This window comes from Sinohyriopsis cumingii, chromosome 8 (assembly GCF_028554795.1).
Source record: "Sinohyriopsis cumingii isolate HCF-2022 chromosome 8, ASM2855479v2, whole genome shotgun sequence".
Classification (NCBI taxonomy): domain Eukaryota; kingdom Metazoa; phylum Mollusca; class Bivalvia; order Unionida; family Unionidae; genus Sinohyriopsis; species Sinohyriopsis cumingii.
In genome coordinates this window covers 95,614,248-95,686,336 of record NC_142968.1, presented here as the reverse complement: position 1 = coordinate 95,686,336, position 72,089 = coordinate 95,614,248, and the positions used below count along the sequence as shown (strand labels likewise).

The window sequence follows — 72,089 nt, the reverse complement described above, 5'->3', positions numbered from 1 at the left end:
AAAATCGTGTAAATCAGTGAGCTTGTTAATTTTGACGAGGTAAATGGTACTCAAAATCTTGTAAATCAATCAGATTGTTTGTTTTGATGGGGTAAATGATACTTAAAATCGTGTAAATCAATTGTTGATTTTGATGGGGTAAATGTTACTCAAAATCGTGTAAATCAATCAGATTTGCAATAATTATTATAATCTGAAATACTTTATCCTGAAATAATTATTATAATCTGAAGTATTTTATTCTGAAATAATTATTATAATCTGAAATAATTTATTCTGAAATATTTTATTTATTCAGAAATTGATGGGGTAAATGGTACTCAAAATCGTGTAAATCAGTCAGATTGTTGATTTTCATCGGGTAAATGGCACTGAAAATCATGTAAATCAATCAGATTGTTGATTTTCATGGAGTAAATGATACTGAAATTCGTGTAAATCAATCAGATTGTTAATTTTGATGGGGTGGGCGGTACTCAAAATTGTGCAAATCAATCAGTGCTGCAATAATTATTATAATCTGAATTATTTTATTCTGAAATAACTATTGAAATCTGAAATATGTTATTCAGAAATATTTTATTTATTCAGAAATTGACGGGGTAATTGGTACTCAAAATTAACAAAATCAATCAGTTTGTTAATTTTGACGGGGTAAATGGTACTCAAAATTAACAAAATCAATCAGTTTGGTAATTTTGATGGGGTGGTTGGTACTTACAATTGTGCAAATTAATCAGTTTTGCAATAATTATTATAATCTGAAATATTTTATTCTGAAATAATTATTATAATCTGAAATATTTTATTCGAAATATTTTATTATTATTTCGGTAAATGGTACTCAAAATTAACAAAACCAGTTTCTTAATTTTGACGGGGTAAATAGTACTCAAAATTAACAAAATCAATCAGCTTGTTAATTTTGATGGGGTGGTTGGTACTTAAAATTGTACAAATCAATCAGTGCTGCAGTAATTACTATAATCTGAAATATTTTATTCTGAAATAGTTATTTTATTCTGAAATAATTTATTCAGAAATATTTTATTATTCAGAAATTGACGGGGTAAATGTACTCAAAATTATGTAAATCAATCAGTTGTTGATTTTTATGGGGTGGTTGGTACTTAAAATTGTGCAAATCAATCAGTTTGTTAATTGTGATGGGGTGGTTGGTACTCAAATCGATCAGATTTTATGATAAATAAAAAATATTTCAGAATTAAAAAAATATTTCAGAATAAAAAATATTTCTTTTAGAATAAGTAAATTTTAACAAAAATAAACAGTAACATGATGAGCGGTTATCAATTTCATGGGTTCCTGCACTGGCCTGTGTGTCTCCATGGGATCCTTTGTTTGAGACTTTTGTCTTCATTTGAGACTTTTGTCTTCATTTGAGACCTTTCTTACGGTCTTTTCTCGGCATCCCATGATCGTTTCTTTTAGCCAAACATTCTTTCTGAATGTTTTTCTTGTGGGCATCCATGTGACTTAGAGCTTATACATCCATGCTGCTGCTTATTTTGGGGGCGTCATAGACATATCTCCGGAGAATTTTTCTAACCGAAACGAAATGTTAGAATATTCAGAAGATTGTCTATGCGCCAGTTTCATGTACACCCCCAGGAGAAAACCCGGGGGTTGTAAAAACGCACCCACACTACGTGGTTTTCGTAGTGTGAGATGTACACAGGCTGCTGCCGCCCCCACTTTATACAGGAAAATCCTACATGGGTACCGTCGACAAAATGCCTGTTACGAGATTCGAACCGCTGACCGCCGGAATGAGAGTCAGCTGCACTACGACTTGCGCCATGGTTCTAATCTGCTTGTATACGCTTCAGAATTTATTATATAGTCACCTTACAGATCGATTTCTGAACTTACTGTAAATGTTTCTGCATTAAAACGATTTCTGCCTTGAAAAAATCGAGTATTTTATCATGATAGCGAAAGTATCCTAAAAATCGAGCTATTTTTCACCAGAACTCTGACCACTGCGTTATAGTTACCTACAGATCGGTTTCTGAACTCTGCACTCAAACAGCGTGTTCTGCCTTGATAATATATATACATCTCCTATAACGGTGCCATTTATAATTATCCACAAATATTTCTGCATTAAAACAGCTGTTTCTCGATAGATCGTAAAATATCTGCACTAAAAATTTATCATGTTCTGCCTCAATTTCTCGTAACAGATCTAACAATAACTCGCTATATTGTACGATGTAAAATACGTTTATTCTTCTATTTTGTAAGTTAGAAACCATAAATATCCTTCTACTTGTTACATTACTGGTATTAATTACGACGTAGATGGTTAATTGACTAATTACAACTGTAAAAATCACAATCTACGGAGAAATGTTTGTTCACAGAATTATCTCCCTTCGCTCAAGTCGGAAAAATAAGTAGTATGTCAGTACAATAAAGACCCAAAAAATAAAATTAAATAGTTAATAAATATAATTTGAGGCAATTGCTTGCTGAAGATGATAGTTTATCTCCATTATTGATATTAGAAGATGATTCTTTGCTTATATTTTTTGAGAAATTAGATTTGCTTATATTTTTTGCTACAGAATATATTGAAAACCTTTCAATATCAAAATATTTGCCAGCTGCATACATCGATTGAAATATTCTCTCTTCACCCGTCTCTAAATTTATAGATAAGACTGCTTTGGCATTCTTAACATTACAACCGGTGTTTCGAAGTCTACAATTCTGACTTTGCGTGACAATTCTCAGATTAGATAAATTATTATTAATTTTGATTCCATCAATATGATCGATCACAAAAACATCTTTGATCAACCCCTTGTGACACTCGTATGTGAATCGGTGAGAGTAATAAGTTTTCTTCCCATCAACAGTAAACTTGAGATGACCATAACTATTAACAGTACCAACTGGTCTCTTCAACCTACAATTTCTGATCACGCCATCACGATTTGATTCGTAGTTTGTTATTGTAGGATGCTTTAAAAAATAGTGGTTCATAGTTTGCTCCATTTATATAATAATAGTGTTTGTTTAAATCATAATTTGCCTGAAAAATTATTTAGATAGTCCTGTCCGGATTTTATAGATCTGTCACTGTCATTATTATTTTTATCATATCTTTTAAGCTTGCGATATCTTTTCCACAACAATTTGCGCATAATTATGTTTTTTACTCGTACTCCAACACCACATCGCAGGCACGGTATTGGTCCCAAGCTTCCACGGTGAACGCACTGCAAGTGTTGTCCGCAGAATTCGTTTTTACAGGATTTATTACAAGGAGTCAATGAACCGATCATCAACCATTTGCATCGAGACATTATACATAATATTTTGATTTAAATACTTGTTTGAAATATAATATGAACGAGTTCGATAGATTATCCAAAATCAAGCCCTGGAGCTCAGATAAATTTTATCTCGACAGAATATCTCCCGACCTACCGATGCGAGATCTGGTTGATCCGAAAAAAAAAAGCTTGATTAATAAAATTCACGGCGCCAAGAAAGAACTTCACACAGATGGTGCATCTCATGTATGGTCAATGTTCAAGATTATACGCAACGGCGTCATCGACGCTACGATGAATGACGAACGAGCAGCAACTATCATTAACTACATTGATAATCGCAAATATCTTTCCAGAATAAAATTTGTCGTGCTAACAGAAACAGGTAATTGGATTATCCCTGACAAATATGATCCTGTACACAAGGGTGAAAAAACTATCGTACTAAGTAAAGATTCCAAACCAGGTCTATTGGCTGGTATTGACAAACCATATTATGAGCGAGCGTATCCTGTAGCAGCAGTTATTTATGGAATCTATGTGATAAATGAAAAACCCAGTGTTGATAAACTGGCGCCGATGAAATTTTCAAAAATAAACTGTGTGGCTGAACCAGTAACAGAACATTTTACCGTTTCGACTCGTGAAAACGGCTTAACGGATAAAAGACGTAAAATAATAAACACGTGAAGAGAAGTGGTTAAAGATACTGGGGCGTCAATCAAAGATGTGGCTGAGTTAGGAAAAAAACTAAAGTTCCCAATAACCGTAGCGACGATAACTGGAAAAATATTATATGAATTAAAATATAAATCAAAAGGAGCTTCCATTAAAATTATTGATCATAACGCACATGCATGGACCAGCGCAGTAACAGTGTTTCCACGAAATCGAACTGTTAAAATTTACCGCGGAGACATGTTTGATTTTATTAACGAAATAAGTAAAAACGATCCTGTGTCAGTATGGTTATTTCAGAGTTCTAACGACGAATCATGCATGGAAGACAAAAATAAATTTGATCAGTTTGTACGACCTAATGGCGTTATTTATCGAAAAGATTTTCTCCACGAGAAAATGAAAAATCTTGCACTGCAATATACTGATGATACTGACGAACTATTGAGCAACTGTTTTACTGTTGCGTCAGTTGCGGCTCATTTTGCTAGAAAGAACAATTCGTGGAAACCAACTAGATTTGATTTTCTCAATGACATAATATCCACTTGTGTAGAATATGGACACGGTGGATTATGGAATACTAAATACGATCACAGAGATGTTATTTCGGTTGATATGGTCGCGTGTTATCCCGGAAGTTTTCTCGGGATGGCAGATTGTTCTGTATACTTTAAAAGATTCGGTCATCCGACGCACGAAATGACACGAGTGTCGATAAATGGACCATTACCGGATTTTGACCTGACTGGATTCGCTTGTATCGAGTCATTCGAGTTTGCTATGGGTCTTCATCCAATTTGTTATGTTTGGTTTGGAAAACATTTTTCAGAAAAAATGTGGGTACCAATAGTACTATTACGGTATATGATTGATTGTGCGATGTTAATATCGTTGATTGTAAACGAAGCACTTATATCATATCGGAAAAAACCGAAGTCTGGTTACCACAACAAAAAACAGTATTCTGATGATAAAACCCGGATAAAACAGATTACGAGAATAAAATTACGAAAGATCTTGGCAGAAAAATAATTGGCACGTTCACTCAAGGAGGATCATACGATCATAAACGACATTGTGCAAGATTGATCATGGATGATGCTGAGTTAAATTTTATAATCACTGATACAACGAGTAGAAACACGTTTATAAATCGAGAAACAGCTTTCTTGCCAAATGGAAATAAACTAGGTACAATTTTGAGCTATATGGACGGTGAGTCACCGCAGTTTACTCATTTAAGATCTTCAATGCTCGCATATGTTTCGATAAATCTATTATCGATGATAAATAAGGTTTCTAAATTTGCTGTCAGAGTTGCTACTGATTCGTTTTATATCAATAAAAAATACTCAGGATTGCTAGAACAACTACATATCGATACTTGTGCACAGTGGGGTTCGTGGAGAATAAAAAAAGAAAATATACTCGATTATTCCGAATCCGCTGATGTTACGATTAAAGATATTTATTGTAAACAATATCAAACATTAAAGCTATCTTCTGCACCATCGGTGTACGATCCAATAACCAGAAATAAAACGGTTTATCTGAACGGACCGGGAGGTTCTGGTAAGACGACTCGAGCAATCGAATTATTTCAGAATTCAGATATGATTGTTTTAACGCCTACACATAGACTCGCGCGAGAGATGAAACAACGAGGAGTGCAGTCGTGTACCTATCACAGCTTCTTCCGATGGAACGGTGATGCATGGACTTCTTCGAGGATGGGAGAGAAATATATTCCAAGGATTATCGTTTGGGATGAAATATGTACAGTACGGTTAGAAACATTAAAAACGTTTCTTGATTGGCTATTAACAAAAAATATTGCTGTGATAATGTGTGGCGATCACGGTCAACCACCACCTTTTGTTGGACCATCTCCACATGATTGGCTGAAAGATTTTGTTGACCACTTCGAAGAAGTGGCTGATGATCATAGAGCACTTGATCCAGAATTAAGTGAGTTTAAAAAATTAATCAGACTACAGCCGAATAAAATTCAATGTGAAGTAATGCGTGGGATAATTTCAGAAACACCCATGAAAGACTTTCTGCAAACGTGGAGACCAAACGATCTGATAGTTGCAAGTAGAAAGATGGTCAGAGACACACTTCAGCAGCGGTTGTTTCAGTTACAACGAGAGAAGTTTCCAACTTTGCCAGTTCCGTTATGTTATCGACCAGCTGATACACGGCGGAAAAATATTCATGCTGATATACCAGGACAGATCGAGAAACAGAATTTAGTATTAAATGATATTGTCACAGTTGATGTCAGTGTTGTTGAAGATGCGCTAAAAACAAATAAATCCCCGTGGACGCTTGGATACGCGATGACGATTCATTCATCTCAAGGATTAACTATTACTGATACAGTTGTTTGGATCTTCGATGATCGTATCGGGTGGTCAAATTTGGTTTATCTCGCAGTATCTAGAGTTAGAAGAATAACTCAACTACGAAGGATTATCATGAACGAGTCAGTGATCAATGATGATGATAATGACAGCGATATAATAAGAAAAGAATTAGCTGGTTATAAACAGTGTGATAAAAAAAATGCGACTTTGATCTTGACGTTGAATTTATTAATACGCTGAAACAACAGCAGAATAATCACTGTGCAAGTTGTAATTGTATAATGTTATGGCGGTATCTGAAAAATGATCCAAGACACTTTACCGTAGATAGGAAAGATAACGATCTTGGCTCTACACGAGAAAACACGATGTTGACCTGTCTTGAGTGTAATCGACGTAGGGGTGCTAGGTAAGTGATTGCGGTGGTAATTGTGTATCTTCAGGAATCACCTGCAATTGTTCACGTGTAAGACCACGTTGAGGAGCAGTTGAATCCAGTTTGTAGATTGCGGGTCTACCAGTGGATCTTACTATGTTAGATATCTTGTGTCGTAATACTCCAAATAGGATCAGTCGCTCTTTTTTTACCACCTTCAAGTTCACCGGGTTCATATAAATATCTTACAGTGGTATTACCCAGTACTGGCTGCGCTGAAAAATCACGTGTTGTACGGGTATATTTTTTTTTGGTAATTGCGTTAATGGGTTTCATGTTGGTTGTTCGAGTAATTTCGTTATTTAGCGCGGCTATCACACTTGGTAATCTTGCAACCCATTCGCGAGATCTTTTATCTTGAATGAATTCCTTCGCGTATTGATATCCAAATAACCGCTCAGCAAGTGTTCGATTGAATCGTTCAACAATTGCCTGATCACGATGAATTGCAGTGTGTCCTCGTCTGATTTTGACATTATGTTGCTTCATTAACGATGATACTGGACCAAGAAATTCTTTGCCAGGATCAACATGTAATAGTTGTGACCATCGTAATGGTCCTCGTTAATAAATTCGCTCAAACGCATCGGCTACTTCAGATGATGCTTTTGTTGATAATGGTTCTGCCTCTTTATATCTACTTGCAATGTCAATGACAGTTAACACGTATTTGTACGTTATTTGACGTCTACGTACTTTAATCGTATCATGAGGTAAAAACAGAATATCTACTTGATGAACTTCATTAGGAACACTAACATCGAAATGTGCGTACTGAATTCGTTTCGGTGATGGTAGGTAAATTTGCCATATTGCTTGTTTGGATAACCACGCTTTAGCAGTAGAATGTTTTACTTTTTCTGCATCAGCGAGTTTATTAATTGCTGCTCTACCCCTCCAGTATCCCCTTGGACTATAATAAATTGATTCCATTTATAATTAATTACCAGCTCCTAATACGAGTTTACCTTTCATGGCAGATTTTACTAACCATTTAGCTAATGATTCACTGATATTTTTATTTTTATGGAATCTAGCGAATGAATCATCTTCACATCTGCAATATGCCTATGTTGTAGATCTTTATTTTTATAAGCCACATCATGAACGTAACATGCTTTATCAATATCATTTGTGGGATACTCACCTGGTCTTGGTTGATCCTGATTGTCAAGCCTGATATCAAGTCGAGTACCAGGACCACAATAATTATATCCTGGTAGATGTTTTTCTCCTAGGTATTTAGCCCATGGGGTTCCTGGGAAATTTGACATTAATGTAGCAATATCACCACCGTCATTTTTGGTTAAAAACGAAAACTTTTTTCTGTTACATACTGCACATCTTCCACCATATGGTATTCTTTTATTTTTTGTTGTAACAGTAGATAGATCATTAGTTTTAGTTTTAGCTCTACAACGTAAACAATATAGATTCATATTATTTATAACATGGATATAATTGATTTCTCAGCGACACGAAAACAAGAGCCAGTTAAACACCATCCTGCGTTGCCAAATTCGATCAGAATGATAATAATAGGTCCATCTGGATCGGGTAAGACGCAATTATTACTTAATCTGATAATGAGATGGTTAAAGTGGGATAAGTTGTATTTGGTAGTACCATCAGTTGATGATCAAAGATGTTATGATGCACTTAAAGATTTTAATGAAAACGCAAGATTACTGGACGAAGATAACGATATTGATGAAGCTCCGAGTGTTGATGTTTTAGACGGATTTATTAATAATTTAGTTGTATATGATGATGTGATGCTGGACAAACAATCAAATCCTGCTAGAATTTTTTTCACGTGGCAGACATAAAAACACTGATGTGATTTATGTTACTCAGCGAGACACACAAATACCAAAAGTGATCAGAGATAACTGTCATATTTTAGTTATGTTTAATGGAGTCATTTTAACAGGCATATTTTCGACGGTACCCATGTAGGATTTTCCTGTATAAAGTGGGGGCGGCAGCAGCCTGTGTACATCTCACACTACGAAAACCACGTAGTGTGGGTGCGTTTTTACAACCCCCGGGTTTTCTCCTGGGGGTGTACATGAAACTGGCGCATAGACAATCTTCTGAATATTCTAACATTTCGTTTCGGTTAGAAAAATTCTCCGGAGATATGTCTATGACGCCCCCAAAATAAGCAGCAGCATGGATGTATAAGCTCTAAGTCACATGGATGCCCACAAGAAAAACATTCAGAAAGAATGTTTGGCTAAAAGAAACGATCATGGGATGCCGAGAAAAGACCGTAAGAAAGGTCTTAAATGAAGACAAAAGTCTCAAAATGAAGACAAAAGTCTCAAGCAAAGGATCCCATGGAGACACACAGGCCAGTGCAGGAACCCATGAAATTGATAACCGCTCATCATGTTACTGTTTATTTTTGTTAAAATTTACTTATTCTAAAAGAAATATTTTTTTATTCTGAAATATTTTTTTAATTCTGAAATATTTTTTATTTATCATAAAATCTGATCGATTTGAGTACCAACCACCCCATCACAATTAACAAACTGATTGATTTGCACAATTTTAAGTACCAACCACCCCATAAAAATCAACAACTGATTGATTTACATAATTTTGAGTACATTTACCCCGTCAATTTCTGAATAATAAAATATTTCTGAATAAATTATTTCAGAATAAAATAACTATTTCAGAATAAAATATTTCAGATTATAGTAATTATTGCAGCACTGATTGATTTGTACAATTTTAAGTACCAACCACCCCATCAAAATTAACAAACTGATTGATTTTGTTAATTTTGAGTACTATTTACCCCGTCAAAATTAAGAAACTGGTTTTGTTAATTTTGAGTACCATTTACCGAAATAATAATAAAATATTTCGAATAAAATATTTCAGATTATAATAATTATTTCAGAATAAAATATTTCAGATTATAATAATTATTGCAAAACTGATTAATTTGCACAATTGTAAGTACCAACCACCCCATCAAAATTACCAAACTGATTGATTTTGTTAATTTTGAGTACCAATTACCCCGTCAATTTCTGAATAAATAAAATATTTCTGAATAACATATTTCAGATTTCAATAGTTATTTCAGAATAAAATGATTCAGATTATAATAATTATTGCAGCACTGATTGATTTGCACAATTTTAAGTACCGCCCACCCCATCAAAATTAACAATCCGATTGATTTACACGAATTTCAGTATCATTTACTCCATGAAAATCAACAATCTGATTGATTTACATGATTTTCAGTGCCATTTACCCGATGAAAATCAACAATCTGACTGATTTACACGATTTTGAGTACCATTTACCCCATCAATTTCTGAATAAATAAAATATTTCAGAATAAATTATTTCAGATTATAATAATTATTTCAGAATAAAATACTTCAGATTATAATAATTATTTCAGGATAAAGTATTTCAGATTATAATAATTATTGCAAATCTGATTGATTTACACGATTTTGAGTAACATTTACCCCATCAAAATCAACAATTGATTTACACGATTTTAAGTATCATTTACCCCATCAAAACAAACAATCTGATTGATTTACAAGATTTTGAGTACCATTTACCTCGTCAAAATTAACAAGCTCACTGATTTACACGATTTTGAGTAACCATTTACCCCAATAATAATAAAATATTTCAGAATAAAATATTTCTGAAAAATCTACGATTTCACATACAGATTCACAATTAATTCCTCTCCCCGTAGGTCAATTAAGTGTCCAAGGTGGTCAGTTAGTTTAAAATTGATTCGTGTTAACATATTACTATGACACTGCAGATAAACAGGATTGGTTGGTACTTGCACGATTAAATTTCCAGGGGGTACTTGTGGTGTGAACGTGTATAAAATGTATCCTTGTTGAGCCTGATTTGATTTTCCAAGATCTATTTGATAGCTACTATCGATCACATCTCAAACGAGATCAACCACGATTGTCGATGTTATATTAACGATTCCTGGTGAAATATGTCTGCTGCCGCCGTATGGATCGTTATCATGTTTGAGATTAAGCGGAGGTGGGCTATTTTTCTCCATGATTCGATGATTTTAGGAAAGTTCTCATTGATAATATCGTTGAGTGATTTTACTAGTTTGTCGGCATTAATCCCTGGTATTACAAATGTAGGTAATTGTTGCTCAGTTATTTTGTAATGATTGAGAAACAACCGTTTAGGGGTCGTTATCATACGTGGTTTTGTATCAGCATCACCGTGGTAAAACATATTCCAAATGAGTTTTATTGACGTATCTAAGATCTGATATAACCTGATTTAGATGTTTTATCGTCTCAACGATTTGTTGTTTCACATCATCAATGTAGTATTTTGTGATGTCAGAAAAGAAATTTCGTAGTTTGTTGATTGTCTAAATTCAGAATTAACAGGATCGGAAAATGACTGAATAAATCCTTCATTGATGATTGGATTCATTTTATCATCATGGGTATACAAATGTTCTATTATTTTAGGAAGCTGTTCACCATCATGAGCAACAGTAATTATGATAAATCCAACCTGTCTCCATGGGTATTTGCCTCGATATTTAGGAGTTGTTATAAATTTCTTTTGATCTGTAATAAAATCATTCCGACGTGTTCTGGTGGTCCATGATATTCTGGCGGGATTTCAGGCCAACCTAGTACGGATCTTATCGATGATTGATAAATATCAACGGCGTAATCAGGAGAATGTATCTCAACCGCAGAAGATAGTGTCGGCTCATGAACGTTAATTGATATTTTTGCTTCTTTTCCGGTTATTGATTTTATTCTAAGCGCAAATTCTTCATTGATCTCTTCAATATCATAACTGCCAGTGGGTATCCCAATAACGTTCCAGTCAGGTGTTCCATCATCTTTATTTTTATTAGCAAATACAAGCGAATTATTTGCTGGTGTACCATTAAATGATTTCGATATTTGGCCAACTGTAATATACTCGCAATTCTGCCAGTGCGATTTCTTTTGCTGGAATCGCAGTTGGAAAACTAACGTTAAATTCAGGATTAGTCGAACTTACTGAGATCATCGTTGTTTCTGGTGGAGCTGTGTTTGTCACGATCTGCTGGAGTAGCTCTAGTGATGTCATTATTTAATATATTTGTAACATTAATACCATCGCATTCGTGATATATTTTAATCATTTCTGTAAACTCAAAATCGGAGATGATTCCATCATTAAGACTCACTGACAACAACGAAGATAACTTTGAGTATGCTACCGTCGCTGTGTGCAACTTTATCATGTAATCGGATAATTTTTTATTCGTCCATGTACTTATCTTTTTTGCAATGATATTGAGCACACCTGCAATTGATGTTGGAGCTGAAATACAGATTGTTACGGCTACTGGCGCCATCATTGTTATCGTTGATAATAATACGTCGGTGGACACAACAACAGCGGATACTGAATAAACGATTACGTCAACGATAACTAGTCGTCGTCGATATTTCTTTATTTTTACCGTGTATTGTTCAACTCGATTTTTTAAGTTCGTTTGCCATTCACGTGCTTGATTGTATCTGTAATGTTGCGATGCTGAGGTGCTCATTATATTTTATACAGTAACCAATTGAGGTGTTTCAGCTACAAATTTTAGACACCACCAGAAAGATGTTGCGGTTAATTTCTTATCAGCTGCTTCCAGAATAAATATTTCTTCGCTTTCTTTATTTAATATGATAGACACAACTCCAGAAAACTTGTCGGTGGAATGACGCCATGGGTACGTTGTGAAAATCTCGAATTTTGCAGCACTAAACACAGACACCCTGTACACGCCAGTGACTGTTGTGGTATATTTAATAGTTTTATTTTGCTGCGACCATGTTGCGAATCCGGATGATACTGTGCATACGATATTGGTAATATGCCCGGGATTATTCCGGCTGAAATTTTAATCAGACTAATTTTGTTAACGATATCAGGAATTCTACTTACGATATCTTCTAGTGTATTTTTAGTTGTGTCTAGGTTAGTTTTGATATCAGAACGTTTTATGTCAACGGCATGCGGAGTGCCGAAGAATTTATCTATTGCTTCATCGGTTTTTTGAAAATTTCTTCGAAATCTTCCAAAAGCGCCTACGTGCACATCATACTCGGCCCGCAACGTGGATATTTTACCAACTACGCTATTGTAGTTAACGTCCACATATTTTGTTCGTCGCGGCATCTTCGTCAGATGTTGGATCTCTTAACACTGTTATCTTGTTTCCGTTCATGCTTAGTTCACCTGTCATTATGTCGCCAGTGTTTCTTACACGATTAGCAACACATTTTGCAATTTCATCTCTGATGGTTATAAACGATATACTTGACTCCCTGATTCTACCGCCGTCAGTAAACACGGGAATGTTATCCGTGACCGCACCGAGTACTCGTCGAACTATATCATTCCATTTGATACTGCTAGTTTTTAGTTTTCCGTATCGGTCCTGAAAAACAACAACTTCATCTCGGACACTCCAGCCAGGTTCATAATATCAACGAGTTCATCTTTGGTCGCGTACTTCGACAAATCAATGTCATCGGATTTTTTCTTACTGGAAGAAGAAGATCTTCCGTAAATATCAACCATTATAATTTAAGATCTGTTTAAAACGAAGCGGTTACTTGTATAGTCATGCACGACTTTATGCGGTGCCGCGGAGGTCTTTGATATAGCGTCGAGTACAGTAATTACTTCACTGCCGCATATTGGCGGATCCGTCATTGTTTGTGTTGGTAGCGCTGAATACCAAACCGATGCGTGAAGTGGCGCGACATACTTGATAAACTCACGAGGTGGAGTTAACCCGTACGAATCGAAATAAACGATTCCACGTGGATCAATTGCGTATGCGGTCCAATGAGTACCTGGTCCTGAATTATCATCAAGATTAATAATACCCGTTTCAGGGCTGTTTGGTCTGTCCGGCAATTGATCTCGCATAAAAACACCTCTGAAGTTTTTTATTTTTAGTTGTTTATCAGCATCAAGTAAATCAAAATTTGATGCTGAAATAATTAAGGAAGTGATCCTGGAAGCCTCAGACCTCTTCCCCAACGAGATCCCGGTAATCTTAATCCGGTCCCTCTGTTTTTAAAATCCTCGCCCTGTTGCTTTCTTTAATGCCAATCCAGCAGCGGTTCCAACAGCACCTAATGCGGATGCTTTTGCTACGGCAATTAATGCTGGAATATCCGCGAGAAGTGGAAAAATGCCACCTGTTTTCATTGAGTCTTTAACCGCACCCGCAGAGAGATTAAGTTTGACGCCTGTCTTTGATTGTTTAGCGCTGTTCAAATGTTTAAGTTGACGTTCTGATAATGATAATTTATTTTGACCACCCGTGATCTGATCTCGCTTTAGTGATATTTTCATTCCGCAGTTTTTTGCTGAATTTGATTGAAGGTTTTTAATCTGACCAGGAGTCAGACTGACACTAACGTGATGATATGGCATTTTATGATAAATACTTGCCACGCTCCAAATAATGATTATAGATTTTCCACTGGTGCATCAACGACTCTCATTCGACCACTACCACCTTCAAATAACATTGCTTTATCGCTGAATATGATCGCGATTGCTCTGTGGAGGACACCACCACCTGGCGGCTCACTAACACGAGCTCGAAAGTGTATATCAACGACGGATTGCTTTGATAAATCAAGATGCTCCAGCGAAAAGTAATAAATCGGATACAGATTTATAAAATCTAACTGTGATATTTGCAACCCAGCATCCATGTTTTGATCACGTCCCATAAATGACATCAAACGATGATATGCACGAACTACGTGATTTTGATTAAAATTTAACAATATATCTTCAGCTGGTTTTTGATGTCCATTTATCCGCAAGGAAACTTCATCAACTCCAAGCTTTTGTCAAATATCATATGTGAACGTTCTTGACTATTCAACCGATTACTATTTTGCAGCGCAATAAAAATATGTCGTGGCGCAGAAACACCTTGCTGTGATGCTATATGCCATGTGAATAAACCATTAACATTACTTTGAACAGCATCTGTGGTTACTTTTAACCATGATAGCATTGATTTACCGCCTTGATCCGTAAAAGAGAGTAATTTATGTTCATCAGCAATAGATGGAATCATTACAGGCATCCACAATGAAAGCTTCGTTATATTTACTTTACCAGCATCATCAACACCAGCACCTCGCCAGATTGCATCATTATCATCACCTTTTCTTACGAGCACAACTGTGTGTTTAGCTCCAAAGATGACCTTCCTAACATTTCTGCAAAATCCAAAGATGTGAGACAGTGGAATTACACATGAAAAATTTCTATCATCTCCTGACAACGCTGCTCGGCGTGTTGCAAATCCTAAGTTGTAAGTTGTATTAACTTTTCCCATAATATCAAAAGCAGCACCTGGTCTAGCTTAATGTTCAAAATCAACTGGTTGTGGATCGGCTGCAGTACCCTGTGCTGTCCGTATTTTAGTATATTGAACATGATCAGCGTGGTTAGTAATATCCTTAGCAAACATCATTGTTGGACCGGCTGATCTTGTGTAATCATCAGAATATCTCGCTAGACCAATTATTGTTGTAGCAACATCAACATCCTTCTGAATTGATTCAATATTTTTTCCATCAATCATGTATGTGGCGCTATCAAACAGTGCCATAATCCCGTTGTTGACAAAACCAACTCGCAAATTGGCATTATATGGCATATCAGCTGAAACATTCGTTACAAGTTTGCCTTCTACTTCAATAAACGCCTCAGCGGGCAAGAAATACCTACTTGTATCCTGAACCTGTAATTCGATTCTCCCCTCCACCCCACACCCCCCGATTTGGATGTCTTGCGACAGGAATAAAATTAATAATCACGTACTGATTCATCTTTGAGGACCTGTACATCCATGTCAAATGCTGGGTCGGAAATACGCTTGAACATTTTATTATAATTACCCATTTTTCCAAATGGTGATCTAAATTATCGTTGACTGACATGAAGACCATTCCCTGCCATTAAATTTGCAGTTATATTTCTTTCTGCTTCTTCAGATAATTCCGCTAGTTTTTGATTTGCGGCTTGATTTATTATTTTACTGACATTTGCGGGCATAACTTCAGTGCTGGCCATCTTGATTGGTTGCTCTTGTTTTCTCCGTACTAATCGAGATAGTCTGTCCTTGACTGTCGAGAACGCTTTACTGGCAAGATTACCAATAGCGCCAGGAATTTTATTACGAACAGCCTCTATAGCCTTCATCCCTAATTGTTTTGCAATCGGTATTGCTTTTGGAGTCATCGTTCTAAATAGACCCTGAACAACATCACCAAGTCCATCTCCGTAAATTGTTTTGTAATTTGGCAGTCGTGAGTTTACTACCCTGACCATGATCGGTCCACGTTGAGCAGTGTGTATAATCATTTTTATATACTGATTAATTAATTGTTTAGTCGCTGTGATAATCATCAGCAATTTCATCAATAAGAGAACGATAAATGCTACGATCCACAATACCGCCTTGAAATAATCTTCGACAAATATCAGATATTTCATTAACAATTTCTGTAGAATTATTTCCAGCTCGTTTTCCTCCAATCAGTATTTCTAGTCGTTCCACGTCAGAAAGAACATTGTTAGGACAGGCAATAAGACCACCTCCTAAGCCACTTCCAGTAGCACCTGGTGCATCATGAAGCCCTTCTTCTGGAGATTGCGGTTGAGTAGTTTGCTGCTGCGGTGGAGATTGTGGTTGAGTAGATCGTCGCTGCGGTGGAGATTGTCGTTGAGGGGTTCGTCGCCGCGGTGAAGATCGTCGTTGTTGTATTAGTGTAGAATATTCATTTATTGTGTCAGTAAATTCAGTATATTTAGTATCACTGCTTCTAGCTTGATCAACTCCATAATGTATGCGAAAAATCCATTTGTACCAATTCTCACGACTAACCGGATCATTGGCATACTCGGATTTTAAAACGCTATCTCGTTTATCATAACTTCTCACAGCAAAACTAGCCAATTCACTTACGTTTTTAGATCCTCTTATCTGATTAATACTGCTGTAGTTAAATTTATCGGTTACGTCAACCCTGGTCCTTTGCTCCGTTTCTGGTACACGACCTTTCATATCACCTATTTCAGTACGAATTTTGTCAATACCTTCAAGTATTTCTTCGCTGGCGGATGAAAGTTGAGCTGCAGCTATATCAGTTGGAAGTTTTCGTAAAATCCCTTTTATTTTTTTAGTTCTTCCTGCTATTTTTTCAGTTTGTTCTGCGGTTTGTTCTAATACTGGGAAAATACCCTTTTTCCTCTTCTCATCCTCCTCCTTAATATCTCCCCATATAGTTTTTTCAGCAGCCGCTGAAGCTTTTTCAGCAGCTGTATTGACGGGTTTAAAGTTTTTTAGTGTCTTCTTCGTACTCAACTTGTACTTCCTGCTGCGCTCGTAAGTTTTCTCTAAATGAATCTCTAACAGGAAGAAATTTCTTTATTGCTTCTAGTCTTTTTCGAGCTAATCTAGCGGTGTGAGATTTACTAGCCGGTGGCATTTATTAATATGATGATGATTTAATTATAGCAGCAGAGGGGGCGGGACCTCAATGAAACGTCCGGTATGTAAACACAAATTTCGATAAAAACTCTCGGTCAGGTTAGACGCTTTGGTTCAGTGACCTTATTTTTTTATTTCGGAAGAAGCTTATATTTTAAGCAAATGACGTTTCAGACAAGTGGTCTGTTCGCCCCCTCTGCTGCTTGTTTTTAAAAGTACTTCAGTTGACAACGACTCAAGCGAGACTAACGTAAGTGTTCAACATTGCTCGTTTAACTAGACATTGAGACGCTGTTTGACCCTTTGAGTGTTATATGCTACCACATAAACGAACACCATAGAAACAATCCAATTGCATAGGTACTGGATAACCTACTTGTGATGCTATGCCATAAAAAATCAATACTCCCACCCCTTCATTTATATTGGTGCACAGTTGTGTAAAAAGAAAGGATTCTTGTGAAGCCAGCATTAATATCTCCTTTTCATTAGGTAAAATACTTATATGAATTCCACTGATTATTATCATGGATAATAAAAGCTGAACATAATCGGTCGGTGTTAAACTATTTATACTTTTTACGCAAATAATTATTATAAAAAAGTAGGTTCATTTGTTTTAAAAAGATCTTTGAATAGCTAAGAAATAGAAAATTTTAAAAATGCTGCAAGATTTTTCAAAAAAGGGAACGAACATTTTCAATTTCTGTTGAGCAACATTAACAATCTAGTATTTTGAAGAAAAAAACTCAAAACCAAAACATAGACATGTACACAAACATTTTCGGCAACACTTTTCGGCTACATTCTAAGGTGGGCTAATTATGTGTCTTTACTGGCAACTGACTTTCTTAGTTATTTTTAACAGCACAAAAGTGTGTGTGTGTGTGTGTGTGTGTGTGTTTGATTTGGATTTTTAACGTAGCTTTACCAATTTTTCGGTCATATCGCTACGATGTCTGCAGTGTGACAGTTTATAGTGATGTCTAGCACTGGGGCATCATGCCGCAGACATGTAGCATGATGTCCAACCCAGTCACATTGTCCTGACACTAGGCTAACCAGTCCTAACACTAACCTCTTAATGCTGAGCGCCAAGCGAGGCAACTGTTAGTATAATTTTTGTAAGTCTTTGATATGACTGGACGGGGATTGAACCCACGACCTCCTCCAAGGCGGACGCTCTAACCACTAGGCCACCGGAGCGGCAACATAAAAACACAAACAAATGGCATATATATATATATATATATATATATATATATATATATATATATATATATATATATATATATGCTTGATCCAAATTGACATTTCTATTTTATTCATTGTAAAAAACTCATACATAACTCAATTATTCTATATATGTATGGGTTTGAAATCAGTATTATTAGTAAAAGAAGAAGGAAATATGTTTTTTTGGGGTCTAGGGTTTGGAATTTACTAAGTGAATTATACATAATCCAGGTTATTCTTTTGCAAACATCAGGATCATTCTAGAAGGTTATTTTCCATTACGTAATAGTTAGTCTTATGTTTTAAAAAAAAGAGCTAATTGTGACCTGAGATCAATTAGAGGACTATATATATATATATATATATATATATATATATATATATATATATATATATATATATATATATATATATAATGACCAGTTCCACTTGTTTGAGGAAGGTGATTGTACAAAGCAGCAGTTTTTAATAATTCAAATACAAAAAGTAAAATTGATTGTCCTATGTAACATGACATTATGGCTATTCTTTCCATCATATTTTTAAAACTCTCTTTCAACATACACGAGTTTCAGTATCTTCTTAGCGGTACTGCTCTTCCAGCTGTTTTTTTTTTCTTTCTCCTTCTTTCTCGTTTGACTGAATGAATGGTTGTTTTCTTTTCGTTATTTTAATGAAAATTGTATCGACCCCAAAAATAAAATATTTTATTCGACGCCTCAGGCCGAAATGATTACCATTTTCTGTCGTTAATACATCCATGAAGCAACAGAAATCAAAAAAATATAATTTTTAAAAAAAATTGTTTGTGATAATTTTAAGCCTTTATGGCAATAAGACAACACTTGGTCAATTTATGGATAATTAAAACAAAATTAAATAATAAACAGAATCAGTGAAACAAAAAATAAATGTTTCAATTCATTACGTAAAACACGGACATAAATTAAATTGATCAATATGATATAAAATAAAACATAAACATTTATAGTTCTGAAAACAAAATGTTGTAATTTTCCTTCGTAGATTGTAGCTTGCATACTGATGTAATTTAAAACGCATGTATGGAAGGACGGAATAATGAAGAGGCTAATGTATAGATGTGCAGACAACTACATTGGAATGTTACAGTATCCTCTCATGTGTAGGTGAGAGTGCTTTAACGCTTTAGCAAAGATAACAACTTGCAATTTATCCAAGCATAATACAGCTAACTTCCAAGTAGGATGATAAATCATCCGTTTATCGTATAATGGCGGAAATATGATGCAGCTGCAATTAAAGGAAAGATAATCCACTGTATCATGCTCCCTATTTATTTTAAACATAAACACTGTTCAACTTTTTATTTGTGGACAATTATGTATCCGCTTTCGTCATGTCCTCTTGTATTTCCGGGTTTCTGTTCTTCGTTTATAAGCAAAAGCAACTGAAATATAGCAAGCTTTCACACAAGTTCTCTTACTGCATCAATGTCTTTAGAAGCATATGCGGCTAGTGCAATTACACTTCACCAAAAGGAAATGAAATACAGTATTAGTCACCGAACAATAGGGCAGTAGAAGGTAGTTGGTTAACAAGCAAAAGGGTTGTCGAAGGTACACGAAGTTTTATTCGTAAGTATTTATGTGTTTGTGTTTGTGTGTTTTGGATTTTTAACGCACCTTAACAATATGAGTCATGGGGTTTTGTGGGTTTAACACCATGTTTCTGAACGTGATAGACTATGCATGGCAGCCTGTATATCTGTTGTAGGAAGAACACGGAAAAACACGAGAAGAACCATCGACCCACGAGAAACTACTGTCAGGCTTATCATATACCCACGTTCGCTAAGTTCACTTGGTAGCCTGGTGACCCGTGCCATGAGAAAACATTGACTACTGAACTACAAGGGGAATCTACAAATATTAGTTAAAGGATGGAAGGATGAGGGATATAATACGAAATCAGCCGCCTTAAAATGAATATATATATATATATATATATATATATATATATATATATATATATATATATATATACGTAAAAGTACGACAGCATTATATTCTATATTCATAATATCCTTGGTGGTAGTTACAGTATGGAAAAGCTGGTCTTTATGTTTAATCGAAGTGTAACAGGCTCGTACATTATGATCGCACGTCATTTCCCCTTGTCCAAAACACATAAATCAGAGCTTCAAATTGTCAGTTTTATATAGTAAATGGCCCCAATATGATGCGTATCACGACGCAGGTTCCACGATACGATGCTTATCACAATACATATACGATATGTGGTAATTTGCATAGCTATGACCTATAATAAGTCCGATGATGCAATACTGTTGGTTTTGTTTCAGTTATACATTAGCTTTTTAACCTTTCGAAAGTACGACTTTGATTGTCAGCGAATTTATGAATTGTTCTGGAAGTCTTAATAATCTTGGAAAATTTGATTTTGCTTTATACTCTGTTATCATACATTTATTATTAATGTCATGTTTTAGCGTTAGCTACACCATGTCGCCTTTTGCATGTCATGTGGTAGCGTGGGCTACAAGATGTCGCCTTGTGCATGTCAATTTGTAGCGTGGGCTACGACATTGCGCCTTTTGCGTGTCATGTTATAGCGTGGGCTACACCATGTCGCCTTTTGCATGTCATGTTATAGCGTGGGCTACAAGATGTCGCCTTTTGCAGGCGAGACCTAGTATCTGTTGAAAATTTGTTTGTTTGTTTGTTGTTTTTTTTTTCTTCTTTTTTTGTTGGGTGTGTGTGTCCAATTTGTGGCAAAAGTTAGAGCTTGCAATTTCCTGTCATTAGTAAGAACTTCCGAGCGGAAAGGAATACAGAACAGTGTAAGGACCTAATAAGTATAAAAATGTGTCAAGACATTATATATTGGATTAAAAAAAGATTCATTATTCGCGGCGTCTTTGTTTCGCTCTCCACCGAATAATTTTAATGAGTTGATTGTCTTCCATATTTTACACAATTTCAATTTTTAAAATAAAATAAACAAACAAACAAAACACAGACTTAGACAATCTGAAGTAACCGTTGTCACCCCTCCACACACACACACACACACACACACACACACACATATATATAATATATATACAGGCACAATATTTGTTCTTTCTAAATATGCAAGGTGCACTAAATCTAAATTTTTTAAAATGATCCATATGCCATCATTCCTGTTCGCACACTTTAACATAAATTATAATTTGTGCGAAACAAATATAAATTACAATATGCCCTAAATACTGTATGAAAAAATGAAGAAGCTACATTAAGCGACAAGTCCTAAATGTATGTATGTATGTATGTATGTATGTAGGTAGGTAGGTAGGTAGGATTGTAGGTATGCATGTTTGTCTGTCTGTCTGTCTGTATGTATGTATGTACACTCGCATTCATGTACTACGTACGTATGTGTGTGTGTGTGTGATTTGGATTTTTAACGTAGCTTTAGCAAGTTTTCAGTCATACCGCTACGATGTCTGCAGTGTGGCAGTTTGTAGTAATGTCTTGCACTGTGGCATCATGATCTAGGCACGTAGCATGATGTCCCACCCAGTCACATTATCCTGACACCAGGCCGACCAGTCCTAACACTAACCTCTTAATGCTGAGCGCCAAGCGCGATGCAGTTGTTAGTACCATTTTTATAAGTCCTTGGTATGACTCGGCCGTGGTTCAAACCCACGACCTACCGCATCCGAAGCGGACGCTCTAACCACAAAGCCATTAGAGCGGTCCGTACGTATGTACATACGCATGCATGTTTGTATACATGTATGTATATCTATATGTATGTATGTATTTATATATGTATGTATGTTTGTGTGTACGGACGCTCGCACGTGCGTACTTACGTATGTATGTATGCTTGTATGTATGTATGTATGTATGTGTGTCGACCTTTCCGGTAGCATAAGTGGTTAGAGCGTCCGACTCGGTATCGGAAGATCTCGGGTTCGAACCCCGTCCCACTCATACAAAAGACTAATACAATGTAACTAGCAACAGCCTGACTCTGCGTTCAGCATTAAGAGGTTACTTTTAGGACTGGTCGGCCTGGTTTCAGGTTGTACATGATGCTACATGTCAGCGGCATAATGTCCCAGTGCTGAACATCAGTATGAACTGCCTCAATGCAGACATCGCAGTGATACGAGTGAAAAATTTTCAAAGGTACGTTACGAATCTAATTCACAAACAGACAGACAGACAGACACAGAGGAACGGCGTTTGGGGGTGGCAAGTGGGGCAACTGCCCCAGGCCCCGCTCTTGAGGGGGCCCCGCGCTTCAGGCCTAAGGTCGTCCTTATGAGTTTGTCAAGCTATATTCTCCGGTAAATTGGAAACACTGATACAGGCCGCACGTAATGCATGCGAAGTTGCGAAGTCAACTTAGTAAATTTTGTAACACAATTAACAGTTGATCTAGTCTAGACATAATCAGTGTTTGCAGTAACATACCAATCGAGATACCGATACTCTGACCCCGTGCGGTCATGGTCGGCCCTAGGCCCCGCGTACTCCTAATGCCGCCTCTGCTCACACACACACACACACACACACACACACCTCGTGTTGCGATCCGAGAAAGAGTCATGTCGCACATTAGTAGATGTGTAACTCTTCCGTACAGAAAAAATATAGAGACTTGAAAAAGTGAGCCAAGGCCAGATTTGGCACACAAATTACTATACACGTCTTAGGAGAGGGACTCAAGGGATAGTGCGACTGACTATTAAGAAGATAATATAAGAGTTGATCATAACGGTCTGCAACTACTATATTTTAAACCTAATTTTGTTTGCGTGCTATTACATTCTGAAGATTTGGTCAGGTGTACCTATCCACGCAACTACATACCCGTGATTTTGTAATGGTTTTGACAAATTAAACCACGGATAACAATGCTCCGAGAAATAGTTTGACGTTGGGAAAAACCGAAATGCAGTTGTGGTCTTCGATACAAACTCATGAAAAGTTTATCGTGGACAGTAAGCGTTGTAAACATGAAACATTTGCTACAGTAAAATCGCACACATAATAATTAACGTGATCGACATATCATCCTAATGCTCCATGTATAGAAAATTGCGATATAAATATCTAATGGATGGAAACTGCATTTAAAACATTCAGAAATGCTAAGAGCAAAACATAAACTATTTTCTTAGATATTGCATATAAATACAAAATAATAAATTGTCGATATTGCTATTGCACCCACAATCAGATTCTGTGAGCAAAATCTATACTTATTAATTAGACAAAGTATGATATCCTTTTTTTCCCAGGACAATGGAACTTTACAAGGGAAACCCACACGAAACTTGCAGTGTTCATGATGGACGGGCCAAAGAATTCTACTGCGCGGATCACGACGCCTTTTACTGCTCAGTTTGCGTCTTCAAACTACATAAAGATTGTTCTAGTATACTGGCACCGGATGAAGTCGAAACTTTTATCTCAGAGTTTAAAGTTCTGTTGGACTCTGATATAGAACGTTTGCAAAAAGAAGTTTCTAAGCTGTTGAACGAAACGATGGGCGCTTATGACAGAGTTGTATCAGCGAAAACAAAAACAGAGGCAGCTATCAAAGCGTTAAGAGACTCCATTGATAAACAGCTCCATCGTCTGCAGAAGAATACCTCAACTACAATGAATTATGCGTTGAAACAAGAACTACCAAAGTATCGACATGAGATAGAGGACCTCAGGTCCATTCAGAATGATCTCTCTGATTCGGCTGGAATTTTTTCTAAAGGTTCTTTAAATGGTCAGAATGCTTCAAAAAGGACGGTTGAACAGATGAGATCGTTGATTTTCCAGAAAAAGAGATTTCAGGAAATAAGCACGAAAGTGAAAACTAGAGGCGATAAACGTGCAATCTCGAAGCAAGTATCATTTAAGGTGTCCGCACAAGTCCAAGAGGTTTTGAAAACATTAAGCAAACTGGAGCAGTTGGGGACGATATCTATTTGCCATGTGGCAGAATCAAAGAAAGATACAAACGTGGCAACTCTTTCATTTGAGGCAGATGAGGCTAATTTGGAAGTAATAATGAATACGAATGTCACATATACAAAAGATACAGCTAACGATTTGAACAATGTATTTAGCCAGGGTGAAGGAGAAGATGGAATGTACATGCCGACTAAAGACTCTAAACCTGACAGCGAAAATAATGCCATTCGTTTTGACGTGGATTCTGTTGCCTCAGGGAGTCTGCCTCATTTGGGTGAAAATCAATGGAAATGCATAGAATCCAATATTAGTGTTGGAGTTGAAACTAAAACCGCCTCATTTGTAACTGTTGATACTCTACAAGAACACCAAATATATGACGAAGAACTCAGAAGTAAAGTTACAAAAGAAAACGAAATTGATAGTGAGATTCATGCGACTAGTTCGGACGCGAATTCTGAAGCACCAGAAAGTCTCCTTCATCTCGGTGAAAGTCGAGAGAAATGCACAGGTTCTGTTTCTGATGTTACAGCTGAACCCAACGATGCCATATTAGTACCTGTTGGTACGTCACACGTACCAACACAATGTGCTGATGAACTCATAAGCAACGCTAGAGACAATAAGCAGGTGGAAGAAGAAGAAACACTGGGTTGTTTCGCCCTGAGACAAAAATTGTATACGATAGTGGGAAGAGGAGATAAAACTGTTGGTAATTTGAACACGAAGAGGTCACGCTCATTGCCAGTGTTTCATAACAGAACAAGACGCCAAAACAAAGACGTAGTTGTAATTGAAGACGATGGTTCTGTTCACATTCTAATGGCAGATTAGTACTGAGTGACTATTCTTGTGTTATTGAAAAGTAATTATAGTTCATATATTAGTGTTGTTTATTCCTGATGACAAAGAAGATTGCTATAAAATTAAATCAACCAAGAAGAAAGAAAAGGTTAAACTGTGATGTTGTGCATATATCGATGACGACAAGATCCTATAGTTTTGTTTCATTGTGGCATGCAAAAAAAAAAACTTCACCTAATATCGAAATAACGTAAGTCACACTGTTATGCATATTTAATATGTATTGTTTGTTGTCCTTTTCCTCCATAACTATAAATGTATGATTGTATTTTGTAATCTACCTTTGTCCCAAATCATGTTCACTGTGTACCTGATTAGGGACATTTATTTCTCAAACACGATACAACATACATAATATTTCTCATTGAGAAAGATTAAATATTAGGATCATTATCAATGGAGGTAAACACGATTATCGTAATCTGAGTATAGAACATTGGTATTTCCGCATGGAAAAAACTGTTGCACTTTATGTTTGCCACGTTCTTTATTTTAATTTTTTTCAATAGATATTGTCTTGTTGACAACTTAGAGTGTTCTAGAAATGCCTTTTTGACCCTCATATGTGTTTTAGCCTTCTATATAATGTTGTTTACTTGAGCAGTTACTCGTTCTTTCCTTAACATCATCAAACAGAATCAGTATATTTGTTGTGTTCAGTCTTTAATTTGGGTGAAATTATTTATTAAAATTATTAATCACTGGAAATACAAAGTGCTCATATAAAATATTCTTCGGCTAAACTTTAATTTGGATATATAGGGAATTCAGACAAGGACATGTTTGGATCATATTATTGTGATACATCAAAGAAGTCTTAGTTCATCGTCACAATCCAGGATACTGGCACATTAGTACATTCGAGAATTCAGGCACATCAACGCATTCAATATTGAAATATATTTGGGATACCACATAAATTCAATCGAAACTTTATACATATGGACTTGTGATAAAACTTTCAAGATTCGTTGGGATTTCATTAACAATGCTGTAAGTTCTATTTACATTTTCACTTTGTATCTAGGGAAGTAGATTATTTGTTGGAATTTACAAAACTTGTTGGTTTATACTCTTTTCTGTTAATGAGTTTAAGACCACATACTCGTAACGACATTGATTCATTATAATTTTTAAACGCGCATATTGAGTATGAAGCAAACATTGCTAATAGAAATCATTACAGAGACCCATAAAAATGCAGAATTATTTTATTCTGCAGAGAGCAGCCATGGTTCTATGGGTAGCGTGTCGGACTAGCGACGGATATGGCGTGTTTACAATTCCTGACCACACCAGTCTAATTCGAACAAAATATACATCTGTGGCAAGATACTTTACTGCAATTCCATGTGTATGATATAACGTTTCAAGTCTTGATGAGGTGTTAATCAATCAACCGTCTTACTGTTCCCCGAAGGTAGATGTATGTCCTTGATCATTTAGAAACTCGATCCTGTCAGATATTAACATGTTGAGAAAACATCAAACATGGTATGGGTTATTCCATTTACACGAGAAAATGAGAATCTAAATGGGCTTATGAATTTACCATTCAATGGTTCTCTCCGCACATATATATGTTAAATATTTGCTCTAGGTCACAATACAACTTTCTGATTGGGCCTTTAATGTCCAGGAAAGATTTTTGCGTTCTTTCACAATAGCTATTGTCCTTATAACAGTGACGTGCTGATCCGTGTAATGTATGAATACTTGGAGAGTTACATATGGGCTTCATTGCGTTCCCTCGCTGTTCTTAACAGGAACATAGGTACCTAGCTTTAGGTTATATTGTTTTTCTCTCCATAGGTTATCATCTAACTACCAATGAATATCTCGCTGTATATCTATCTATTAGTCTGTATGCACGCGTATATGTACTGAGATAAGATCATTGTTCACCTTGGTGATACAAAAATCTTCTTTTTATACATTTTGCTGTAACGATAGGACTTGTTTGAGGAAAGTGGTAGCATTAAAAGAAGGAGGTATATTTGCAATTGCTTTCCCTCCTGGCCATATTAATATCAGTAAAAACATTGAACATATTGCATTGAGTCCTTTGCACAATACTTGATCTTGTTTAGCGATATTTTGAAGTTATCACGTGGAACCAGTCAATACGTAGAAACGTAACGGCATGAATTGGTGACATTTATCTAGCACCTACAAGGCCTGTAAGGCCAAAAATAAACAATCCCAATTATTGATTAGTAATTTGACGCGGAAGTTTCGTTTTTAAACTGCTATTGTTTACCCAGAGTAGGTCAAGCCGACTAATGTTAAATCAACTTCGCTCACTGTTATGTTTGTTCACAAAACAATTATATCTATAATTGTATGAAACAACACGGAAAGGAAAACAAGATATGTATCTTCATGTGTTTTAAATGGTCGAAATCAATGTTTAGTTGGTGAACAACTTAATTCATAAATATAGCGTTTTAACTAATGCCGTTTGAAGATGTAATTGAGTTCAAACATGTACATTGAATACAATATATGTAGATTGAATACTATAGCCATACAATGTGTAGTATACGTGTACATTGAATAAAATATACGTACAATAAATATATAATGAATACATGTACACTGGGTACAATAAATGTACATTAAGTATTATAAATGTACATTGAGTATTATGTATTTACATTGAGTACAATAGATGTAGTACTCTCAGTAGAATACATGTACATTGAGTAGAATAGATACATTGAATTATATGTACATTGATATATATATATATATATATATATATATATATATATATATATATATATATATATATATATATATATATATATATATATATATATTGAATAAAATAAATGTATACTTAGTACAAAAATGTACACTAAGTACAACAAATGTACACGGAATACAGTTAATGTACATTGACTACTATAATGTACATAGATACATTGAATGTACATGTAGTCATAATTAAAGTCGTAATTGATGCATGGAATGTACATGTAGGCATAGTTACAGCCGTAATTACGAAAAACCTAAAGACGTAGTTGAGAGATACTAATTCGTAATAATACTAATTATAATAATAATGTTAACAACAACAATGACAACAACAACATCAATTACTTTATTTAAAGAATCTCAATTGCTTAACAAACCAATTTTCTAAGAAGCCTTCTACGGTTACCTGTATGTAATGTAAACTGTTTTGCAGTTGGGGTGTAATTGGACGACACTGTTATTAAACTAGCTAATTAAACTTCTACTACAGAACAAATGCACATGAAGGTACATTGTGTTTTGTTTAATTGTAGTGCTGAATTACATAAAATCATGCCATTGATTGTTTCTGTAGAGGTAGATTCATGTGTTATTTCAAACTCTTGGATGAATTAGTTCACCTTATATAGATTTTAAAGGATTCTCGAGTTTGAATCGACAACAGATAAACTCTTATTATAAAATTCTGAAATTGGTTTAGAAAATACAGACTGGTGTTTAGATTGATTTAAAACCACTTGTTAAGATAAACAGGAGCCAGCCCATTCAAGAACTTATAGACTTGCAATCCATTGTAATGTTGAATTCTCAGCTGAAATGCTATCCAAGAGTTAAAAAGACACACAAACAATAAACACCCCACAAATAAATAAACAAAAACATTCTCAAGGTTCTTTTCAATTTTCATTAAACATGTCCGATTTGAAATTTAAAATTGAATAGTATGTCTTGTGTATATCATCACTATGACACCAAATATATCATCAATCCTTTAGATGTTCCATGGGCAATTACAAGTGTGTTATGTTCAAGAGATAAAGCACTGAGTTTAGTTTTTAATGACTTTATCAGCTTGTATGTACAGTTTTAATGATGACGCCAGGTACACAGTTCTATATTTAGTCCTTTGAACATTGCTATGGATTTTGTATTCCTCAGGATTTACTTAGGCTTGACTACTTGTGATCAAAACGTTTGATCTAATTTATCTTTATACCATTGAGTTTGCACTAGTTGATAAAGTTAACCTAGTTCGTTTTAAGGTAGCTATTTCTTAATTAAGTCGTAAAATAATAAAAATATTTCCTTTCGATTTCTTACTTATCAGATTTCCGAAGCTTGAAAATTAAATTATATAGAATGTTCATATAATCAAAAATAAAAATAGAAATGTCAAAAGTAGCGAATATAATCGAACCTAAAGGTGGTGATAATTTGCTGGAAATTGCAGACATCGTGATAAATACCATAAGTTCATTATGTTCACAAAGGTTGTTCTGACAGCAGGTGTGTTAAAAAGTTCCAGCAAGAGAGCTTTGGTCGTAAAGAAGCTAGAGCTGTCAACTTTAGCTTTCTGCTACTCATATGACTGTTATTAGTAAGAAGTCTTCGTTGACAGTTACAGATTAACGTTTGGCTCACATCGTTAAAAATTCTGTTTTGTGGTAATTATTTGACAAATTAGACAACAAGGATCGCCCCCGTAACTAGCAAATGATACGTAGATAAGATGTAAACCGAAGGCATTCATAAAATCTATGTCGATAGGATGTTAATATTATGTAAATCGAAAGAGTTCATACTAGGGAGGGTTTCATAGCAACTAGTATTGCTGCTAAATAATTAGGAAGTTGTAAATGTAATGTCACGCAGTTGATTTGACAATCGTAGTATGTTGATCTGACATTTGTAGTATGTTGATCTGACATTGGTAGTCTGTTGATCTGACGCTGGTAGTCGGTTGATCTGAAATTGGTAGTATGTTGATCTGAAACTAGAAGTCTGTTGATCTGAAGTCGGTAGTATGCTGATCTGACATTGACAGGATGTTAATCATTTGGTATTTAAATGAAACTTCTGCATGTATTTGTATAAATGAGAAAGAAATTATGATTACAGATGGATATATATTTTAGAAGTGAAATTTCAAAAACTATTAAGATTATATTTTTGGGGCATGCTATAATTAAACTAATGGAACAGTAATATTTTATAGGTATGTTGACTTAGATTGTACACGAATTTAAATTAGATTCGTAAAGTATGTTTTAAGTACGATTTAAAATGCATTCATAAAAAACTTTCGAGGTCAACGTGCTAAGCAATGCTCTGGTGTACACATTAAAATTACTTTTATTAGTTGTTTTAATATAAAATAAAAATAAAAGATAGTTCCACAATAAGATAATAAATTGTTTATGATGGGTGTAAAATACACTGATAATCAAAATTTAAACGAAGATCTAATGTTATTTTATTCATAACTTGAAACTTGTGTATTCTTAGAATTTCCTATAATGTGTAGTTAATAGAAGAAAATAGTATAGTTACTTTCCATTTTGCCTCAAGAAAGATACATTTCTAAGTCACAGATAATTATTAAGATAATTTTTTAATCTTATCCACTCCTTGAAATAAATAAAAATTATATAAAAAATTTCTTGTCTTCTGAAAGTTTAAGTAAATAGCTGTCAGCGATGTCATCAAGTCCTAATTATGCATGCATGAAGGAGGACGAATCGGACTTATTGTACATCATGGAATCCGCAAAGAGAATCAAGGAATATGCATATCATTAAACAGACATTGAACAAAATAGATCGTACTCATTAAATAGACACTATACAGAATACATCGTGCTCATTAAATTGGCATGGTGTAGAATAGACTATATTCATTAAACAGACATTGAACAAATTAGATCGTACTCATTAAATATACACTATACAGAATACATCGTGCTCATTAAATTGGCATGGTGTAGAATAGACTATATTCATTAAATAGATACTATACAAATTAGATCGTACTCATTAAAAAGATAATGTGCAGAGTAAAATCTTACTTATTAAAAAGATACTGCACAGAACAAAATCGTACTAATTAAATAAATTCTGTACAGAATAAAATCGTACTCATTAAATAGATACTATACAGAATAAAATTGTACTTATTAAATAGATACTGTACAAATAAAATCTTACTCATAAAAAAGATACCGTACAGATTAAAATCGCACTCATTAAATAGATACTGTACAGATTAAAATCGTACTCATTAAATAGGCATTGTAAAGAAGAGATCGTTGTCAAGGAAAAAATACTTCGTCAGATCGAAAATGAAGTTTTTGTTTCTCCACCACTAACAGCGTAGAACTGAAATAGAACGCTTTAGATAATCGCTAGTGTCGCTTCTACTCAGTCATGTATGAGCTACAAATATTAAATGTATTTCACTGTATAAAATGATATTACAAAATAATGTTGTATATGAAATATTTGCCACAGATGACGAAAAATATTTTGTCTTTTTAAAAATGTACCGAACGGGCTAAGCAAAACTTGAAAACAATACCTTAAAGACGAAATCGAGTCCATGTAATGTCTTTAGGGTGATCTTATAAAAGTCAGAAAATTAAGTGAAAAGCGCTTTTTATATGAAAAATGTTGGAGAAGTTTTGGAGACACATGAGTCTATTGATCATATATGTATCCTTGTAGATATGGCATATATTCACCAATTCGTGTGACGACGGATACAATTCTTATCAATATTTTTACATGAGGATTAAATGTTGTAAGAGAACAAATCAAATAGGCCGACAAAGGAAACACAAATAAATATTTTCCTTAACAACTATATCGAGACGTACTTAGTAAGCCGTCAATATTGTGCCCAACCGTCTTCAGTGAGCAGATCAAAAGACGGCTTAGCCGAAATCAACTTCACATAAACAAGAATATTATGCCACTTTCCAGATTAATGTGGGAATGTGGACATTATTTTATAAATAATTGTTAAGTCTTTCTGGATGATATTACAATGTTATGATACTTGTTTTTCTAGTTAAACAAGGTCAGTGACCATCATGCAAGAAATATCATATCATGGGCTGATGACATGGTTGTCTTGCAGACATAAAGCTATCCACTCACAACTTCTTGTTTGTTTTTCTTTATGATTCACTCTAGGTATAAATTTGAGGTTTGACCTATATCCATATATACCCTAGGAAATAAATGAAAACCCAAAACGTAGGCCGACATAGCTGGGAACCTATACGAAAATACGTTTGTGGCTCACGTTTCATGCCTTTTATACTGAGATACTTAACAATATTCAGGTGTTTCATTAGTAAGAATTCTCCAGAAACAACAACGACAATAATAACGCAAACAACTTTGTAAATAAAAATGTTGCTAATGCAAATGACAGCAGCAGAAACATCAGCAGCAACAACACGAATAACATAAATGAAAGAAATAAGAGTGTGATTTCGGTGAACAGCAGTGATAAATATTAACGACAACAAGAGAACAGGAAGAAAATGCAAAAATATTAAAGATAGAAAATTATTGGTGACAAAGTTCCTAAAGGACGTTTCAGCACAATTAACATTAAAGGATACATGTATGTATGTATGTATGTATGTATGTATGTATGTATGTATGTATGTATGTATGTGTGTGTGTGTGTATGTATGTATGTATGTATGTATGTACGTACGTGTGTGTGTGTGTGTGTGTTTTAACGGTACAGAAACACAATCCCGGCTAAGCCATATAGAAAATAAATAGGTATCCCCAAAGGGCTTAAAAATAAAGTGGCATAATTCTTAACAATCAAAGCCAGTTTCTTGATCAACACCTTATTTTGTTTCACAAAGTCTACCAATTTGTTTTCGTTGTTATGTAGTTCATTACAATGCAGAATTCATTGCATATTTTGGTACCAGCCACCTTTCACAGTTATTTGATTGTACCACTTGTAAAGTTCTTCCCTTCATGGCTATGGAACCTCGATGGAAACATATAATATCTGATAAAAGAGTCACGGAGTCGATGGAAACATATACTATCTGATAAAAGTCACAGAGGGCTCAACCAAACGTTTGGGCATTCTGATTTGTGCAAGGTACTGCTTGGGCGTACCTAGTGAACTGATCGGTTAGCATTATGATATACTCATAACCATCCTTGAATTTGTCAAAAGGATATAAAGTCTATACAAACTCCATTGGCCAGGCCAAAAAAACAAACCCCAGTGGAGTGAGTGATCACCACTGTATCCGGGTGATATGATAATAATGATTCAATCACTAGTGAATATACATGTATTCGCTGACGTTTAGCAATTAAACCAGAAATAAGACTTTATGTAATAACTAGCTTGTATATATATATATATATATATATATATATATATATATATATATATATATATATATATATATATACATATTCTAAAGGTATTGATACATGCTAAAAAGAGATTAACAACTGCTATTTATGAAGACTTCAAATAGAATGCGCTAAGAGAAAGGAGAATAGAGCGGGTCTAGTAATGCACGCTAAAACACAATGCACGTGCTATTATGGTGAACAGTTTTGTTCTTTCAATCACTTCACTTATCTGTCTACTGATATACACATGATGCAGGGTGTTTTGAGACGACCCGAACAAACATATTCTACTGCGTAAAGCAATGAACAGACTGGCAGGCGTACACTGTAAACATATATACAGGCGAGAAAATACATACGACAGATATAATATTTATGTCCAAAAACATTGGCTGGATACACAGTCGTTATCTCTCTGTCTCTCTGTCTCTCTGTCTCTCTCTCTCTCTCTCTCTCTCTGTAGTCTCACATTGAAAATATATCAAATATCACTTCACGGTTTTCTCAGTAAGGAAGCTGGTTTAACCTTTACTCGTGTTCCTCTCATTCCTGCTAAACGTTTTACATTATTATAGCTTTTTATTACCGCAACATTGTCAGTATGTCCTACATACAATATTCGTGCCTGTCCCATGTACGTGTGGCTACAAAGTATCATCGAAGAAGTTGAGCGCGTCATATTGGACCAGAGGCATTTTGCTCATAGGTCGTGCAAACGTATCAGCAGCATGTACTAGTCAGAATGGCATTCTTTGAAAACGAATTAGACCCTTCGTGATCTGGAAGGCAGTTTTTGGTCTATCCTGCTCGAGTACAAGAATCTACCAATATAACTTAATCAGATATAATTTACTGAAGACCTGTGCACCCGATATTATGGAAAAGAGTTCATCTTGCATCGGTTCTGGGTCGAATTCGGTTATCCTGTTTAAGAGATTAGTCGACATAGAACCGTGTGAGCCGTCTTTCTTCTGCACAACCAGAAACGTGCACGGTGATTGAGATGGCTCAATGATGTCCATATCTAGCATTTTCTAAATCTTCGATAATCGGGAGCGTGGCGCATGGCAAGGGATACGTTTTATCTGATGAGGCGGATATCCTGTTCTACTAAATCGATCTTTCCGGGGCGATCAGTAAGGACTCGCTGTACTGATATCAAGATCTTCTTTATCTATTTATGCCGCGATATAATCAATCGAGAATCGATCTCGATAGATGATATCGATGCATTTGTGCATGGTTCCATGTGCACGATCTGCAACAAGACTTTGTCCTGTTAATCATCGACGGTGATACATGCAAAGTTTGCGATGTGAATTGAATCAGCTGTCTTGGCTTGTTTTTCTATGCATTCATTTAACATGTTTATGTGGTAGATGTTCTGTTTATTGCCTGTTTTAATACGACAGCTGCACGGGCTAAATATTATGGCAATGGTGTATAGACATTTCCATGCCATCATCAAACGGTTGTGGCTTGTCGGGCTCAAAATAAAGACTTTATCACCTACTCGCATGATTCGTTTCACTGCACGTTTTATCGAACTATCTTTTGTTTCTGATCGCAGTTTGCCTTAGTGATTTCTGTGCAAGTCTGCATGTTTCTGAAATCGAACTTTGAAATTAAGCACTTACTGAGCAGTATTCGTAATTTTGGCTCCTTTCATCGTGCAGGAAGTAAACTGTGTCCCGCGTACACCTTGTACTTCTTCGAGCACTCCGACGAACAAATGGCTACCAACGTTTCGGCTATGGTGTCGTTGTCCTTGTGCCGCAATGCTACAGTCTTTGGATATCTTTATGTGTAGTTGACAATTGTAAGTATGTACCAATTGCAACTATATGTTTTAGGCTGTATGGGGCAACAAGATGCATCGCTTCCAAAGCCGCTGCTGGTACTCGGCTTTTTTCGACTGTGCGTTGGCAAATATCACAACTTGCACAATAACGTAGAATGTCACTTTCTACTTTTGGGTGGTAAAATGAATGTACGTGGGAGCTAAGCCTGATGATTTAGTTGTGTGCGATCTTCGTTACCGCTGCACGTAATGTGACAGGTGTGACTAGCTGTATGCATGTATCCTGGGTTCTGGTATCTGTAAAATGTCTGTAAATAAATGCTGATATTCCCTTTGTGGTTTCTTTCGTCTCCCACTGTCTGCGTTTTGAAAAATGAGTTAAGAGTATCATCTTGTTGTTGTCAATGTTGTCAATGATCGACTTCTGTGGGTGTGTTATGCTGGAGCTATGTGTCCTATTGTTGTGTAAATAGTGGATATGGTGGGTAGTTTTACAATGATGACTTGTGCTCTAGTTCTTACAGGGCATGCGCACCGTGTTCGTTTGTGGGTAAGATCCGAATCATCTATCGAGGGAATAATACCTAAAAATAGGTCCATAACTGGATTCTCAATTACGCATGCGACAAGTTCACCTGTGTAAAATGGTATGGTGGGGTGGATTTTAGCGAATTGAAAGAGCTCGCTCCTGCCAGAGAACGTAATGCAAGACGCATTCTCTCCCACATACTGATGCTACCGTACTAGCGACTTACGTACCATAACAGTAGTACATCTCGTGTCACGCAATACATCCACCTTGGTATCGCCTACCCTACCATGAAATATCGATAAAGCCTAACCTGATCCCACGTGAGTTACGGCTAGGGACGAAACAATGTGTGCTAACCGGCTGCAGACCTACTTTCGTCGGCACCCTGACCTGAATTCCAACTCTGGTTTACAAGCACCGACCGGCAGTCTCTAGATTTATGATCCGATTTGTGACACTTAAAGCACAAACTAATAGACACTTTCTCTTTCTTTTCAGCTGGTTTATGTTTTCGGTGTACAGAGTTGCAACTGAAATCGATGTACTCGTCGTCATCAGATTCTCTTTCTGTTTAGTACTTTTACTTGGGACTTCTATTAAAGGCGGATTATGTTGCTGATTTCCATGCAAGACGCTGATTCGCATGCTCCTCTCGTTAGAACTCGGCACGCTTCAACATATCTTAAAATCCTCGATACTTTGTTCACACATAAATGAGGCTAAGTCGATACGTATAGCTATAGGAGTTGTTCGTGAAGTATCAAATCGGTCAGAACCTCGATCGATTGATCTACTTTCGCTAATTCAATCCAACGAGACAAATAGTGGCTCATCTGTTTTCTGGTCTGGCCGTAAGAAATTTTATCATAAACCCTTCTTCAGAGCATCTGAACCTCTTAAAGAGGCCGTCATACATTTCTTAGTATTATGAATTGGGTTTTAGCGCTAAACTATAAAAGGTAGACAGAGCTTTCCCAGTGAGTACCAAAGCCAGTCAGGTTACTCAATGATCATGTGGCCAACGACATAAAGTTGTGTGCTGCCTGAACATATAAGATAAGATAAGATAAGATAAGATAAGATAAGATAAGACAAGACAAGACAAGACAAGACAAGACAAGACAATATAAGATAAGATAAGAAGATAAAAAATCATTATTTCAGACTACATTGTCCATAGATCTAAATTAAAATGTAGGTATAAAGTAAAACCACTGTAAACATACAAGAACATATATATCATGTGGCCAACGACATAAAGTTGTGTGCTGCCTGAACATATAAGTTAAGATAAGATAAGATAAGATAAGATAAGATAAGATAAGATAAGATAAGATAAGACAAGACAAGACAAGACAAGACAAGACAAGACAATATAAGATAAGATAAGAAGATAAAAAATCATTATTTCAGACTACATTGTCCATAGATCTAAATTAAAATGTAGGTATAAAGTAAAACCACTGTAAACATACAAGAACATATATATCATGCGTACTACTATACAGATACATCTACACAATTAACTGCGCCCTGCATTGTTAAGACTAAACTTAAGTGGCACATTTAAAGAGTAATTTGTTCCATTTGCTAATACTATGAGAATTTAAATGAATGTCATAGTTCCAAAGAGATTTCAATATACAGTTCTTACTATTAGATATTCTTGTCATCATTGATAATACATACTTTATCATTACTTCAGAAGTACTGAATACATTATAATTTACAAACACGTTGAAGGCACTTTTCCACCTAGGAAGACCTAATAGAAAACGAAGACTATTATTATAGACTATTATTATAACCAATAACTAGTTTTATTTTCATACATTCACTAAAGTGTGTCCACAGAGGAGCACAATACATAGTGCAGCAATAAGATTTGAATAATCTAATTTCGATATTTAATCAATAATTCTTAAATTTACGTAAAAGCATGTTTGTTCAAGTACACAAAAATCGGTAATGTCTTATCAGATCTTCATTATCTGACCAATTGAATTTCAAAATATGACACAAAGACATATACATGTTGACATACGTAAGAGCATTACATGCTCGAGTCAATATTATCAATATTTTCGCGATAAAATGGTAATATCAGCTAAATATTGTTGTTGACGTCTGGCTGGGTAACACACGGTGGCTGGACACTAGCCTCCGAAGTCTCGAGCTTAATATTTTCTAACTCCGTCTGTCTTTCCGACTTTCTTTCGCGCTATCTCGCATTCCACTCTAGTTCTTGGTCTCGTTCTTTCCACTTCCGTTCACGTTCTTTCATCTCTCTTTCACGCGTTTCTATCTCCTTTTTCTCTGCTCTCTCAAGTGTACATTCGTGCTTCATTTGCTTCCCGTTCCATCTGCAATTTCTCCTCTTTTTATAATATCACATGTGTCTTCACATACTCTTGCAGCTCGGGGTTCTCTAACACTAACAACGTTCCTTCTATAATCATCTTATATAATTTAGATTTGACGTTAATTCTGTTTCCTCAAGAGCCTGCCTCAGTTGGTGACAATAAATGGAAATGAATATAATCTCATTTCATTGTTGTATTTTAGACTAAAAACGCCCCATTGGTAAACGTTAATACGCCACAAGTACACTAAACATAAAACGAAGAGCTCAAAATAAGCTACTACTGCTAAGACTACTGCTAATACTAAAGACTTTATTTTCAGAGGTTTACTCAGTTAGAAATGAGAAACTAATTTACTTTGAGGCCTTCTATTATGTATAGATAAGATACAAGCTAATAATATGAACACACAATCAAACACAGTATGTAAACAACTATTCACATAAATACTACATTGCTGCAGAAATGAAAATGAAGCACAGGAGTTAAGTGGTGTAACATTTACTTTAATAATTAGGCCATTTATTACGATTTCACCAATATAATATGCCTATTGTGGTAGGAAGATATGCTTGGAGTCGAAGGAATATTACCTGGAATGTTCTCCCAAACAAGGGCTTTCGCCGTTTTAATGATCTTACATTGTGGCTACAGGTTGATTATCTTTCCTGGAAAACTGTATTTAGGTACGTGGGCAGATTTTGTAAACACCTTGTGCATTGTTTTTGCCCCTTTCAGAAACGTCTTTTCATGTATTTGTAATACTTTGAACGTAAGCATTGACGGTGGGAGAAATCTTCATGTTTCAATGGACAGCTACCGCCCGCCTCAACATGGGCAGCCCCCAGTCAGTAAAGTGCTGCCCGCCATGGTTTGCCTGCCTTACTGAGTGCGTGGAGCTTAGAGAACCATATCGACAAGTGGGCTACAAACTCCGCACAAGGAAATACTCAAATAATAAATACGAAGACTTCAGCTCTTTTTGTTGCAAGCTGGAACATCAGGACCATGTGTCCTGGATTGACCACTGTCATACAGCAGATCGACGACGCAAGGAAGACTGTCGTCATTGACAGAGAACTCTCCCGACTGAACATTGACATTGCCTGCCTCCACGAGACCCGACTGGCTGACAGCGTCACCATCAGGGAAGCTAGCTACACATTCCTTTGTCAAGGGAAGCCATCGGATGAACCTAGGCAGCACGGTGTCGGCTTTGCAAGAAAGAACTCATTAGTGGCCTTCATTGAACCTCTGTCATCAGGTACGGAGAGAATCCTTGCTCTCAAGCTGTCAACATCCTCAGGTCTTGCCAACATCTTCAGCGTGTACGCCCCAACCCTCTGCTCCGCCCACGAAGAGAAAGACAAGTTCTTTGAGTCTCTGGATCATGCAATATCCAATATCCCCCAACATTGATGGCCTATACTTACTAGGAGACTTCAATGATGGAGTGGGAGCTGACGACAAGGCCTAGTCCACCTGTCTCGGCTCTCTCACGGAAGGGGCAAGATCAACGAAAATGGCCAGCGACTGCTGGAGATGTGGTGATCCCACAGTCTATGTGTGACCAACGCTTTCTTCAAATGCAAGGAGATCCACCAGCTGTAGTGGAGACAACCACGGTCACGCCACTGGCACCAGCCAGACCTCGTCATCACCAGGCGCGCAGAACTGGCCAGTGTCCTCCTCACACGCAGCTACCACAGTGCCGACAAGAAGCGAATAATACCCAAGAGGCTGCACCACGCCAAGAAGAAGGGTCGCCCACGCATAAAAACCTGCTGTGCAAGCAACCCAGAGAAAACACAGGCATTCGTCAGCAAACTGCAGGAAGCGCTAACCAAGGCGACACCTGATGACACTATCTACACCATGTGGCATCACTTTTGTGACTCTGTATACAATTCAGCCATCACTGCTTACGGAAAGAAGGAGCCCCAAAATGCCGACTGGTATGAGGCCACCTGGAAGGAGATGGAGCCCGTGACTGAGGCGAAGAGGAAAGACCTCATGGTATACAAGGCTGCACCTAGCCCCAGTACACTACAAACCATCAGGACTGCCATGAACATCGCTCAGCAGACAACCCGCCGTTGTGCCAACACTGACTGAACCTCTGCACCAGTATACAGACAGCGGCCGACACCGGGGTTGCAAGAGGAATGTATGAGGGTACCATAAAGGCAACATGAAACCACCACCTCCAAGACCGACCCCCTCAAGTCCAAGACAGGCAAAGTCTTCACAGGCCAGGGGAAACAATTCAGCGATGGTTCGAGCACTATCTCAAGCTGTACGCAAACCAAAACATCGTCACTGACACCGCCCTTGACCCCATCCAGGACTTGCCAGTCATGGAGGATTTAAACACACCGCTCGGAAAAGCCATCGATTGCCTTGCCTGTATGAAGGCTCCTGGAAGCGATGGCATTCAGCTTGAATTCCTTAAGAGCGGACAATAAGCACTGCTTCAGACCCTACACATACTCCTCTGTCTCTGCTGCGAACAGGGAACACACCCACCCACCCAGGACATGCATGACGCCAACATCGTCCCTTTGTACAAGAACAAAGGAGACGGTAGCGACTGAAACAACTACCTGGGCATCTCCCTTCTCGGCATCGTCGGAAAGGCTTTCGCCTTGTTGCCTTAGCACGGCTGAAGTCTCTAGCTTTCCGCGTATACCCAGTGTCCCAATGTGGCTTTCGAGCCGGCAGGTCAACTGTAGACACGATCTTCTCACTACGCCAGTTTCAGGAAAAGTGTCGCGACTCCTTCAGACGATTGGCTGTCCCCCCCCCCCCCCACACACAAATGCTCGCTGTCGTCACGTCGTGCCACGAGAACATGCACATCATAGTGTGCTTCATTGGCGCAACATCGGATGCCTTCCCATTCATCAGTAGAGTCAAACAAGGCCGTGTCAGTGCGCCGATGCTCTTCTCCATCTTCTTCTCCATGCTTCTCCAGTGCGCATTCAAGGCCTTCAGTGAGGGAGTGTACATCCATACCAGAGCTGACGGCAAGCTGTTCAACATCATTAGTCTCCGTGTTAAGACTAACGTCACTGATGTCCTCATCCCTGAACTGCTCTTCGCCGACGATGCAGCCTTGACATCACACACGGAAGATGGACTTCATCATCTGTATGTCGTCTCTCCCACGCCTGTAAGGAGTTTGGACTGACCATCAGTTTGAAGAAAACGAACGTCATTGCGCAGGACACAGACTCCGCTCCCTCCGTCCTCATTGATGGGTAGAACTTTGAAGTTGTTGAGAACTTCACATATCTCAGGTCTGCCATCTCCAGCTCGCTCTCCATTGAGTCTGAGGTGAACGGCAGGGTTGCCAAGGTATCAACAGTGATGGGCAGACTGAACCAGAGGGTATGGAACAACTCCAAGCTCGCTGGGAAGACCAAACTGCGCGTCTACAAGGTCTGTGCGCTCAGCACACTCCTCTACAGCAGCGAAACATAGACAACCTGTGCGAAACACGAGAGAAAACTCAACGGTTTCCACCTGAGATGCCTTCGACGCATTCTGCACATCCAGTGGCAGGACAAATTATACAACACAGAGGTTCTGGAACGCGCCAACATGAACAACATGTTCTCCATTCTCAGCGAGTGGAGCCTTTGCTGGCTCGGCCAAGTCAAGAGAATGGACCCAGGCCGCATTCCCAAGGACCAAGAGTTGTTCTAACGACCGTTCCACCTGGCGTCTAGTTGTCAGACAGGGCGTTTAAAAAGCCTAGGATGACAGGAATATAAAGCAAGCTGAAAATAGTGTTAGAAAGAAAGAGAAACAACAACTTACTCTGGAGCTACACCATCCACTCCCGTAGACGGATGGATGCCAAGAAGAAGCAATGCAGTTTGAAATACATTTTGTTGCTGATCAAATTATTTTACATGCCCTCCCCTGAAGACTGGATCTTCTTTCATATTTGTATCAGTCGTGTTCGGCCAAATTATATTACGGTTGTCAAGATGGGTCGAATATGACTTTTGTTAAAGTAGCTCTGCAGTGTAATGGACTAAAGGTCTATATACTCTTTATTAGCCAAAGTGAAGGTTATTTTTCATTGAAATATAATTTATATGATGAGACCATTGCATGTTATTATCTACAAAAATTCTAAGAATTCTATCTGAGCACTCCATTCATTTTCAGACGAGTATTATCACAACATATCAGTTTGCAATTTTGCTCTTTTCTGCCATATAGTTATCAACAATAAATTTGCTTTGCCCGTAACATTTACCTTGCACAATATTTGAAGTCTGTTGAGAGCAGTTTGAAGGTTCTTTTTTCAGCTTCTGCTAGGCTGCTTTTAGCATCATACAAAGTATTGTCATCTACATACATGTCGGTTGACGAAACTGCATCTTCTAATTTTGAGGGAGATCATTTATGGATAGAACACATAACAAAGACCTCATCGTAGAGTAGAACCTTGCGGCACTGAGGAATGTATTTGTTTTGTTTCAGATAGGCGTCCATTTAACGCTATCTGTCGAGACCTTTTGTTCAAGCAGGATGTAACCCACGTAAGAGAATATTCACTACATTGATATATATTTAACCTTTCAATTAGAATTTCATGATCTACATAGTTGACAACCTTTCAAAAATCAATCATTACAGTAAAAAACTAATTTTCATTAAATTAAGGCTTTCAGCCATTTGTCTGTCATAGAGATAAGCGCAGTTTCACAAGAATTATCTTTTTGAAAGCCAGATTGATTTTTATGAAGTAGATTGTGGTCATTGATAAAGCTCATAAAATAAATGTGTACGTGCTTTTCTAGTAATTTGCAATAGGGTGGACTAATTGTTATTGGTCTACAGTTATTTATATCCTCTTTTGATACAGCTTTATGTAATGGTTTTACTTTGGCAGTTTTCCGTGACAGGGGAAATTGACTTGTTCTCCAACTGTGATTACATAGAAAGGTAATACAATCATCAATAGCAGATGCAGCTGCCTTGATAAGTAAATGAGCTATGGTGTCAAATCGTATAAATTTAGAAACATATGTTTTTGAGGCAAGTCCAGTAGATGGAGACACATCCGTGTTTCTGAGGTAATTCAAAACAAACACGGAACGTATTTCCTGGTTGAAATTTTGGTGGAACAAAAACATTTTTGTTTCTGAATAATCTTAACCATTTATATGTTCTGTAATCTTAGAGGCACAGTTTACAAAGAATTCATGATAATTATTTGCAATGTCATATGGATCATAAACATCGTTTCTATCATTAATTAGGACGATATATCTGTCTTGTACTTATACTTTCCTGCTCCTAATTCCTTACAAATTTCAAGACAATTTTGGGGTTGATTTGTTTTATCAAGTCATTTTAGGTAGTGGTTTCTCTTTGCTTGATTAATAATTTTGGTTACTTTATTTTTGTAGAGTTTGTATTAATTTTCATTACCTACAGATTTCAATTCGTATCCAAAATTTCTGTGGTGATACAGACATGTTTTGATCATATTTAACTTTATGTGTCTTCAAAGGTGTATGTTTATTAACAACTTCCAAAAACAATTGCTTAAAATATATTCAGTATTATGAATACTTCTGAAAGAACTCCAGGGGATTAGTTATAAATTCTTTGAGAAATATTCATTATTAAAAGATTTGAAAGACCCGTATGTGATAGATTCATGAACATTCTTTTTTCCTATTTTGTTATGTTTTCTTTAGAGAAACTTTTCAAAATTATCGCTTAAACCAACTTTTGGAACTTACAGTGTTGAAACATTTTCTTTAGTATTTGTGTACATATGGTCTAAAAGGTCTATACGTGTTTTGGAACTGAATATTTCTCTAGTGGGTCAATTGACTAATTTTGAAATCCCTAAAGGTTCAACAAAATCCAGCCTATGTTTCTTTATTTGTTCATTTAGGAGGTCCCTATTTATGTCACCTGATACGTATGAATCTTATTCTCTATTAATTGCTTTCTATATTTGAAATTCAAAATCTTCATTCCAGTCAGCATTTGAAGATGGATGCAAATGTATGAAATCCACTAAGTGGAGTTTGGCTTTTTCTAGAGTGATCAGAATCCATACTAATTCATCTTTATCAGATCCAAGATCCATCCATCTTTTGTAAACTGTATCATTTTGCCATAAGTTAGGCCTCCCCCACCTCCTGCTTTCCTGTCTCTGCTGACTGGTATGTTATATCCATCAATGCAGAGAAAATTATCAGTCTGAACTTTAGTCAGTTTTTCTTTTGATTTGCCAGGCAAATGTACATTGTTATCTGGAAATGTTAACATGAGTTTAACTTGATCTATTGTCTATCTGATGTCTTGAATATTTACATGACAAATTGTCCTGAAATTCCTAAATTTATAACTGTAACATTAACATGATTGCAATGACTAATTTGGGCACTCAGATTGTTTGTTTTGTTTCTACATCATTTATATTATTTGTAATGCTTTCATTGTTACCCCTTTTCTATCTTTTCACCCATTCTCATGCATAGTTCTTTTCGTAGTCCCTTTTAATGTATTATTTACATTATTTAAGTATATTTCCTGGTATAAATGATGGTTGTGTTATCGTCTTTGCTACTAGAGAAAAATAATTACATCTACAGGCAGACTTATTACATTCACAACATAGGAAAGTTAAGGTGCTGAATTTGTATATGTAAGTGGGATCTTGATTTAGCATACAGCGCTTGGGATTCATCAGTTGACGAGAGTCTGGGATAAAGTTGTTTGCACCACTGATGAAAACAAAAGTATCGGCATCATTGCCTGTTTCCTATTGACCAGAGGTATGATTTTTGGATATTTGGCCTATTTCAGAACATATTATGCATCTAAATTTCTAACCCATATGCTAGCAGCGACGTTAGCGAGGTGCCAAAGGTGCCACCTCACCTGGCCCGCAAGCTTGGGGGGGGGGGCGAATTTCGGACTTTGTTTAAAACAGATTACAATTAAAGCAGATTTTTAAAAAGCATTTTATTTTTTTATACATTTGATTCTGAAAACAAATCTGTATTTGTCTATGAATATTTCATAACATGTCTTTAGTGACAAGGAAATTGTTCTCATTTTGCACCGGCCCACACAGTCCTAAAACCGCCGCTGCCCATTCCTACAATTAGCAGATAGTATGATTTATTTCACCACAGAGATTACATCTTTGATATGTCCTTAAATGTACATAATAATGGAAACTTGTACTTTTGTTCGCAAAGTTTTGATTTTGTTGAGAGTTTCTGATTTTTCTTCTGAGAGTGACATCACTGTAATTGTTTAGAATTCTGATGACTTCATTTATATTTTTGTCAAGTCGTTCTACTCTTTCGCATGAACGGTGAGGTATATCATTTTTACCATAATGTTTCTTGTCTTTATATCCATCTTTAGTACCGAATTCAATGTAGTTGTAGACTAGTTTACAGTTCCATTGTTGTGGCTATATAGCCATCTTTAGTAATGAAATAATGGTAGTTGTAGACCAGTTTACAGTTCCATTTTTCTGCTAGTCTTCTGATTGGTTCATTTGTATCCCAAACATCTCATATCTTTACGTGGTGCCAGTTCATACAAAACTATTTCACATTTATGACTTTGAGTATTTATATGTCTCAGAATTTAATCTTATATTTCTTCGGTCAGTTCCGAATCATGATCTCTTTGTGCTGCATTATTTCCTCCAGCATATATGACAACAGTGGAAAAGTTTCTAACATTATAAAGCGTGATCTCAGCCCGTGTTGTTTGTACACTGGCACTTGATACTGTACATTTTTTGACATTGTGTTTCAATCCTCTGACTTATACTCCTTGAAGAATGAATCAGCCTATTTTAAGTACATTAATCTTTGGTACTTGAGGTTCAACTTTGTCTGTAAATGTAGATTGTAGTGGATGTTTGGACAAACTCTGTATATTATTTGAATAGATACGGGGCACATCTTCCAATATACTGGACTTGGTAATGGTACAGTCTGTGTTGCCTATGAACTTCTCACTGTAGTGGCAGTCTGACTATGTCTGGACCTTGTTTCGTTTGAACTTTGGACTTAATTGTCTGCCCAGCCAGTTTTTCAATTTGGTTTTGACGTTTGTCCACTTGTCTTTGTTGTCCACTGATAATACTCATTAATATATTAGTGTCATAGCCGGATTTATTAGAGTACTGAATTTTTGAACTGGGCCCCTGAGCCCAGTTGTAGGTGATTAGCTATGATCTAAAAATAAACTGGATGGCATTCTAAAGCAGATTTTACTTTTCCACAGTTTAACCCCTTGTCCATTACGTTCTACTAATTTTTCTGTGCCAGTAAATCACGGACTAAATGTAGACCACTAAGATATATTCATAGGGTTTTGTCGTTTGTTTTAATTCTTGCACTACCACATCTAAAAAAGCGTTTGTAGAAACATAATGATGTAAACGTTATCAACATCTGTGAGGAATATTTCTCTTTCACTGAGTAGATTATTTTTAATGGATAATTTATACCTGAGCTTACGTTCCTTGGAGAATATCCATAAAAAGATGAGCTATTACTAAAATCACTTGTACCCAGGCTATATTCAGACGGTGATTGAAGTGATTTCTTCTCCACATTGAGAATCAAACAATTTTTTTTTAATTACAATAAACACATCGTTCAGTCACTCTCAAGTGTCATATATCATTATCCAGTGTCTCACCAATTGTACGCTGATGACACCCAAATATACAAATCTAGCCTTCCAACTGAAGTTGATGCGACAATCCAAGGTGTAGAGAAGTGCATTTCTGATGTGAAATCATGGATGACATGTAACAAGCTATAGATGAATGATGATAAAACCGAGGCGATTCTAATCACAACATAAAGATTTTCTCATTCACATCCTTTACCTCAAACAATAAATATCAGCAACACCACCATTAAATTCACATAGACAGAACGAAATCTAGGTGTTACTCTGGACAGTACTCTCCCATTGCACCAACATGTCATAAACATATGCAAGGCTGTATATCTTGAGCTGAGACGCATCAGCTCAATTCGCAAATATCTTTCAGTGGATGCTACTAAATCGCTTGTGTGTTTATTAGTACGTTCAAGACTGGACTATTGTAACTCAGTTCTGTCTGATTCATCTCAATATCTACTCCAGAAACTTCAACAAGTTCAAAACACAGCTGCTCGGATCATACTTAGAGTACCACGATCAGAGCACACCTCCCGGCTGCTCTGTACCCTAGACTGGCTATCCATTAAATCCAGAATCAAACAGAAAATTTGTTCTCTGTGCTACGGTTCACTGACGGACTCCAGTCCAACATACATATCCGAGCTCATCCATGTGTACACACCAACAAGATTCTTACGCTCCTCTTCTGACAATCGTATACTCATTATTCCCACTATGAAAACGAAGTCATATGGACAACGTTCTTTTGCATATCAGGGCCTAGCAATGTGGAATGAATTGCCTATTGAACTTAGATACAAAGACACTGTGATCCAATTCAAGAGTGCTCTTAAAACTCACTTATTTCGACTGCAAGAACAAACTTAAAGACCTAATAATGTTTCCTACCTTGAATATTGTCAGCATGTTTTGTATGTTTTCTATTTTCATGGTATTTGTTTTTTGTAATCGTATCATTATATATTTTTTATGTTATAGGTGTTGTTTAATGTTGTAAAGCGCTTGGAGCTTCTAAAGATTAGGCGCTATACAAAGTTCTCATTATTATTATTATTATTATTATTATCATCATCATAACAGCACAAATAACCTGTTTTAGGAAGTACTTACAATTATATTTAGTCCTTTTCTTATGCCCCGTCTCTCCTTTTTTAACAATATCAAGTTGCCATTGCTCAGTCGGTTTTGGTCCTCCTCACGTAAGAATTCCAACAAAAGTATCATGCTATCATAAAAGCAAAATTCCAGTTCCATTTAGGGACCAAATGAACATATTCAGTTGAACAATATTATTTGCACGAAAAAGTCTCCATTTTGCATAGGAAATAGATATAAGATGTCAAAATTTGTAGAGCCTCACTAACTTACAGTTAGTCAGTCAGCCATAAACAAATATGAAATTTATAGTGAGATTAATACAGCTAGTTTGGAAGCGAATTCTGAAGCCTCAAAAAGTCTAATTTGGGTGAAAGTCGAAAGAAATGCAAAGGTTCTGATTATGATGTTACAGGTGAGCCCAAAGATGCCATGTTGGTACATGTTGGTACGCCACACGTACCAGCACTATGTGCTGAATAACTCAAAAGTAACTCTTGGGACAATAAACAAGTGAAAGAGGAAGAAACCATGGATTGCTTGGCTGTAAGAAAAACCAAATGGTAAACAGGATTGCTATAAAATTAAGTGAACCAAGAAGAAAGGGTCAAACTGTGCATTCTATACAAAAATCAACGATGAAAAGATCCTATTTTCCTTGCTCCATTGTGTCAGATAAATAATTTCATTTAATATCAAATTTACAGAAGCCACATTGATTCCTGATAATCTATACACTTGAATATTATGCATGAAGTAAACATTGCTGGTATAAATCATAATCAACACCTATCTATACTGCAGAGTTTATTATTCTCCATGGAACCGCCTTGGCACTGTGGACGCGCATCAGGCTTGCGACGAAAAGGGCGTGATTTCGATTCCTGCCCACACCAGGCTAGATCGGCAACATTACGCATGTATTGCAAGATACCTTATGGCAATTATATTGGTATGATGCAACATTTCTAATCTTGATGAGGTATTAAGCTCCAATCAAACAGCCAACCGGCTTACTGTTCCCCAAGGTATATGTAAGTCTTTAACCATTTAGAAATACGGTGTGGTCAGGCATTAACATTTTGGGAAAGAAAAATCAATCATGGTACTGACTGTTCCATTTAGACAAGAAACTGAGAATGTAAATGAGGCTTATAATCTACCATTCAAGGGTTAAATATTTGCATTGGATCACTATAATTGTTTCTAATTGGGTCTTTAATGTCCAGGAAAGATGTTTGTGTTTTTGCACAATTGCTATTGTCTTTATAATAATGAAGTGTTGACCCATGTGATGTATGAATACCTGCAGAATGATATATGGGATTTGTTAGGTTCCGTCACTGTTTTTAAAGGGAACATAGGTATAGAGTTTTCTATTATATTGTTTTTCTCTCAGTACGTGATAACATAACTATTAGTGAATATATACATGTATGTGTATATGCACGGAGATAAGATCATTGTTCAAGTCAGTGATGACCAATACATCATCTCTTTGTGCATTTCTCTGTTGCGATAGAATTTGTTTAATTTTCTTGTCCAGAACAATTGAAAGCAATCTACTTTTATTGAAACATTTGTCTTGAGTCGTTTTCTTATGTACAATAGTCGATGTTTAGCGGTATTTAGTTTCGTTATTCTATGGAACCAATTGATAATTAGAAAAGTATCTGCGTGACATTTGTCAAGCACCGGCAAGGCTTAAACGGTGACGTGAAAGATGAACACTCGCGATAATTGTTTAGTCATTAGAGACGGAAATTTCATGTATAAGCTGCTATTGTTTTCCCTGAGTAAGCCAAGGAGATTGATTTAAAGTCAACATTGAACTCTGTTTCTGTCTGTTCACAAACAATAATATCTATAAATGTATGAAACGACATAGGAAGGAAACAAAGATATTAATCTTCATCGTCGAAATCAAAGGCTTAGTTGGAGACAAACTTAATTCATAAATTTATAGCATTTTAACTGATGCCGTTTGAAAATGTAATTGAGTGCATTATATGTGTTTTGAATACAAAACATTTACATTGTGTACTATAACTGTACATTGAGTATTATAAGAGTACATTCAGTATTATAAAAGTACATTCAATACAATAAATGCACACTGAGTACAATAAATGTACATTGAGACTATTAATGCATACTGAGTATAATAAATATACATTGAGACTATCAATGCACACTGAGTACAATAAATGTATATTGAGTACAATAAATATACACTTAGTACATTAAATACACATTGAGACAAATGTACACTGACACAAGAACTGTACATGCGGGCATAGTTCAAGTCCTAATTACGAGAAACCTAAATTCGTATTTGAGAGATACTAACTAATAATAATAATAATAATAATAATAATATAATGATAACAAAAATAATTAAAATAATAACATTTACAACAATGACGACGATTACAACAACAAAATCAATGACTTTATTTAAAGAACCTCATTTGCTAACAAACCAATTTTCTAAGAAGCCTTCTACAGTTACCTGTATGTAATGCAAACTGTTTTGGTGTAATCTGACGACAGTGTTATTAAACTATCTGATTGAACTTCTACTACAGAACAAATGTACATGTAGGTACATTGTGTTTTGTTTAATTGTACTGAATTACGTAAAATCATGCCAGTGATTGTTTCTGTAGAGGTTGATTTATGTGTTCTTTCAAACTCTTGGATGAATCAATTTACCGTATAGAGATTTTAAAGGATTCCCGAGTTTGGATCCACAACAAATAAACTCTTCCTATAGAATTCTAAAATTAGTTTAGAAAATAAAGACTGACGCTTAGATTGATTTAAAACTACTAGTTACGATTAAGAGAAGCCAACAAATACAAGAGTTTTATCGCTGAGTTCTCAGCTGAAATGCTATCCAAGGGTTAAAAAAAAACATTACCCCCCCCCCCAACAAACAAAAGCATTCTCAAGCTTCTTCTAAATGATTATCAAAAACATCCGATTTGAAAGTAAAATTGCTTATATTAATCGTTGTTACACCAAATATAACATAAATTCTTAAGATGTGGCATAGGTGGTAACAATTGTGTTATGTTCAAGAGAGAAAGCAATGAGTTTAGTTTTTTAATGAATTTATCAACTTGTATGTACTGTTTAAGTTTTTTATTTATTAATGATGCCGGGTACACGGCTCTATATCTAGCCCTTTGAACATTACTATGGAAGTTGTATTCCCTAGCTTTTACTTAGGCTTGACTACCTGTGATCGAAACTTGTGACTTAATTTATTTTTATATCATTGTGTTTGCACTAGTTGAGAAAGTTAGCCAAGTTCTTTATCAAGTAGTAATTCTTAAGTAAGTCGCAAAATAACAACTCTTTGCCTTTTGGTAAGCCCGAAACTTCAATTATGTAGACTGTTCTTTTAAACAAAATAAAAATACAAATGTCAAAAATAATGAATACAACTGAACCTAAAGGTGGTGAACCATATAAAATAATAATTTGCTGGAAATTGCAGACATCATGATGAATGCCATATGTGCATTGTGTGGACAAAGGTTTCTCTGACAGCATGTGTGTTAAAATGCTTCCGGAAGAGAGCTTTGGTCATAAAGATGATGGGTCTATCAACTTTAGCGTTTTGCTTCTTATATGACTGTTAGTAGTAAGAAGTCTTCGTTGACACTTACATAGTTACTTTCGGCTCACACCGTTTAAACATATCTGTTTTGTGGTAATTATATGACAAATTAGACAAGGAGGATCTTCCCGGTAACTTGTAAATTTACGTAGATAGGATCTAAACCAAAGACGTTCATATAATTTATGTAAATAATATATGCACCAGAGTCATTCATAAAATCTATGCAAATAGTATGTAAATCAACGGTATTTATAAGAGGCAGTGTTTAATAGCCCATTTATTGCTACTGTATAATTAGGAAATTGAGACGCAGTGTAACGATGGTGTATGGATGACGAGGATATATTCTGATACATTTTAGTGCAAAAGCGATTTTACTTTTGCACCGCAATTATGCAACCCAGCAAAAAGATAGGGTCATTATTATTTACCTTCTAAAACTTACAGGTAATTAATATATATATATATATATATATATATATATATATATATATATATATATATATATATATATATATATATATATATATATATATATACTTACAAGTGTTTGCCGTTTTCTACAAGATAATACAGTGCCGTTTGTCAAAAGTTGCAACCAATGATTGACATTAGTAGTGTGTTTATCCGGTATAGTAGTAATGTCAAGGAATTGTGTATGAGTTATATCAATATGTATATGTTGTCAAAATGTACTCGGGTTTCAATGCCGCGTACAGCGTCACCCGAGGGTGGTATATTTTTTCGGCTCTAGTTATTTCGAAATCCTGATCGAAACTCAGCTCTTGCTGCACGTGCGAATTGCCTGCAGCGGGAAAACCTAAGTACCTAGCTTCGCATATCTGTCACAGCTAGTGTACATATTAGAGCAAATTCTCCATAACCAAATTCCATTAGGACGAGTCTTGTCAGAAAGCTTACCTCGTTACGAAAGATAACATCCGGTCGTCCAAAGGAACGAGGTCAGAGACTGAGTTTTCCCGTGCGACCAAAAAGGAGAGGTAAAACATCACAATCTGCTGTTACGCAAGCAACACTAGCAACACAAGAGTAAACCAATATTATTTTAGCCATAACCGTGGTTTTAAATTAAGCTACTTCTTAATAAAGCCCTTTTAAGAGCTATTAACCCCCAAGAAAATGGCCACTAATATAAACACACATGTAAACGGCGAGGCATTCCTCAAGCACTTTTTTTAAGACAGAAGAAGAAGAAATTTAACAAGGACGCCATTTTAAGGCATACCGTGACCCTTGGGCACAGTCAATCGATTTTTCCGAGGTAAACAGCACTGAACGACCTACCACAATGGAGGTCATAGCAGCCCTAGCTGCTAGAGGGATTAACTCTGAAAACATGGATACACTGTCTAACATTGGGAGGGGAATTGTCATCCTATATCCCAAGAAGAAAGAGCTTCTATTGCCCAAAGGCAATATAATCCTGTGCGAGTGGGTGGTCAAAGTGACCCCCCCACCAATTGAAAAATGAATACAAAGAAAGTTTGCCGACATCTATATGTCAAGATTTCCAAAAGAAATCCCTCTAGAAGTATTCCGTGAAGGATTTGAAAAAAAGAACTGGACTGCTTGTCTACAATACAAAATACGATACATATAAGGCAATCCTAGGGCTCTGCACCGGGAAATTATTGTAAGAGTAAACTATCAGGATGCTGCACACATCCCATAATTTTTCAAACTATATGGACTACCGGTCCAAACATGGTTCTACAATTGCCACATGGTACGTCCTTGTGGCAACTGTGGGAAAAAGGGTGATGATAAATGGCACTGCATTTACAAAAGAAACCAAACAACAGAACCAGGAAGAGCTAGAAATTGACTTAGAAAATGAAAATGATGGCAACTCAGTAACACAACAGAACACAACTTATGCACAGTTGGCAACCGCCAACAACCAAACAGAACACACCAAAAACAACACAACAACAAGAACAAGAGTTAGATACAGAACAAGACCAAATGTTGGTTGAGACAGAAAATGACGAACCACCAACTATCACACCACAAAATCAAACACCAGAAAACAGTGACATCGAGACTAACACAACACCAACTAAGCCAACACCAACACCATCAACCTCAAGACGCAGAAGAAACAAACGAAAAGCAAAATCACCTCAACAAGAAGAACACAAAAAGAAACCCACAAAGAAGCGGAAAAACGACACCTCAGACACCTACACCAACAGAAGCAACAGAGACACCAATGACACAAGGAACAAAGAAAATAATAACTTTGTTAAAGGAAATGACACAACCAACAGCATTTATCCTCCCAATCTATGAACAACAAACAGCACCCGAAACAACACAACAAACATCAACACAAGCAACAACTACACCACCAAATGATCAAAACTATACAGCACCAAACCACAAAACTCCACCAACAAACACCAGGAAGCAAAAAGTGCCTGAGGGACCCCAAAAAGACCAACCAAAACACAACAAAAAACACCACCTCCACCACCACCACCACCAACAACAACAACAGAAGAAAGTAATACAAGAAATGACAATTTAATCATACTGTTATAAACCAAAACCGATATAAACAATATAAAACAAATTCTCTCATATCACAGATAAAAAAAGGAATAAAAATACTCTCATGCAATGTTAAGGGTCTAAATCCAAACAAAACTAACAAATTATTAAACTTAGCAAGAACTTTGACGTTATATGTCTACAAGAAATTCACAACATAAGAAAAGACCATTGAAGATCAATTAGATGCATTATCTATAGTGCAATATGACTATACCAATCCCTTTTGTGAATAGCATATTACATGCTAGCTAAAAAGCAACAATCTAAGACAAACACCTTGGAAGAGCAATAAAACTAGCTATCCTGAAGGGAACCAAGGCAAATGTCTTATATTTATAGCAAAATATACACTTTGACTGCCCTCTCGCAAAAAAACCACGGTTATGAACTAATAGAGATATGGAAAAATAACAAAAATACAGGAAGGACTGGGTTTTTTGCCTTTTAGGCGTTCAAAAGAGGAAAACACAGACACCCCCCAATATCAAATATAACAAATAATATGACAAAACGCTACAATACAAAAACACATTCTAATAAAATGTACAAGCACCAAGGTATTGTGCAACAAAAAACTAACAAGCAATTAAGGTATCATATATTTCTTGGACGATCTGGAACGCGTTCTCAATTTGGCACAGTATCATATACAAGAAGTATTCACGGTAGTCCCAGACCGTCCATCGAACTGTATGTTTATATTATTTATATATATTATTTATTTATATTATTTGGTACATATAATCCCAAGCCGAGCAACTAAACTAAGTCCAAAATTAAGCAATTGCACTATTCTAGTGATCCTGTTACAACACAATAATCTAATCTAAAACAATCTTGCGCCCAAACTAACAGACATGTTTTTAATCTCGTCCGCGTGATTGAACATTTCAATCCCTTTTCAGCAATGATCGTCAAGATGCTTCTAAATGAAAATCTAAATACAAAAGAGGATGGAGACTTTCAGTCCCCTTTTGTACATGAGGTGCCAAACTTCCTAACGGGGAGGCAAATCAAAACCAGAGTAGGCGATGCACTCTCTGCGACTTACACTCTGGACAATGGAACTCCCCAGGGAAGCGTAATAAGTCCAACACTGTTCAACCTCATAATGAACAACCTCTGCAACAATATTACCAACAACCTAGTCGATCTGTCCCAATTTGCTGACGATAGTGGAATATGGAAGGCAGGCAACTCAAACAGCCAAAACAACATCAAGCAACTACAGCAAAGCCTAGACGCCATCGGCAAATGGGCAAACAACTATGGATTCAAAATATCTGATACTAAAACAGTAGGAATGCTTTTCTCCCCAACAAACAGAAAACCTACTACATACCCGAAACTCTGCATCCAAAATACACCAATCCCATTCGTAAAAGAAACATACTTTTTGAGAATGCTACTTAACGAAACACTTAATTGGAAAACGCACATAACAAACCTAATAAAAAAATGCCAACAAGATATCAACCTCCTAAAAAATATCAAGGGGATAACGTGGGGAGCTGACCAACAAACTATGCTCATGCTCCTACACATCATTAATCAGGGCTAAACTGGACTACGGTTGCCAGGTGTATGCCTCGGCAAACAAGGACCTGCTTAAGAAACTGGACAGCATACAATATAAAGCATTTAGACTATGTACTGGGACCCTACCTAACATCTCACTCGAGGAGCTATAAATACTGACGGGAGATCTACCGCTGCACCTCAGACGAGAAGAGCACATATTGAGATAAGCTACCAGAAACTCAATACATCAAGACACCAACACAGCCAAAATGATGGTTAAAAAGTGCGACATTCCGTTCAGGCAAAAACGAGCTTTAAACCACCCAGCAGGTAAGAAAGTACACACACTCTGTGATGAAATTCAACTATCCGGAATTCAAGCAGAACAACACAGAATCAAAGATCCTACCCCTTCGAAAAACTGCACGCCCAAAATAAACCTGTCTGCCCAGAACTTAAGATCCAAACTACATAACCCACCAAAAATACTAACAGAAATCCAGAAAATCATTGAGAAACTTACTCTGGATTTCTTAAAATCTACACAGACGGATCGAAATCGAAAGAACTAAACAGAACTGCTGCTGAAATAGTGGTGCCGCAACAACAAGTTGAATTTAGTGCAAGACTCCCGGATGGCTGCTCCATCTACACAGCGTAATTCTGGATAATAAATGAAGCCCTCAAATGGATCAAGACCCAAAACCACAGCCAGTACGTCATTATAACAGACTCTCTAAGCGTACTCAAATCCTTAGAGACTGGCACATGAAAAAGTAGAGCAAATATGCTAGAAGACTCTATGTTATCCATCAGGGTGATCGAGGATAAACAACAAAACATCGAATTCCTATGGGTACCTTCTCAAATCAATCTGATTGGCAACGATAAAGCTGACCGAAGAGCGAAATACAATCTCCTGAACAATGTAACAGAAACACTTAATTACAGTGTGTACGAGATATATAGCCAGATAAGAAGCAAAATGAACAAGAAATGGCAGCAGCTCTGGGACAACACTAACAAGGGCAGACATTTATACCAACTGCAAAAAAGAGGCCACAAGGGTAATCACGACACCTAAATCCTAGAAATCGTGGACATCCGAATTATCAATAGGATCAAAACAGGAAAAACTTTACTCCGAAACAGCTTTGGGAAATATCTCAGGAAGGAATTGAACCAAACTACTAACTGTCCACATTGCCCTGCTGCAGAAACACTAGACCACGTATTCAACACCTCTCCCAGATACCATAATCAACGAGTCGGTTTCCAAAATTACCAAAAGAAAATGAATTCCCCTACAACATACCCTGAATTTTTGGACAAGGTACGCAACAAAAACATCGATACCACATACATGAACATAATAAGGTACCTCAAACAAATTAACAAACATGGCAACATATAAATCCAACCACAAGTAATTATAATAACAATTAATAGAAGGGCTAAAGCAGTAAGGTAAGACTGCTAACTGAAGCGCACGTCCTTGGTTGTTGCTGTGTGTGTTTTTTTTTTTATATAAATATTTTTTTCATTTTTTCCCCCCTCATGTAGGCATGCAGCTAACACAATACTAACCATTATGGTCTGAGAAAAACAACACATATATTTTTATAACTATGTATACGTATTATAAAGGTGGCAGACCCCCGCCATCAGGCCCAGATACACACGACAACAAGAGTGGTAAGATACAAATAAACACAAAATATACTTAGGCCCCAACCATCTTAAGACTATATATGACCTAAGCCAAGTCAAGAGGACACACACACACACACACACCACTGCGGAACTAAATAAACAACAACAACACAGTCCCCAATTATTAACACGACATGTAAATCCAACACTTATACTCAGACCAAACATATTAATTTATACAACAAAAAGGGGCACAATATACCTTCTAAATTCAATATAGCTATTAAACAAAGAATCGTGGCGATAAAAGACCAGTCGCAAAATCAAGATCTAAGGCAGTGGAAATCGAGTCGAAACAGAACAGCAAACTCTAGCAAAACAGCAAAACACTACAACAGCACGAAGAAGAAAGAAAGAGGGTATCACGGAATGAAGAAGGAGTAAAGAAGAAACCGGACATCGACTTTCAAATTGCCAATTTATATGAGGTACTTCCTTCGGCTATTGAAGACCTCTTTCGATACAAGCTCTATACTCACAACCCTAACTCGATCCTTTGTATACCACCAACAAAATGAAAACCGAAAGTAAACACAGCCTGACCCAAACATGTATAGGGTGCCTGACACCCAGATGATTGTCAACATTTCGGAAAATCAAAAGTACACCATGTACACCAAATTCCAACTTTAATTAAAAATAGTAATGAAATTACACAACTCAAAGGATTAGAAAAAATTACACGAGTGACTTACACACCATTGGAATAGATTTCTGTCCACTAGTACAACTGGACTTGAGTCCCGCAGGCCCCTTGTCTCCTTTCCTCGGCCGGACATGTTCATGAATTTAAAAGTGCGACATTCGAACGTAAAAGCGGGACTGTATTGGCTCCATTCCTACAGTCCCGATCAATTGAAAATCTCGACCTTCGAGATTTAACCAGTCGCGAAAGCACTAGTTGCGTAGGCGACTTAAATCCTTTTAATGATTGATTGATGCGGTGCCAAGGTACCTACTCATATAACCAACACATAAAAGAAATAAAACAAATACTAAATACACAAGCAAATGAAAATATAAAATAAATACTCATCCCAAATGGAAAATCCAGATTAGAGCAAACAAGTGCTTTGGCACAAAATGTACCAAACCTTTTGATACACACAATAAACAAGTAACTTATGCTAAGGCATAAAATAGACACAAAGCAACACGCACTCACAAACAGTAAAACAATGCAGCATAGACACTTTATTTTTTTATCATTTGGATCTAAAGGCAAAGCCTCATTTCAAAAATGTTAAGCCTTAAATAAGGAACAAAAACTGAGATGAATTTGATGTAGAAAATGCCGTCCATACACAAATATGGGGACAATATACAACATCAACACCACAAACAACACACACTGGACTTTATGGACTCTGGCAGAGTCACTAATATAGCATACAAATAAGCAAAATAAGAGGAAGAAATCTACCTCAAAGTTTATATAACTTTAGAGGGAGCTAGTACTCTCCTAAGTTCTTGTGAGAAAATGGAAATCAGGCCCACCGCCAGCCCAGGCAAAGGGAAGATAGTACATTCTCTCCAAACCTCAAAGGGATAATCAAACCAAAAACATTTGACGAACAAAACAAAGAGTAACCCTGCTAAATTATTTATACTATTTTATTAATTTTATAACACAAACATTTATAAAACATTGGTGGGTGGACAGGGAAACCCATAGCATACAACATTATTTGGAAAAAAACCAGGGTGCCACTAATATGTCCTAACCAACCATATGTGTTGGGATGGGACTAAGAGGTGTTAGCACCTTTACGGGAGCAAATCTCCAGCTGTAGAGCTGCCTTATACATGGTATGATGTCAGTTGCAGAGCTGCCTTATACATGCTGCTATGCCTTATACGTGCTGCCGTGCCTTATGATGGTTTGATGTGGAGTCACAGAACTCGGTGTGGTTTCGTGTAACGTATACGCTGTGTTATGGTGACTTTGGATCGGAAGAGTGTACTGGTTTTCTCAATGCGAGGGACCAGGGCTTCGCGACCATCGGGTCCGTGAAAGATGTGAGGGCTCTCGAGGGATCCTTCAACAGACTGAGAGGAGCGGACCGTGCGTGGGCGCTTCTCTGGACTTTGATTAGAGCGAGTGGAACGGGAGTTGCATGTTGGACGTCAAATGGGCGCCACGATAGTTATAACAGTTATATATATATATATATATATATATATATATATATATATATATATATATATATATATATATATATATATATATATATATATATATATATGCTTTTCAATGCGGTTATATGAACGATGCATTCAAATTTGCATGCATTTCAATATCGTTGTATGAAAGATACATTCAAGATTTTGTTGATATTGGGGTGTAGATCATATACTTTCATTTTGTTGATCTGTTGATCGGTGATAGGACTTAATTCACGTTTGTTTGAAATTCCATTTGTTAAATTCATGTTAGAGTTTTTTCGTTGAGTTAATTGTTGTTGATAGTTCCATGTTAGGAACTTTATAATTTTCCTTATCTTTTTGTTTATAATGGTGTCATATTTGTTAATATTTAAATTACGTTTATAAATAAACATCTTGTAAATGCAATTGCTTTTGGTGTCTTTCCTAAGCCAGTCCCAACCCGGCTTCATCTTGTGACAAGTATATTGATCTGACATTGGCAGTATGTTGAACTGACATTGGTAGTCTTTTGGTCTGACATTGGTAGTATGTTGATCTGACGTTTGTTGATATGAGATTGGCAGTCTGTTGATCTGACACTGGTATTCTTTTGATCTGACATTGGTAGTATGTTGATCTGACACTGGTAATATGTTGATCTGATATTTGTTGATCTGACATTGGCAGTCTGTTGATAATTAGGATTTTAATTGCAACTATCACATATTTGTATAGATTTTAAAGCGAGAACAAAGACACTATGATTACAAATGGAAAATAATTTATAAGTATAATTTAAAAAATTCTTGAGACTATAATTTTTGGCCGAAGTTATAATTCAACTAGTGAAACATGTAGTATTTTATCGGTATGGTAACTTAGAGTGTATACGAATTTAGATTAGATTCGTACAGAATGTAGTAAGCACAATTTTAAAAAGCATACACCAAACGTTTGGAGAGAACCTATAATAAGCTGTGCCTTGGCATATACATTTATAAAGTAATTAGAGGCTTGCTTTTATATAAAAAATAAAAAATCTCATTTGGAACAGTTACAGAGAGAACAAAATAATGAAATCACCATGAACGGTGAAGAATTTTAAAAGCTAACTCTGACAAAACTGATTGGAAAATAAATAAACAGCTAACACAACAAAGCTGACAAAAATGAGTTGGAGAAAAATGATGTTATAATAGAGATAGTAAATAATAAAGCGGATTTATGAAAACAAAATGAATTTTACTGAAAATATGCTTAACTCTAAGTAAACAATTTACTCATTGACTCATTTACTCATCGACTATTTATTTGAAGTTGAATGATCTGCAGCATAAATTGTGTCAAATGTTTACAGAGCTATGCCAAACATTAGCATGGTACAAAGTCTTATTGACAAAATTGTCATAATAATTAAACCAATGTCAAAAGATTTCAATGACTTGAAACAAAAGTTGGCATGGTACAAAGTCTTATTGACAAAATTATCATAATAACTAAACCAATGTCAAAAGATTTCATTGACTTGAAACACAAATTGGCATGGTACAAAGTCTGTTTGACAAAATTGTCATAATAATTAAACCAATGTCAAAAGATTTCAATGACTTGAAACAAAAATTGGCATGGTGCAAAGTCTTATTGACAAAATTGTCATAATAATTAAACCAATGTCAAAAGATTTCAATGACCTGAAACAAAAGGTTGCTAATGATACAAAAATGTTAGTAATTAAAATGGATATAAACACTAATTAAGTGAGAAGTAAATGAAAACATAAAGTCATTAAATACTGAACTAGGTATGGATATTTATGCGAAAAGTCTTTTATCTGAGGTGTATATCTCTTTATCATTTCCGAACTATACCGAGTGACGACGACTTCCATCGGAATGGCACTAGAAACACTTTTTCCTTCAGGAGAGGTAATCTTTATAGAACAATGTGTGGAATATAGACGAATTGAGAAAGAGTTGTACAACGACTTTAAGTCACAAGTTAAGTGACATAGAGAGAAAATATTTAAGATTTAAATATGTCAAATCAAGTTTTTCCGAATAAAGGTTACATGCAATAGATGTTTATTAGCGAGATTGTTGCAAATCTATTATTATTAGTTTGTCCTGACGGACAAGTCAAGTTGACAGTTACATACAGTTAGATGTCAACAGTGGATTGTTTACTCATTCGAGTTTATTAAGAAATCTCAAACAGATATATATATATATATATATATATATATATATATATATATATATATATATATATATATATATATATATATATATATATATATATATATATATATATATATACCTGTATGATAGTATGATATGTATGCATATGTGTATGTATGTATGTGTGTATGTGTGTATGTATGTATATATGTATGTATGTGTATGTAAGTATGTATGTACGTACATATGTATCTACGGAGCTTCCAACCTAGGTCCGCAGATAAGCGGCACCCATCGCGTTGACAGCACACACCAGTCAATATTCCATCACGACATATAAATGGCTTTGTCTGCTCTATAGTGCCAAAACAGTACCTTACGGAAAAAGCATTTATATCTGGATGGTCAATTCTTAAAGGTTTAACATTTACAAGAAACAACTTTCTGTTCAAGTTATTAGGTTTAGATGGTCTAGAAACTGATGGAGATTTATTTAGACTCGACTAATGAATATAAGACAGCAATAGAAAAAATGAAGAGTTCAATAAAAACAGGCAAAATGTTCTAGAGTATTTGATAAAAAGATTAACGGAACAAGGTTTGGGAATTCAGTATTTAAACAATCTTAACGATGCTTTTCCTCTATATTTTTATCTCACGGTGACCGTTAAAGATTTCATTTTGACGGATCCAATAGTAAGGCAAACGCAAAAATTAAAAGCAACCAAATCTTTATGATTTATATCAACATATTGATAATAACAGAAATACGAAGACATGGAACTTGTGAAAGGTATTAGTGCATATGATGATTCATTGAAATGCTCTGAGGTTCCTTTTAATATAGAAATACACCAATGAATTTCACTTTAATTGTTTTCATTTTTTCAACATTTCACTACCTCTTTTTTACATGTTAGTCATTAACATGAACACAACCATTCAAAAAAGCAACATAAGTAATGATGTGTTGCTTAAAATAACTGAATTTAAATAAAATGACATGCTATTTTACTTTAAATAACCGTTTAAGAACTGGCGTAATCACTCGTTTTCATGTTCACCTAAGCTAAAGCCAAGGGCTGCACGGTAAAGATTTTTAAAACGTTCACCAATTTAACAAATCTGCGTTTTATCTGTATCTGTAGCTACATTATAGCATGGATGTAAACATTGGTTTTATTTTCTCTAGAGTAGTTTTTCTCCCAAGAACAATTTACATGGTGTCTTAGCTGACAATGCAATGTTTAAACATAACGACTCGTGTGATACACTACACAAAAATATTTTGATATGTTAGAAAAAGGTAGAGTATATTTCTACAAAAGACCAATGTTTCTTTGAAACGACCAATCGGATACATTTGCATATTTTGTAATATTTCAATTGTACAAATTAGAGAAACTAAATGACACGGCGTTTTGCTAAAATATCCAAACTGGTTGTTGCTTTGTATGTTAGATGTCCAGAAAACGTATAAACAAACGATGCTTCAACAGATAATTTGAACTTTTGCAAACTCTATTTCTGATAGGTCGTAATTATTTGTCCGACTATTACTTGTAGCAAAACTTACGGTACATAATGGTGACTCAGATGAAAATGCAATCTTGATATATCCAGCCAATGAATAAGGAAAGTGGTTAGATTTACTGATTGCAATGAACAAAGTAAACAGTAATTTGTTTCTGACTGAAGATTGTGGTATTCTAGATGTATATAGAAAGCAAGAAACCTTTAAAACTAGATTTTAGTGGCAGATAGTTCAAAATATCAGGTCGCACATATTTTAGAGAAATATACGTTTTGTGGTCATCTTTCTACTGCATTGACACAACATTAATGGATAACTTCTGAACATTTTATCCATCTTGAATGAATACAGTGTTTAGATTTTACCCATAAAGCTCTTTAATTGGTGTAACGGTTAGTGAATCTTTGAAAAGTCTAGGAATTATTTTAGTCATTTATGGTAAACAAAAAACGAGTGTACATTGGATGGTCAATAGTGTCGATCAATTTCCTGTTCTCTTTCATATCGTTTTAAATGCTTTCTCTTTCAGAAATATATGCATATTGAATCTGTAAGTAGTCTCGTTTCATCATCGTATTTCTTTTTGAGCTAGTTGAGGTAAGGTGTATCAATTAAACACGTTCTAGTTCCAGTACTGCAAATTCACCATAGATCGGTTTCGTTGATATGACACTTTTGTTTTGTAAGCTGACCAGCTCCTGCTCTTCATCTGTTGCGATTTTGTTTGTTTGCAAACGAAATATTTTGTTGATGTTTCAAGCATTAATTTTCAGATGTGCATGTACATATTATGAATGCTATTCGTTTTCATAAATTCCTCGCTATTGATTAATTTAAACTTAATTCTGGGTATCATTAACTTCTTGTCTCTGGCTGCTATTGATCGCTCTGTAAGATTTAAGCCACGGTTGCTATTTAAACAAATAGACAAATAGTGCATTTTCTTTCTTCAGATTTGGACCTAATTGTACGTACACCCTTAAGATTGTTTTATTGATTGTGCTTGTCTTTCAATGTACACATTTTCATTTTCATCCAGTACAGTGCTTGTTCCCATGATCTCGCAAGCCTGTATCTAATATGCCCTCAGTATCACTCTTATCTAATATGTCAGATATTTGTGTCCTATCCATCTACTTTTGACGTACCTAAAGTTATTTACCGGCATATAATGTCTGCCCCCACCCCCAATTTCCGCCAATTTTCGTGACATCTAGGTAGATGATGTATGATCATGGTTTGTCTCATTGAAGTCTCCATGATTTATTATTCTTTTCCTCGCCATTAGCATACTGTCAGGGGTTTGTCTTAATCATGACTATGCGTTATATGCGTTATATGAATTCCACGGCGATTTCTACTCTCGATCAAATTTTAAGGTGGTGTAATGTATTGAATATTGAAGTCTTAACATTCAACATCCTTTCACTCGCATCAAAAGCTAACCCAGGTTCACTGTTGTATATATATTGCCAGAAATGCGTTCCGTATTCTTCCATTACGTCGCAAAAAATAAAGTGTCTTCTATTCAGGTAGTATTCGTACGCATATTCTCTTTGAAGTGTAGCATCACCCCTTGAAAGTATTGTTAGAAATCATCGGATACAACTGAGCTGAACAGTGAGGAATATAACTTTTCTATAGGCACTAGTCTTGTTTAGAATCTAGAAATTTTTCAGACTGATAGGTGTCCTTTCGCAGGAATGTAGTCTGCATAGTTTCATAATGTACAGTATGTGTGTCTCTAATATGTGTGTTGTCTACATTGTTTGCCTGTTGCTCAAGAGTTTGACCCAAGAGTCAGCGAACCTAATTTTAAGTTTCATCGGTCTTTTCTTACCATCTGTTCCCATTCATTTAGCATTTCATTCCTTGGAGCGGAATACTTTGACATACACCCGGCTTTGAAATACGACGCGTTTGTTTTCCACCACGAGTCTTACTTACAAATATTGCTTCTGACCACTCCGGGGGCCTGAGTGGTTAGAGCGTCAGACTCGGATGCGAGAGGTCGCGCGTTCGAACCACGGCCAAGTCATATAAAAGACTAAAAATAGTACTATCAGCTGCCTCGCTTGGAGCCCAGCATTAAGAAATTAATGTAATGACTAATCGGCCCGATGTCAGGATAATGTGACTGGGTGGGACATGGCGCTCCAGTGCTAGACATTACCATAAACTGCCACACTGCAGACATCGGAGCGATATGAATAAAATATTGTTAAAGCTACGTTTAAAATCCAGATCACACACACACACACACACACACACACACACACACACACATTTTTGTCATCGCTATTCTATAACATAATAACATTACGGATGGTGGTTGGCCTAAACTGCACCGAGCTTTGTTATCTATTGCTTGTTTGTCTGTTCTTTAATTAGAGTCCACTCACTTTAAAAATTCATATATTGTTAGTAGATTGACCTCCTTATACTTGCAGTTAAATAAAAAGACCACAATGAACCTTATTTTCATTGTGATCTTCGTTTCCATTCTGGGTACGTTGGTAAATTCTATGCAAAAGAAATGTGATCATCAAATTTTGCATTAACAATAAGCTCCGTTTGTTTTAAATCGGATGTATAAATGTAAGCGGCTAGCTCGCGTGCAACGTGAGCAACGATATATTCATTGTGCTTTCGTGGTTAGCATTAACCGAAACAGATCCAAAACTTTTATATGTTGATTGATTTTATGCTGTGTCATACTTTAGCCTGTTGCGTACGTCAAGATTTCATTATGTAGTCTACGGACTTGATGGCATTTTAACATACACATTTTTGGGTGGTCCATGTGTTCGGTGGCGAATTGTGTTTTATAACAAAATTGAGCAGTCCAGAAATTTTAGAATAGGAATATAAACGATATCCAGCTTAATATGGTTCATTGGTCTCGGGAATAGATATTTGTTTTGGTTTTATAAAAAAAAGTATGAATGACCAAGATTTGTTCTAGCACCCCTACTATATATTTAACAAAATATAATTTAAAATTTGCAAGTGATGTTTGATCGGTTTTATTTTTCATTTCAATGTGCATGCACAATCAGTTTATACTAATTGATGTTTTTTTTATATATAAAGATGAGGGATTCATGAAATATTCTAATGATTCTAAAATCGAATTTAAAATGTTTTAAAAGGCACACACCTGTTGATGTTTCTTTCATGTACATTGTGGTAGTCCTTTATTACAATATGTTCAAATTATAGTTTTCCTATTCTTTCGACAAATATTTTTAGTTGGTTTATAGTTATAGCAATTCGTTTCATAGAGTATTGTATTTAGTACTGTAGAGTATATACTTTGTACAAGCACCAATACATGTGTACATTTCCACGTGCAGTGTTACATAAGCTGTACTTGCGTTTTGTGACTTTACATTGAAGACAAAAATACAATTATAATATTACTCTGGAACATAACTGGCAGGAGATTTTTATGAGGAAAGTTAAATTATATATATATATATATATATATATATATATATATATATATATATATATATATATATGAGCCCCTGTCTAATTTCGTTCCGTCACACATACCTCTCTATCATCACTTCTCACATTAAAACTGTCCATGTACCAATCAGTTTAGAAGTCTAGATATTGCTAAACACAGTGGGCCACTACATCGCTTCATCAGCCTTCACACCTGTCATTCTTGACGTATTAATGGAGTTTTGTTAGCATAATACGCATAATAGCAGTTTATTACTATGACCAGGTGCCTAGTGAGCGGAGCTTTCAAACACTGTGGATTCTTTTAAACCTTTCTCTGTCTCTTTTAGAATAGGACTTGGTGCATAAACCGCTTCTGGATTTGTTTGGTTCTAAAATGGACCGTGATATAATTTGTCTTGTAATACTTCTTCTAACGGTTCTTGGAGATGGTGAAGCTCGACATATTGCTGCGGTAAGTTTGTAATTTGATATTACAGTTTTTTATATTTATTTTGCTGTGTTCTTCGTAAATGCTAGGAGCATTTCGGTCCATGAACAGAGTTCTATAATGAGATATATGTAACTTATTTCATATTAATCTGAGATAATTAATTCGTAACCAGTCTAAAAAATATGCACACATTGTCCATATTAGTTGTTCAAGGTTTCGTTTCGTATTTAGAATGAGTTGCCACTATAAACTAATTAGAAAGAACCTTTCAAAAGTAACATGTGATGGGTAGAAGCCAGATCATTAGTTCAACATTAGTCCAAGAGATTTATGATATCAGGTGAAATAAATGATGGGGTGATAATTCATGTTTTACAGTATCCATCTCAAATATGCCTAATGGTTGATTAATTATCTGCCTCTTGTCGTTTTGGGTCATGAACCAGGTGCACTGCTTAAAAAAAAATAGCTTACTTAATTGGGGTAACAAAATAAATATATAGATCGATGCTGTTCGTTTCCATGTTACGGATAATTCTATACTCCTCGTTAAGCCTTTTGAGTGTCGGATTCTGGATTCCATTCCATTGTCGAGGTCAAGCTGACAGTCTCTCGAACTACATGACGGAATTACCTATACCTATGATGTTTAACATGAAAGATATTATTCGAGAGAGTTTTCTTTCTTCAGTATACGAAAAGAAAACAACACGAGTTCCCATCTATAGCACTGAGGCACACTACCGGTCGAACACGTTGTGATCGTTGTCCCTTGGGAATGAATTCTAAGTCATGCTAATTAATATATCTGTGATAGCATGAAAAGTGATGAAGCTAAATATGGGTCAGTGGAGTAAAGCGATTAATCACGAACAAGGTAAAATAACTTAATCAATCTCGATCAGTACTTAAAAAACAGTAACCCTTAGATGAACAAAGCTACCGGGAAACAAAGCTACGGAAGTGTACCTACAATTATGACTATACATTGCCAAGACGGTTCGGTTCATCGATAGTTTTGGAAAGATGATTGATTATTTATTTATCACTCTCAAATCGTTCATTAGAATAACATGTCCTTGATTCCGGATACGAGATACATGCTGTTCAAAAATCTGGTTAATTTCGTTGTGTTATATAAGCGTAAGGTTAGAAATATTGAGTTTCATAATAAAATGTATCTTTTCAATAAATGTTCAAAAATGTCTTGTCACTACGAAGCAAAACGTTTGGATATAATGTGATTATAATGGAAATAGTTCAAGTCATTTTTACCATCAAGAGTTCAATTTCCAGCCATTATCAAGACACATTGTACAAATTTCCCAGGCTTCGTTGTTTTCTCATTTTAAGACCCAACGTTTTATGTTAGAAGTGAATAAAATTAACGGTTAAATATTTTAATGTCATTCAAATAATCTCATAAGTTTCTAAAGTTGATTTCATATAGCATAGCAAACGACAATTGTTGCTACATAAACATGTCTTAAATCGAACTAACTGATACTTATACCAGGTTCAGTAATTTTAAGTTTTCTCCTAAGTCCTTTTAGGCGAAGAGTATCTTTTCAGTTTGAAGCACCGGGTAGAAGTGGTTAGAAATTTATTTAATCCTACAACGATGACCGTTTTTGACTAGTCATGTGCTAGCGTCATCCCCTTTATAATTTGCCGATAAACATTCATTAAAAGAACAAATAGATAAAAAATACTTTTGAAATAATCCAAGCAAAATGTTGAAATTAAGTTATTAAAATGGCATATAACTGGAATCACACCAGATTTTGGAGTCTTAGCAACACTGCAGGGAGAGCTCGTGTAAAAACGTGACGCATTACAGACAATTTTCAGTCCGTTTATTTTTAAAATAATTTCTGTTATTTATCATTAAGTATCATTTGCGAGAGTATTTGAAAAAAAATTTAATGTCCTTTTGAAAATAAAAGCTTTAGACCTTCCTAAAAAAATCAAGGTAAAGTTCATGTCGGAGCATACGATTCGATTAAAACTGTCTTAATGGAAACAAATTATATTTAAAGGCGATTGTAAGTTTGGATTAAACGATGGCAACTAATCGAAGACGTTTTGGATTGCGTCTGTCACTTATTTCAGTTAAAATGTGATAAAACTATAATTACAATACTAAACCACACTTGTGTTTTAGATCCTTTTGACTTTGGGATCGATGTGTCAGTTATGTCATGCTAGTGGTAAAGTTTAGTTAAAGTTGTATTTTATTTGTTTATAGTATATAAGTCCATCTATACCTTTTCTCTTCAAACTTTGATGAATCATTATAATATAATGCAATCTACGAAATGCTCGCTTAATCATGCGACCTTTGTGTCAAGTTAACTTTTCTCTAGCATTAAGTTATCTCGTTTTTCTTGCAATTCTTCAATCGTGGGTTCGGCACGTATACCTTAGCAGTCTTGTTAGGACAGCAGATTACGTCTTGTACTGAGCCAAAGTGTACATGACAAAAATGAAACAGATAGGTAACACAATGTATAAAAATAACTCAAACAATGGAGCTATCAATAACCTTCCATCCATCACATATGGGTGTTCCTGTCAGGCCGCTTACTAAGCACACCACAGATCACGTACATGTCATCGAATAATCATATTTAGCATCCATGTTTGTATTATTTTGGGCAGATTCGGACACTAATTCACTTCGAAGCAGACACTTTAGCATTCATTTGACAGATTCGGACAATACGTCACTTCGACTCAAACGCTGTGGCAGTTTTCATAGAAAGCTTCGTCATCAACCAACTACAACACCACTCCTTCTGAAAATAAAGAAGTGAAAGGAGTTTTCACTGATTTAATTTTACGTCAAGTATGAAAATAAACACTGACAAATTATATCACGGTACTATCTACGACCCAAGTGGTGGCATTAGTTAAACCTGAACGCAATCGAAAGATGCGCAGCCGCTTCTGTCAGTCTCTGGCGGAGCTTTGATGAAACAGCTCGGAGAATGTTCCAACCAATCTCAACCTTAGGGTAAAATAACATTGCTTGTTGCGAAACTATAAACCCTACATGGATGGTTGCCAAGTCTTGCAACTGGGAGCTTTAATGATCCGGCACGGGACTAGAAAGACGCAAAACAGTTGCTTTTCCACTTCCAATTTTATAACCCTAATGTGGTTACTTGTAAAAGTCAAATACGGTTTAGTTTATAGCTTTCTTAAATCCATAAGAATGGGTAGAAGCCAGATCTTAGATCCTCCAGAGGTCCCTCAGAAAGGTATTTTAAAAATTATTTTTGCAATGTCTGCTTAATATTTGCCGCTTCTTAGGGCACTTGTCGCATAGACGGTTATTCAACAACCCTTCGAAAGCTTTTGGAATATCCACTGATACCTCTACAACACTATGTAAGAAAGAAAAAAAACCACCTCAAATTTCCACCAAATCGGGCATAAAAAACAAATTCGATGTTCAATGTCTTTATTTTTCGGCGTCAGTAATGCTTGTATTATTTTGTAAAACTTCATTGGTACTGATAAATCGTTGTTATTGCTGTTAATGGCTTTCGTGAGCACATTTTGTTATCTAATTTCCTTTTCTTTTCCCTCTTTGAGATTCTGAGAATATCGTTGGTAAATGTACAATATATAGTGCATGATATTATCTACATGCCTGCCACTTCTCAATCAAAGGACAAATTTAAGGCTGTATTTTGTATCTAGTATTTATTGCACTTGCTGTATTAAGAAGTAGTGTCGGTATTTAAATTTATTGAAAGGCATTGGTAACAAAATTATAGTATATGGTTGTTATTCAGTGGAAGATGAAAATGATATTTCTTCCATGAATCTATCCAACATGGATGAACGTGATGATACGAGTTTGATAACATCTAAACTGTAACGCAAATGATGATTACAACAATTGCATATATCAGACATATGGCGGTGAAGTCACACCATTGTGATCTTAACAACAATATTTGATACACAATGGATAGAATAATGAGTCATATGTTGTTGTGAAAATTAGGGACATATCTCCATATAGGTCAGAATTTGCTGGCTTTACATCGAAACCGAATATATAAGACTTAATCTGATTGGATGCTACAAATAGCGATTATAGTAGTAAAGTAGGTCACCAGAACGTTGCCCTAAATGCGGTCGCTGTCAGATCTTCATGAAGGACAGTGTAGATCTGATTTTAATCAGACTAACACAATTGAAAAAGTTACAGTTATTATAATAGATTGTGTCACAAATACACCGTTGTCGGAGAATCCCGTTATATGTACAGTAAACGAAAAAATTATATAAGACATGAGTATTAGTCTTCTTTATAATCTTTTCAAACTATTACATTAAAGTTTAACCTTACTTTAATGTATGACCTTATGTCTGCCGCCCGTCTGTCAGCACTCACTTGTAAACTATCTAAAGACATTATTTCGGATCAGATAGATCGAATTTGGTATGTAATCTTATATCATCAAATCTCGGATGATTTCGATTATGAGCGAGATTCACGCATGTTAATTAGCTGATCTGGCCTTTGATTGGCTGCGCTGATGAACACTCAAGGGCCATATTTTCGAAGAACAGATTCGGTATGTAAGATTACATTATCATAGGCTCGAATGTTTCGATTACGAGAGAGGGAGTAAACAAACACCAATCGTGTGATGCATTGGGTCAAACTCTCAATCAATAGATAAAGTATAGATCGAGATATCTAGGATAAAGTAATAAAACAGGACTTAGAACAAAACATGCTAGACATGGTAAGGACCTCGTA

General features: G+C 35.8%; 1 protein-coding gene across 2 annotated transcripts; it reads left to right on the top strand.

Moving 5' to 3' along the window:
• Positions 1–20,045: 20,045 nt before the first annotated feature.
• LOC149794179 (uncharacterized) lies at positions 20,046–28,153 on the top strand. 2 transcript variants are annotated; one of them, XR_016422976.1, is made up of 3 exons: positions 20,046–20,216; positions 23,906–25,629; positions 26,662–28,153. XR_016422976.1 is itself a non-coding variant. In XM_089968281.1 (2 exons), the coding sequence occupies exon 2, from the start codon at positions 23,910–23,912 to the stop codon at positions 25,407–25,409; it is 1,500 nt and encodes a 499-aa protein (XP_089824407.1). In that variant the 5' UTR covers positions 20,046–20,216; positions 23,906–23,909; the 3' UTR covers positions 25,410–26,039. The 2 variants fall into 2 exon arrangements, 1 of the variants encoding a protein (XP_089824407.1); XM_089968281.1 differs by lacking the exon at positions 26,662–28,153 and having other exon boundaries at positions 23,906–26,039.
• Positions 28,154–72,089: the final 43,936 nt, after the last annotated feature.

What these genes read in the sequence shown, in the direction of transcription:
- LOC149794179 (XM_089968281.1), top strand. Translation starts at nt 23,910, where the DNA reads ATGGAACTTTACAAGGGAAACCCACACGAAACTTGCAGTGTTCATGAT.